The 72,089-nt window shown below is 37.4% G+C and overlaps 3 protein-coding genes and 2 long non-coding RNA genes across 7 annotated transcripts; 2 read left to right on the plus strand and 3 right to left on the minus strand.

The window, feature by feature from the left end:
* The first annotated feature begins 3,438 nt into the window (after positions 1 to 3,438).
* On the plus strand, positions 3,439 to 7,524 carry LOC130734640 (uncharacterized). The gene is made up of 2 exons (XR_009018025.1): positions 3,439 to 4,604; positions 5,480 to 7,524. It is a non-coding gene; the product is annotated as an uncharacterized LOC130734640 (long non-coding RNA).
* A 2,580-nt stretch (positions 7,525 to 10,104) lies between these two features.
* On the minus strand, positions 10,105 to 11,557 carry LOC130734638 (F-box/kelch-repeat protein At3g23880-like). Its single transcript, XM_057587147.1, has one exon. It carries the CDS (start codon positions 11,471 to 11,473, stop codon positions 10,271 to 10,273), a length of 1,203 nt encoding a protein of 400 aa, XP_057443130.1. The 5' UTR covers positions 11,474 to 11,557; the 3' UTR covers positions 10,105 to 10,270.
* A 17,362-nt stretch (positions 11,558 to 28,919) lies between these two features.
* Positions 28,920 to 35,697, plus strand: LOC130734642 (uncharacterized). The gene is made up of 4 exons (XR_009018026.1): positions 28,920 to 29,730; positions 29,898 to 30,044; positions 30,168 to 30,503; positions 34,839 to 35,697. It is a non-coding gene; the product is annotated as an uncharacterized LOC130734642 (long non-coding RNA).
* Positions 35,698 to 36,199: 502 nt separating this feature from the next.
* LOC130734641 (F-box/kelch-repeat protein At3g23880-like) lies at positions 36,200 to 40,231 on the minus strand. 3 transcript variants are annotated; one of them, XM_057587149.1, is made up of 2 exons: positions 38,985 to 40,231; positions 36,200 to 36,597 (listed from the first exon to the last, which is right to left on the minus strand). In XM_057587149.1, exon 1 carries the CDS (start codon positions 40,149 to 40,151, stop codon positions 38,988 to 38,990), a length of 1,164 nt encoding a protein of 387 aa, XP_057443132.1. In that variant the 5' UTR covers positions 40,152 to 40,231; the 3' UTR covers positions 36,200 to 36,597; positions 38,985 to 38,987. The 3 variants fall into 3 exon arrangements, with proteins under 3 accessions (XP_057443132.1, XP_057443134.1, XP_057443133.1); XM_057587151.1 differs by having other exon boundaries at positions 36,200 to 36,634; XM_057587150.1 differs by having other exon boundaries at positions 36,200 to 36,701.
* A 13,406-nt stretch (positions 40,232 to 53,637) lies between these two features.
* LOC130735341 (F-box/kelch-repeat protein At3g23880-like) lies at positions 53,638 to 54,858 on the minus strand. The gene has a single exon (XM_057587384.1). The coding sequence runs from the start codon at positions 54,856 to 54,858 to the stop codon at positions 53,638 to 53,640; it is 1,221 nt and encodes a 406-aa protein (XP_057443367.1).
* Positions 54,859 to 72,089: the final 17,231 nt, after the last annotated feature.

Raw genomic sequence — 72,089 nt, forward strand, 5'->3', positions numbered from 1 at the left:
CTACGTTTGGTGATGGTGCCAGGATAGAGGACAAGGGATTGGTCGAACAAAGTATTGGGCAAATCTTGGCTCAGCCCAAATTGTCGAGAAACAAGTTGAGGATTATAGCCACACAGAGTGAAGTCATTGCTGGCAAAGTTGATAGTCAGCACCATGGGGGATAATATAGTTTGTCAAAGCTCGATTTGATGCTGAGAGAGGTTCTCTGAGCCAGGAAGGTTGGGATAAGAATTCCTCAGCCACCGAGAGCCATAAGAAGGTTTGTGATGCGGCGCAAAGCCCGAGCGAAAACGTTTCAGCTCGAAAAACATAGTGAAATACTTCTTAAAGTCAGCTTCAAAAGTGGAAGCGTCATAAGGGGGAGTGAGGGCTTCAAGCCTGAAAGCATCAACCCTTGTGTTAGACACCACGGGGGGAGGGTTCTTGGCCGGAAGAAATGACTCGAAGACCGCATTCATCCAAAGCTGAAGTAGCCAGAAAAGACCAGCTGCATTCAAAGACACAATCTTAGGATCTCGAATGTCGGCTATCGCTTCATTGATCATCTGATAAAGATTGCCAAGCACAAGCCTGGCCATAGCGATAGTTCGACCTTCATGTAACAAATTGGCCAAAGGAAGAAGTTTAGCTGGAATCCTCAATATAAAAGAAACGCGACGTGCTCAGCGTCGGAGACTTCACCATCCTCGACATAGTGATCCTTAATAAATTTACTGAAAGCTACGTTGTCCGTCGGAATGGCGATGGGTTTGGTGGGAGCAGCAGAGGAATGGTAATCATCACCCACCACCCAAAGGCCAGTAATGGCAGCAACATCGAGAAGAGTGGGAGAAAGCATACCAAAGGGAACATGGAAGCTATTGGTAGACCGCTCCTAAAAGAAAAGAGAACTCAAAAGCATGGCAGGATTGTAAGAGATCGGCGACCTCGATAACTGAATGAGGTCGAAAATCCCAGCGACTTTCCAATGCCCAGACTTACTGGCCTCCACCCTGTCAAGCCATTTCAAATAGGCTCCATCACTAGCAGTTGGATTAGGCGGTGCAGACCTAAAAGTCCTCTTGGGATCTTTCAGGAAGGGCAAGCGGTAAGAGGGTCGAAATGCAAGAACAAGCTCATCCCCACGAACACTGGCGTGAAACTGCTCATAACCCTCAGGAAGACTATTAGGCCTGCCCTTCTTCGCCTTCTTCAAAGGACCTAATATGGCACGCAGAGTGCCATTAACAGAAATAGGGATGAATACCTGAGATTTCCAGATAGCCCTTTTCTCCATTTCATACGGCGGGTCTGGAATGGGAACGCGTTTGGCCTCGTTCATCTCACAAGCAGCGGCCAAGGGAATAACGTTGTCAGAACTGGAAGCCATGGAGATAGTCAGAAAATGCACCAGAGAAGCAGAAACCAGACGATTGAAGATGATCGCAAGTAAAATCAGGCAAAGCTTGAATGTTTGAAAAGTTGTAAAGCTTGCAAAGGATCAACAATGGCGTATTTATAGGCAAATGAAAAAGCGGACGTGAAGCTGCATTACGGGATGGTGCATATATTTTTTTTTGAAATCCAACGGTTATTTTATTATATAACCGCAAACCCTAACATAAAGGCTAAAAAGGGGCCATGATTACCCTAAGATAGAGACGGCAGATGACAGACGAAGTCAGACGCTAAAGCTTCTGATTGGGGCAAAAGTCAAACGATAGGATCCCTGATGGGACTTGAAGTCAGAAAGTTAAAAGTCGCAAACAGTCGTCAAACTCCGTTCGAAATTCACGAGCAAAAAATGCTTGATCCCTCCAAGACCTGGTAGTCGAGAATCAACATTTTTGGGGGGCATCTGTTGGCCCAATATTTTGGCCCAAAAAACATTCGGCCCAAAGCACACAAGGTAGTCGAAAATGGACTGAAAGAGAAAGGTGAAATGCGCCAAGTTAAAGAAGAGGTCGAATTCGACAAAGGGACAGTGGTGACTGTTGCTACAAACACGGGCATATTTAACACGTGCAGCATTGACCGAGTCAGGTTTTCACCACGATGGTTGAATACGTGGCTAATAGGCGGTTGAAACGGTTGAAGAACACGATCTCCACCATGACGCAGGGAACTTCCGGGGCAAGTAGCAGATCGTGGGGAATCAGACCCACTAACCTATCCAGTGAAGGAGAAAAACCGCTAAGAACACGCGGGACATGGAGCTCTATAAATAGGAGAATTCAAGTAAAAAAAGGGGTTCCCAACTCAACTCTGAAAAATTCACTAAAAAGCTCTAATGTCCGCATCAATGAGACTCAAGGAGTAAGACGTGATGATGAAGGAGTACGTTGCATAACCAAATGTTTATCTTTCCTGCATTTAAGCTCGTCGCGTTACTTGTTAATTTTGCTAGTCCTGTCGTTTAATTTCGTGTCGAAATTTACGTTTCTTGCAGTTCCCTTTTTACTTTGTTACACTTTAATCTTCATGTAATTGATCCGCGTTTAATGAAATCCAATTTCTTTTGAATCAGTTATTGTTGTCGAAAATATCAACTCACACACAACACTTTGGCAAGACGTTTTCCCAAAAGAACCCTAATTCTAAACTTCTTTTAGTCGAACTAAGAGGATATTTGTTTACCACAAACCACCGTAAACATCATGACAATGAAATACAGTAAATATGAAAGGGTTTGACTTTTTTCTTTCAAATGGGCAACAAATCCGGTGGTGTGTGTGTGCTCTGGGTGATCCTGTTTCTCTTTTTTTGTTGTGGGTAGGGCGCAGGTGTTGTAGCATATTTGGGTTTTTCTTGGGTTTAGTTGGCACATTTTTTCATTCCTGTGTTGGTTTCATGCGTGTTGCATGCTTGGCTTTCTAGTTGGTTGTTTTGCTTTGTTTTAATGTAGTTTTTTAGCTACATTAAATATTTCTTTGTATTTGGGTCTAGCACTCCTTGGGCTAAGTTTGAATACAATAATTTGGCTTATCAAAAAAAAAGTTCGTGATTAATTCATTTTCCAATAACTTAATTAACTTAGCACATCCAATAGTAAGAATGATCGATCATGAGTTTATGACCATCACAAAGAAGCACCCAAAAATGAAAATACACAAATTCTAATAACACAGCTGCGCAATAGCAATGAAAATAGCCGTATACAAATAGCATTAACCTTGGAGGTGAACTGGATAGCTCATCTTTGCAGTCTAGAATCTTGAAAAATTAACTTTTTCACTAAAACCGCGAAAAATAACTTTTTTGCAACCTGTTACAGTAACCACATATTAATTGCTTGTTCTCATACATTCAGGGTTAAGAATTGTGAGACCCAAGATTTTAAGCTTAGAATAAATTAGTGAAATTCCTTATTAACGAATAAGTTCGATGTATCGTGAAGGGAAACCTGAACGAGAGTTTATTAGATGAAATAGATTTATGAAGGAGAAGGTTCAGGAAAAGTTCAAGGATTGTATCAAAACCAATAAGAGTTATAGCACGACTAATATTCGCCTAAACCTAGGTCAAAGACACTAGTAAATAGCTAATTTACACTTTAGGACGCGACAGAAACTAATTCCAAAAATCTTCAGAGAAATGTCAGAACTTCTCTTATTCATCTATAAACAAGCGTTTCGATACGAAACCCTGGAATGTACGAACGTCAAATTCCAATTCTCGGAAGTTTGCCGAAACGGAATCCCTGATAGTTCAGAAACCCTAAAATCGACGGACGATGAAGACTTTTTCTATTCGGAGCTTCAAACGAAGATTCCACACGCGTACACCCATTTCTCTTGATGTTTCCAATCTTTCTTCAGAAGGAAGTTTCTTCATTCGACGTCAAACGCAAAAAGTAGTTTTGCGGCATATTTCAACCCATACTACGTTCAAGCTATTTTCTCACTTAAATGAACCAGGAACAAGTATCGACATTTTATAGAGAGATACTTAACTCTGATGCATAATATGACAACTTCATATTTGTTCTGATCGTCTCACAAATATTCTTTAGCTCAGTTTTTACTCATTTCTTTGTCAATGGATCATTTTAATTTGCTCAAAGTGATCCAAACTTATATTTCATTATTTCATAGAGTCTCTCATAATTTTTGGTAAAGTAATATATCAACTCTATATTTTTCTCTTAACCTTGTGAGCTAAATTCTTCAGTGTCTAAATCAATTCGTACCGGTTTTATAAATATCTTCCCTAAATATCTAATAATCCATCCTCATCCTCTGTGACTCACGTTCACTCCCTCCTTCTTTTTCATTGTCATGTTTCTTTCTTTCTTGCAGCAGACCATAATCTTTCTTTCTTATCCTTCTTCTTCTTCTCTATTTTCTATATATATGTATATATCCGGTACCACTCTCTTGTCCACTCACGCTGCTCTCTTTCAATTCAGATTGCATTAGCATTCATTACAATTCCAAATTCTCTCTTGTTCACTTTCATTTTCTCTTTACAGCAAACCTCATCATGTTCCATTTCTTCTTCCTCTATCTTTTTCTCTCTTTTCCTTCCCCTGGGCAGCATAAAAAAACGCACATCATGGTCCCTTTTCCTCCCTCACGTGATTCCTCTCTTGTGCAGCACCATCATCTTCATCTTCCAATTTTATGGTAAAACTTCTTCTCTTTTCTTTGATCATCTTTTTAGTCAATTAAATTTACCCTTTTAGTTTCCACACCTAGTATCTTAATTAAAGTTATGACTATGGAAAGGATCTAGTGAACCATGGTTTTTATTTCCAAAAAGGTTGAGTTCTTGTCTTTGTAAAATTTTCAATTAGAGCTTTTTCCAAAGTGCTTTTACAAATGTTAATCCCCATCACCGGATCTATGGATTTCACCGATTAGTTTTCTAAAAACTTGTTTTTTTGAGTTAAGTGATTTTGAGATTTTAATGATTTTAATTTATGCCTTGATTATTTATTTTTTAAATGTAAAAGAAATGGCTTTGGAAGTGATTTTAGGAAAAATGAAAATTTATACCTAGGTATGTAGATGTGACCGAGCCTATGGCATGTGTTTTGGGTTTGGAAAAATCAATTCTGAAACTTGTTTTTGTTTAGTGAGAATCATAAGCTAAGTGTGAGGACTAAAAGTTTATTAAGGGAAAACTTTAGGATTAAAACACAAGAGGTTGAAGAGTTTTGGGTTAAACTTTAATTATAAAAGTACTGGGGTTTATTTAATAAATTTATAAAAGATTGAGGGTTGAAAAAGAACTTACTTTTATGTGAGGACCTTTTCGTGATTATGTGCTTATCAAGGGACTAGGGTTGAATTATTTAAAAGTTGAGGAGTTGTTTGCGAAATGTGTTTTTTTAAAGGACCTTTCTTTAAAACTCACAAATATTTTATCTTTGGACTTTAGTCCTTGAAACATAAAGTTTGTGCATTTAGCCTAAGTGAGCTAGAAAGATTGGCTAAGTTTGTTATGGAACTTTAGATGTGACTTTAGAGGCTAAGGTTTAGTATGTGAACTTGTGAAGGGTACGAAGGACGAAAGCGCATTGCGACGAAGCTAAAGAATAGAAGGAAGCAAGCCGACGCGGAAAACAAAGATGTGATAGGATTGTAGTTGCAGTTTAGGAAGAAAATTGGCTAAGGTAAGGGCAACTCTCCTAGTTATTAGCTATATGATTTAGGCGTCGATAACTTCGACCTGTTTATTGCTTTTGATTATGACTGTTGGACTGGACTGGGAAAATGTTTTATGAGGCTTCGGCCATTGTGAACTGATAGAGGCGTGCGTCTCCGTTTTCTGGAGGCTTCGGCCGTTTACTGGTTTCCGTCTTATTGTTTTATAGTGGATAGACATGTTCTATTCCTTTAAATTGCAAAAGTGCATGAATCTGTTTTATGCCCAAACCTTATGGGTATATCGACTTCGAATGCGGAGTGTTTTAAGAGTTAGCAAGTAGGACCCGACGGAAGGTCTGAGCTACTGCTGACGTGATGGATCGAGGTTTTCTCAGGAAAGAGAACTTGGGGATGATATTGATCTTTTGACTTGTTAGATTTTGAAACAAATGAATGCATAAGACTTGATTTGAGAATAAATTCCATAATGAATTAACTCAAAATAGAACACTTTGAATAATAAAGATAAACCATTTTGAGGAAAACTTAGGATATGAAATGAGTTCGAAAATGGGAAGGGACGAAGATTCGAGGTTCGAGGAAAGATAATGATTCGAGTTGTGAACATCATGAAGAGGAGCCGTTATGAGTAGAACCGCCATTAAGTGCAGGTGCTACTCCTTGTGTGAAGTGATTGGTCAATGGACCGACGTTTACCTTAGGGAAAAACGATAGAGACATGAACCATAGCTAGACACGTATCCGGGTGAGGACGAATCGTGGTTTGCTAGCTCTTGCATACCTGCATGACTTGATTAAGGGGCTTGTCCTTAATCCTATTAATTATTCTTTGATTAAGAGGTTTGTCCTTAATCATATTATTTATCCATCGATTAGAGAGGATGGACCTTAATCGTATTGTTTACCCCTGGATTAAAGTGGCTGGACCTTAATCCTATTAACTACTCTTGAGTAAGGGGTGTGACCTTAATCATACTATTCGTTATTGGATTAAAGAGGATGGACCTTAATCCTATTATTTGCTTATGGATTAAAGAGGATGGACCTTAATCCTATTATTTGCTTATGGATTAAAGAGGATGGACCTTAATCCTATTATTTGCTTGTGGATTAAAGTGGCTGGACCTTAATCCTATTCTTTGCTATTTGATTAAAGTGGTTGGACCTTAATCATATTATTTGACCTTGGATTGAAGTGGCTGGACCTTAATCCTATTATGTGTTAGTTGATTTAGAGGATTGACCTTAGTCGTACTATTTGTTATTTTTCCTAAGAGGTTAGACCTTAACTCCTATCATTTGGATCGATTAAGGGGATAGTCCTTGATCTTGTTATTTGTTTGTTGATTAGAGAGTATAGAGCTCATCGTGCTAGATGATTGACCGCCGAGTCGTGCGTTTCCATTAGTGAGACGTGACGCTGCCCTGGCAAGGGAATGAAGATACATCTAGGCGCAGGCGGCGAGTGATGGACTGATAACTTGACGTTCAAAGGATAGAGAACGACTTATGCTGTGTCTAATTATTATTCACACGCTATATAACTATGCTAAATCTAGCTAGGACTTATATTACATTACTCTAGGAAGTTGACCCTTTCTGCCTTGTTTGCTTTGTTTGTGTTTGAGCGGTCGGCAAACTGCCAGGCCCTAATAGGTGTTGCTTCGAGTAGCTGTTGATTGCTGCAAGGAGGTGATTGGACTGATTGACGAGAAGATTTGCTTGGAGTGAGTGAACCAACCAAAGACTTGTAAAATAATAGTTAGATGTAAGGCTGGAGCCTTGGGTAGAGAAGCTTACCGTCATTGGTTGAAGCTCGTAAGGAAGATTGTAATACTTACTTTGGTCTTGGGTAGGTTCCGATGCATTACTCTTCTGCGAATCTCCAGTGAGGGGATTGTAGGAAGTATATTGGACTTAGGGTGTTATCACATTTTGAACTTTGTTGTCGGTTAAGATATTACTTCATTGTATATTTTATACGACTTGAACATCCGTCGTCACTCACGGGTGCTTGCCTTGTCAAGGCCGGATGTAAGGGTTTGGGTAAGAGTATACATATCAGGTTTTGGAAATGTTTTGGAAAGAAAGCAAATGAAAAAAAATATACCCACTTTTATTAAATCCTTGTTGGAAAATAATTCCATTTTATTTAATAGGTTACTAATTGTGACCCCCAAAAGTTGGGGTGTTACAAGAATAGGCTTAACTGAGTTACTTGGTTCCTTCAACTCTTTTAATTGTAAAAATATACTCCATCCGTTCCTAATTATAAGACCTAATACAAAAAATTGCGCTTATTAAGAAAACATTAAATGTGTTTAATTAGTGTATTAGTTTTTTAAAAATGCATACATTCTTCCATATTTACCCTTTGTTATTTTCTCAATAAATGGTAGGTGTTAATTAAAACTTTGGAATTGAAAACACAACATTAATGTAAGGGTCATATATGGAAGAGTATAATACTTTTTGCTAGATTATTGTTAAAAGTCTTATATTTAGGAACTATAAAATTTTAAAACTAGGTCTTATAATTAGGAACGGAGGGAGTAGTATTTAGCATTGACATTTCCTATGGTACAAGCAAAAATATTGTGGGTCAAATACAGGAGTGACATGTACCAATAAGATAATTACACTTGGATTTATTGGTAAATTAAATTGTGGACTTCTTAAAACTATGAATCAACCCAATAAATTTGTTGTAATTATAAACTAGCCCAGAACTTTGTGTGTTACAAATTGAGTCCTTCTACAAGATGAAAAAAATGTGAACAGCAGGTTAATTTTCTCACCTTCTTTCACATCTGTTCATTCCCTTCTTCATCTTAGGGTTCTTTGGTTCGCTCATATAGGTGCATCAATACGAATTGTGATCAATATATTGGGGGGTTTTGTCGGCAATCAACGTCGTAGCAGCAATTTCGTCAATTGGGGCTCCGTAGAAGGTGTTTAATTTCATTATCTTCGGTTAGGGTTTGTTCATCATCTGGGCGTTGAAGATCGCTCTGATGCGGAATTGTGAATAGAAATTAGCAAACCTAAGTTTCATAAAGGGAAAGATGGAAGGGGATGCTGAACAGAGAGGAAGGAGAAACCCTAATTAGCCCAAATTGGGGGAAAACAACATAAAATCCATGACAGATTTCAATCATGCAGAAGTGGGTAGTGCCTTCATGATCAATCAGTGGCCTCCTTCGGTGTTTTTATCCCACCTTGGCTATTACTCTTTCACGTTATGCCCCTTTCCCCTATTCCTCTGTTTTTTCTCACGTTATGCCCCTATTTCTCTGTTTCTTTCTCTCTCTCTCTCTTGTTTTCTTTTTTTTTTTACTAGTACCGTGTATTTGTATTTGATGGGTGGTTTTATATATATATATTGTGGCTTATCCAAAAAATGGATGAGATAGAAAACGAAGACAGAAATTGGATTGAGATGAGTTATGGAAAGGAGTATTTGAAGAAAGTGAAGAACATCTGTTCAAAAAAGAAAGAAAGTGAAGAACATAAGATTAAAAACATGAAGATGAAGAACCATTGAATATTGATATAAAAGTGGGGTTATTAAGCAAATATTGAATGAATAAGGATAAATTAGAAAATATTATCTAGTCACCACTCACTTATCCATATCATATTAAATGTATTAATATTATTGGTCCATCTCACTCTTGTACCGTACACTCATCTAAATTTTTGGGCACCGGAGTAAGCACCTTTAGCATCAGTTGCACACAACGTGAAATAAAATATGTCAAATGAAGCTGTTATAAAGATCAAAAGACAGTTCATGGTGACAAAAGGAAACAGTCACAGAGAATATGAAATTTGTGGCCATAAAGAGAAAAAGCAACTCTCATGCACATCTTAAATTGTAAAGAAATAAAACAGCTACTGCCTACTGGGTTGAATTCAATAAAAGAAAATCCCCAAGATCAGTGAAGATCAAACGTTATCACAAATGTCTTGGTAGTCTCCTTCAGTGACAAGCAATTTAAAAAAAAATCATGTAAGATTAATAATCACTATAGTGTGGCCGAGAAAGAAAGCCTACAAACAAGAAAAACAGAGTAGCATAAATAACCAACCTGAAAGCCAGTGATCCTTTTTACAATGGAAGGTAAAAAGGATAAAGATGATTGTTAGAAACTACTACTACATCATATTTAGGACTAATACTTTAAATTCAGATACTATCCTATATTACAAGTATAAGACTAGGATAGAAGTTATTTACTAGGCTTCATTTGTCAGTACTAAATGAAGAACCACTCCTGAACTCCTCAGAAAACAAGCTCCCCCCCCCCCCCCCCAGCACATTCTAGCATAATAACTTACTTATTTTCCAAAACTCTATGAATTATGATGTCTTAACTAGTACAATACAAGCAACACATGGAAATCTAAATATGATGAAAGTGAAAATGTATAAACAGATTAAATTTAAAACGAAGAAAATCACAAACCCAAATGAACCAATGAATTAGACAACAATGATGCAAATAGAAAATGGTAAAAGTTCTTCCAATACATTTATTCAAACATTACTTTTAATTAAAAAGTACTGCTAGTAAATAAGCTCTTAAAAGAGTTCCTAGCCTAACTTCCACAGAAGCCTTACAAAAAATTACTATCAAACCTTAATACTTTAAATTAAAAGATGCATATTACATCTACTATTGATTAATAGAGATCCCAACAAAATCATCAAATCTACCTGCTAGAGGACAAGGTGATGTCAAACTCTCTGTGTGGACCACTGGCTCATGGAAGATCTTTGGGAACTTCAAAGCTGGCCAGCATTGAAAATGAAAAATCTTAGAAACATTGTGAATAGAAGCTACCAGGACATAAACAATTAAATCAGACAAGGAAGGCGGCGGTAATCCTTCCTCATCCTCAGAAACATAGCGCGGCTGGTTAAGGGGAAAATAGCCAATCTCCCCAGTGTAATCAGGAATACTGAATAATTTAGTCCAAGACTCGCTATTTCCATGCTCCTTCATCATCCAAATATCCCAAAACAACAATCGCAAATGAGAAACGACACACAAGCTATCGCGCAACACGCCCAATGTAAGGTTTGTTTGGTCTATTCCAGCCGGCAGCCGAAGTTCCTGAAAGGACTCCTTCCCTAAATCTAGAGAAATGATAAACCGCACAGAATTCCAATGGGCAACCCCAATCCAGTTAATTGTTCCCTTTGAAAATTTTCCACTATTATCATGCGGGAGAAAATTCTCCTCCATTGTTCTCCAAGAATTGGTACCAAACGTATGAACCATAACTTGAGCTTTAAGACCATGGGTGAAGATTCTAACTGCCTTATAGATTCCGGTGCGACGATCGTAACCAAACCCTAATGATGTCTTTACTGTGTAATCTCCTGCGTTTAACTTCTCCCATGGCGGAGATTTCGCAAATGTCTTAGTGCAAGGATTCCATGCAAGAAAGGTACGAGTATTGAAGTCGCACAAACAAATGATGCCATCGCAAGAGCCAACGACGACAGAATGGTAGAAATAATGGTTGGGAGGGTACGGTATCGGCGTGGTGGCGGTGGGGTTCGCCGCGGTAAATGCAAAAGCAGGTTGAAGGGAGTAAGAGTTGAGATGGTTCCTGGTTTCTAAGATGATGGTGCGGCGGTTGAACTCGCGGAGGTGCTTTCTGGCGAATTTGGAATCGGAAATCAGGGAATTCCAGGATTTGGAGACGCACTGGAATCGCAGAAGAGGCTTCACGGGAAGCCTGCAGAGGATTTTTTCCACGAGCTCGAATGGAAGGGTTGGAAGCGAGTCGCCGGGAGGGTTGGAAGAGGGAGGGAGTGAAGGTGGCGGTGTTAGGGTTCCACCGCCGTTGGTGTCACCACCTGGCGCCATTTCTAGGGTGATGATTGAAGAAGATGCAATGCAACGACCACGAGGCAGAAAAAGACAGATTACCGCTTTTTATTGACGTCGATGGTAGTAACTAAATATCAGCACAAGCCCGGGCCCATTTGATATGTCATATTAGTACAAATTTATACCATACGTTATAAGTTAATATTATTTAATCTAATATGTAAATGATGCAATGTATAAATTACTTTCAATATATAGATACATCACTCTCAATATAAGTAATTAAACAATAGTTCATTCATGTATCTCCAATTCGGTTACGCAGTCTATTCTTCACAATACTCATAGCAGAGAAAGTTTTTTCTATCGTTGTTGTTGCAACATGCAATATCAGTGCCAATTTTAAAAGAAGATAAACTTGTGGATACAAAGAACGCCTATAATCATCATAGCACTGATCATGATCAACAAAGATAATGGCATACAGGACATAAATTGTAACACCCCGATTTCGGTGGCGTCACTTTAGTAACAAAAAATAAACTTAATGCGGAAAACGTGAATATTTTTTTTTCGTCGATAACATAGACAAGACTGAAATAAATAAAACTCTAATGCGAAGGATAATCAGAAACTAATATACAATAACAAATACAGCCCCCGCCGTAAGTACCCAACCTCGTCACGAGTAACCTCCAGTGACGGAAAGTAAAAGAGAGTAACGCCCGTAGGCAAAAGTACAGACCAAAGTAGAGGTGAAGTGTCCGCAACACAAACCTCAAAAACGAGAATAAGTTAGCCCAATCGGCCTGAAACAAGACCTCCTAAGTCCAACCAACTCTCTGTGATTCCCATAAAGAAACCACACAAAAAGCTATAGGTGGGAAACTACCCTGTCCCCAAAGAAATAAATGATGTTCAGAGCTAAGACTCTACTCCTATACTAATCCCATCTCGAGGAGCTCACACCAGCACTAAAACCTACATGCTAGCATGATCGTCGTCCGAATTCGAAATCCAGAACGACCTAGACTATGTACACCATCCGTCCTCCTCTCGCGAACGCGATGCGCTCCTGTTCCAGCATCTCAACCCTAGTTCCCCCCAAAGGGTGAACCATCGTGAACCAGCCCGCCAAAGACATCTGACAAAGGGCGTTTGTCCGCCAAAGCACACACAGAAGACGCGAGGGTCAACTCCAAAGAATTATGTAAATAATACTACCAATAGATATAGATAAGAGAATAGCAACTTAGGCTTATAGCTAGGGATAACATCCTAGGGTTGCATATTCCATAATGAACTTAACAGCAATAATAACAATTAACATGTTCCAAATAGGATAACCAAATAACAATCACATTCGACAACTAAATTAGTATGCATGTTGCATGATATGCAATGCAGGTTAACCCAGTCAACCAATATGCATTCCGGAACGGATGGACATCAAACGGATCAATCCTAGCACCAGCAACGGTGGGACCATTCTGCCCGCGTGCCTCTTACACCAAACATAGGTATGGACATCAACCGAGTCAATCCTAGCACCAGCAACGGTGGGACCATTCTGCTCGCGTGCCTCTGGGATGGACATCAACCGGATCAATCCTAGCACCAGCAACGGTGGGACCATTCTGCCCGCGTGTCTCTTACACCAAACCAAAGTAGCCAGATCAGTCGTAACCCGTAGGTCTGCCATTTCGGTCTGCTACTAAGAGTCACCTAGCAGCGCTCTTACGCGGAAATCCTGGTCTTATAACCAATTTTGGAATCCGCTGTGGTCCGGTATCTCGCCGTGTTTAAACCACTTAATGAGTGCATGCAATGCAGTGATTAGCCAAACAACGTCTCCGAATCTCACCCGACACGTCGCCACGTGTTCTAGGTAAATTAAAGTCTTTAAAAGCTTACCCTAAGGTAAAGTCGATTCTGCGACAAAAGACACTTCTTCACAACAACATGGTAACTCATGATGATCTCCAAATCATCCGACTCATCTCAATCCGATGGTCACAACTGCTCAACGAGCACAGAGTATTACACTCTCGGAAACTAACGGTTTCCCGGACTTATCCCCAGGATAGCCCAACAACGCATAGCTGCTCCAACAGCGCAAGAGCATCAACATACTCAACACTTCTCAACTTCCTCAACGATTGGATCCGACGACACTTCTCTTTTTCCAAAGACTAAGATTTGCATCCGAAGCTTCCTTTCGAGTTTACTATCATTAATTGAAGATTTAGAGGTTGTTTAATGTCTTATGAGTTTTCTTTTCAAAATAATATCCTTTTAGTCTTATCGCAAAATATTATAAGTTCTCGGAATCTTCTAATCCCCAAATTACCCCAGAGAATGTCTCGATCCTTGAACACCATAACAAGGTCCGAATCTCATTCGTCCTATCAAACTTTCTCAAAACTCTCAAAATAAAATCGGCATGACCTGCCCGCTATTCTCACTATACTGAATCTCATATTTCATTGCAAAAGCATAATTACATCATCACAGTCAATCAACATGTCATATATCAACATATTAAGCAATAACCACATAGCACTTAGCATATAAGGCATGCACCACACATCCTAGATTATCCACATAGCACATAGCATGTAAGTCAATCTCAAAAGCATTCAGTAGATGAATCATCTACATTGTCAGCCGAAGCCTCAGAAAACATTTTCAAGTCACACACAATCCAGTGCATAAACAGTAAACAATGTCGAAAGCATCGACCCTAAGCATTAACTAGAGATTCAGTGAGTAGCCCTCACCTGTAGGTTCTCCAGAGTTATCTCCTAAAGCTCCTTCACAATCAAAGCCTTGCTCCGCTGGAAATTCCTCAAAATCACCTTTAGAGCAAAACCACAGAAATACTATCAGAATCTATCGGAAACTAAGCTATCAATACATCACTAAGGTTACACGAAGTACTATATACTCCAAGGTACGATAATCTAACGCGAAAGGACAAGTTTTCGGAAAAGGAAATTTTCCTCCTCCCCCCTAATAGGTTCGGCCACTTTTCACAATTATGGGGCTCGATTTTTCTTCGATCAAACTTGGTTCCTATGCTATCATTAGCCGTAACTAAGGGTATTCTGAACTCGGAAAAATTATCGGATCAAAAACTGTCGCAGGGGTATTTTGGTCATGATTTTTAACTTAGAAATTTCAAAACTGAAATCCCAAAAACCAAATTTTGCAGGGACGTCACCAACGACGTTTATGACAACTAATCCTACTAGCACTAAGCTAAGGCGATAGTTTTCAGCCTAAAGGTTGAAGCTTTACTCCAAAAACTCCAAAAATGGGTATTTAAGGCTAAAATTGATTCCGGCGGAATTCCGGCGACATAACGGAAAATCTAACCCGGCAGAAGTGATCTTGGGCATGTAAGGAAGAGGTTTAGAATCAGAAATGAAATATTCAGGATAGTTTTGCAAAAACCCATAAACTATCAGCTCAGAAAAGTCTACAGAAAAGCTATGGAAAAAGCGATCAGAGGTAAGGATTAGCGACTATACCTCGAAACCTTGAAGCAGCAACTAACGGATCAACGATCAAGCAAGTAATGAATAAAATTCTTCTTCCTTCTTCCTTGGTGAAGCTCGCGGCCTTGAGGAGAGAAAATGGAGGAGTTTTGTGTTTTTTTCTCACTTGTTTGCTATATATAGAAGATGGAAATTCGCGGGAAAATGAAAGTTTCGCGAATCTGATTTTTCCGGCGTCATTCTCCGTGAATTAATATATATGTTTTGGCAAAAGAATTCCAAAACTATAAAGAGGTCTCCTTGTATTCCGGCACAACCACTTCTTTTTCCACAAAGATTAGACAAATTAGATTCCATCACCTACATTCCAAGCCAACAAGAAATCGCAAATTGAACATCAAAGTTGGATGCAAGTGTTATACTCTCTACTCTCAAGTGTTTGGGCTTGTGTTTAATCATGCTTAAGCAACTCTCATCATCTCATGAAAACATGCATCTATCATAGGCTTGACAAGATTCTAACACACCAATTAAATTGAACAAATGCATACAAAGATCAAAGGACTTTTGAAGGTTGTAATGAGGCTAAGGTCAAGGAAGGATTTATGAAAGATATTCAGAGTTAAGACCTTAGGAAAAATAAGAGCAATGGGGAAAAATTCAAATTAAACTTACTCACAACCCCAAGAATTAACACATTCTTCCTTTTACAACTTCATTTTTTTCAACTTCCACTTCCTTTTCTTTCTTTAGTACCTTCCTTCACTTTGTAACTTCTCTTTTTTTATTTCTTTTTCTTTTTTGACATTTGCATATTTTTCCTTGTTTTTTCTTTCAACTTCTTTTCAGCTTGCTTACAATTTATCCTCAAGGAAGGCACCTCTTTTGAGCAACTTAGACCATGCATTCAAATAAATCACCCCCGCACTTGTTGAATACTCATTCCCAAGTCAATTCCATAGCTCTTACATTTCCTAAGGTAAGGTGTCATCATTGTTTTTCACTTAGGCTTGTAATGAGCTACAAAAGAATGGAGATATTAGGCTCAAAGGGGCTAAAACAAAGGTTAAAACATGCAAGGTCAGCTTTTTAGGCCAATAGCTTATTGAAAAAGAATGCCTTATCACTTCAATGTATACACATGAACAACAATTTCAGTCAGAATCAAGTCAAGTTCTGCAGTGCATATAAACATGAGGAAATCACACAAGAAAGAAGAGAATCATGGCAAAGACATTACCATTCAAATGTTTGGTCCAAATCTCACAAGGTAGTCCTCACATGGCAAGCATATAACACAATGAATCCAACAAATCAATTCTCAATGCAAATCATGATGGACTCAAAATACAAGTAACTTCATCCAAGAGAGACATGAAACTTAACAAAAAAAAAAGGTTATATTGCTCACAAACTCAGCATCTCTAAAACTCAATAAAAAAGTGTGAACTATTTTATTGAAAAGAATAAAAACAAAGCAAATAAATTAAAATAAAATTGCAAACTATCCTAACTGAGGTTCTACTACTCCTAAATAATATTCCCACCCCCACACTTAAATCACACATTGTCCACAATGTGAGGCACAAATCATCAAATAAATTTAGACAAGTGTAATAAAAGAGAAAGGTTAGGAAAAACCAGGGATCAAGGGAGCTGGCGAGACATGAAACCTGGTAATGCTCTGAAAATGCTATCACCTGGGTCCGGTGGAGGCCTTGCATTAAGAGGAAGCTCATAGTCTTGAGGCACAACAACGACAATCCACAAGTCAGGTGGCTTTGGAGGGATCTTATCTGCAATAATCTTAACAAACTCAAACTGTTCACTAGCACCTTCAGCATGACTCATGACAATGTTCAGTTTGAGTGAAAACTTTTTCCAAGCATGTGTACCACCTGAAATAAGAGTAAATGAAAAATCAGTACATTCAACAATCAACTCTTTGTCTGGAGGCTTCGGTAGAGGTTTCAAAACATATTCCTCCATGGAAATTGATTGCTTGCAATCAACAGAGTCTTCAATAAGCACGACTTTTTCAAAAATGTCTAGATTAATTAAAAGCGGCTTATGTGGAAAAATTGCTAATTTAGAACCACATTCTACATCCATCTTCTTAATTTCATCCCCTGCAAAACACTTCTTGAAATCATCCAACAACTTATTTTCTTCTTCACTATGATAAATCTTCTCACTCTCATAAGTTCTATGTGGAAGAGGGAGATATATTTCTTGTTTGTTGTCCTCATCATTAGAATTAGCATCAGAAGCAACATCGACTTCAAACTCATTAACATCACCAGAACCATCAGTGCTAGCATCAAGATGAGTATCAACACAAGGATTAACTTCATCATCAATCTCTGCATCAGCTTCATGTTGCAATGTGGGAGCGTGTGCAACTAGCTCGTTAACTGGAGCTTGTATATTCGCAGTATCTTGCAGGTGTTGATTAGCATTTGCATTGAGATTTGCAGACATTTGGTTCAACATGTCTTGAATTTCTTGCAATATGGAAGGTTCCTCGTGTCGAGGTTGTTGAAACTGGGCTTGGTTTGCTTCATATTGCTTTGAAAGGTCTTCCAAAAATTGGGGTGGATCATTCCAAGGTTGATGGAATTCCTCTTGTGAATGATGTGGATCATGAAAAGGATATTGAAATTCCTCTTGCAGGTAGTAGCATGGTGGTGCATAAATAGACTGTTGGAATTGCCCTTGTGGATGATAGCAAGGTTCACACCAAATATTTTCAAAATTCTCTTGTGGATAACATTGAGGTGACTCAAACTGTTGTTGATAGCTCTTGAGCAACATTTGTGTAACAGAAAATTGTATCTCGTCGAGTTTGGCTTCTAGCTTATCAAGTTTAGCTTTCATCACTGCAAAAACTCCACAAACTAACACTTGTGATCCAATATTATCTTTTTTTTTCACCACAATAAAAAAGAAAAAAAAAACACGTTAGTAAAAAAAAGAAGAAAAAGAGTTCAACGTTAGTAAAATAAAACAAGAAAGAAATAAAGAAAACAAAAAAAAAAAAAAATTGAACGAGACCTGAAACAATAAAAGGAAAAAAAAAGTTAGTAAAAGAAACAAATCTACTAATAATAATAAGAATAATAACTATGAAGGGAAAGGAGACAGAAAAGATAGCAAAATAAAATAAAAGAGAGAAAAGATAGAGAAATAAGAAAGTGATAGTGATATAAAAATAAAAATAGGAAAGAGAATTAGAAGATATCAGATATGAATAAAAGATATGTGATAGATATAAAAGATATGGATATAAAATAAAAACACAATCTAGAATCTAATAATTAAAAAAAAAATCAAGTGTGACTATAACAGCTGGTTCCTTTTTTTTTGTTTTTTTTTTGTATTTATTTTAATAAAAACGAAAATAAATTAAACAAAAAAGGGAAAAAAAATACTCTAAAAACAATTAATAATCACCAAAGTCCCCGGCAACGGCGCCAATTTGACGAACGCGCTGTCGCGGGTGCGTGCCAAAGTATTCTGCTTTGAATGCAGTACAAGGTGTTGAACACCAGGATCGATCTCACAAGGACTCGGTGAAGTATTAATTGATAATAGAGTAAAACAAAGCAATTAAAAATGGGGTTTGATTGATTTGATTGTAAAGTAACAAACAAAACTTAAAAGAGATTTAATCAGATAAAAGAAAGTGTTAGTCATCGGATTATAACATTCAAGTGCAACAAACCTTCATTGGTTACAAAAGATTAATTCTTCCTTATTGTTTCCCTAATTCGTGAGAGTTGATTAACTAAGCGAAAATCAATTCACAGTTTCCTAAACTAAGCGATTAAGAAACAGTTACGAACTAACATGAACTAAGCGAACATGTATCAACTCTTATTTCTAAAACTACGGAATTAAGCAAACCCTAGATCAGAAAAAGAGATGAAGAGAATTAATAAAGAAGAAATTTGCATTAAGAATTGAACGTCAAGTTAGCAAACACAAGAATATTAAAAATCCTAAGACTAACTATGGAGTTTAGCAACTCATACTAGAAAAGATGGAAAGATATGAGAGGGGAGGAGGTGATGTGGTGTAATGGTGAGGTCTAACAAAAGCCTAAAATCACTTATTTATACTAATAAATAAACTTGTTCATCAAGTAACAATCTTTGTTATCTAAATCTTTTCTAAATCTTCACAAAATCGGGCTCACATAAAGGAGTAAGCTGCTGAACAATCAGGCATTCGCGGGTCCCACAAGAAGTCTGAATCTTCAATTGAGGTAAACATGAGAGTTGTAACTCTTTAAGTCAGCTTCGCGGGCCTTCAATCGGATCCTAATTCGGAGTTCTGTAGCCCAAGATATGATCATTTTAGTGCAGACTGTTCCAGACTCGCAGGATTAGCGACAGCAACTTTGCAAGGCCATTTTGACCATGTTAGAGGCTTGTTCTTCAATTGTGCTCAACATGAAAGTTGTAAGGCTTCGAGTTAGCTTTCCAACGACATATTATGGGCCTTATTTCAATATTTCTAGCTCCATATTCAACCTGTTCTAGCAAAACAGTCACAGAAACTAAAAGTGTAGAATTAAGCTCTTTTCCATCAATAATCCAAATAAACACTAATGGTCAAAACATGGCTAAGTCATAACAATTAAGCACAAAAATGTATATAATGAAGCTTAGAAAGACACATGTAAAGTGCATTAATTATGTGCTTATCAACAACCATCATCAAAGTGACGATTCCCAGGTTTTTGTTCACACTTCTCCTCATCAAATTGTTAGACAAGACACGTTTACAGATTTTTTCCCTTCTCCTGTGAGCAATTCACACCTTGCAACAGTGGTACAACAACAATGTTTGTTCCCTGTTTGTGAAGAAACTCCTGCTTCTGGGCCGCCAGTTGTTGTGTCTACCCCGCTAACAAGTTCTTCACATAAAAGCTCTCAACGGTGACGCCCAAAAGGTAGTAAGAACAAGCCAAAACCGTTGCCAGATGATTTTTTGGAACCTGTTCCGGGGGAGGACGGAGTGTCGACTCGTGCACAACGAACGTGGCTTTTGGGGAAGAAGCTAGGTTTGAAGCCAAGAGGGTCTGAATCCTTGATGCTTAGAGGTTTAGAGGCTCAAATACGACAAAATCATCCTCATCTCAGATAGTGAAGATGGTGCTTTGAGTCTTGCATCATGGTGATTTCTTGCAGCGGTTTTATGCAGGACTTTAAGTGGATGGGAGGAGGATTTTTATGCAGCATTAAAGTGGTATTGTGGATAGGCGTCGAAGATGTTATTGATTTTGGACAGCAATGGGTATGCTATTTGATTGCCCGGAAGAATTTGTTTTTCAAGGCATTGCAAAACAGTTTGCTACTCGTTGTTGTTGATTCCGGGTGTTGGGTAGTTTGTGGGTAATTTGGATCGCCAGGGGATTGTACAACTGATCTGTTTCTTTGTAGTGGCATGGGTTTTTGCAATGATACTGGTTGTGCTTAATTTGGTGTTAAATAGGGTGGTAGTTTTGAAGTGAGTGTCCAGTGTACTTGCTTGTTTGGGTATTGCAGATGTGCTGGTTTTTTTTGTAGGTTTTTCTTACCCAGTTGGAGAAGTCTCGTGGCTTGTGTGCTGGTTTATGTGGAGAAATGGGGCTGAAATGTTGCTGGTGTGCTTTTATGTGATGGTTTGGCTGTTTTGTGTGACTAATTATGAAGACACCAATTGCTGATTGGAGTGTGGTGGCGTGGTTGTTTTGGCAATGTTTGGGATATGGCTACAGGGGATTTTCTTGGCATTTGATGGTGGTGTTTTGTGCACATTAGAGGAATGGTTAATGCTTTGTTGTTGGTGGTTATGCACTTGGGCTGTTACAGTATGTTGTGGTGCCTTTTTAGTAAAAAATTCAAGTTTTGGTATTTAAGGATTGACACTCGCTGTTTTCAGTGTGTGATGTTTGGGTGGGCTGTGGTGTTGTTTTCTTTGTGTTGGTAGTGGCGTGCTTTGGGTTTGAGTACTCTTTTTTCTTACTAGGTTTTTTTTCCATTCGGTTTTTCCTTGTAAGGTTTTAATGAGGCTCATCCTCTCGGCTTAGCTATGCATAGGGGGTGATCTTTGGTCTTGTATGATGGTTATTCCTTACCATGAGAGGGATATTCTCATGGATTTATATCTTTCATTAATAATATCTTCTGTTTTCAAAAAAAAAATTAAAATTTATTTAATTATTTTAAATTTCCTTATTTAAAAAAAAACGAAAATAACATTTATTTCATAAAGTATTTAATGTCTTTTATAATTTAAATAAGGAAATTAATATAATTGAGTGGTTTATATAAGGAAATTGAAGGAAATAAATAATTAATTTTGAAAATATTTTCCTAAAATAAATAGGCAAGACATTAAAATTTATTTAATTATTTTAAATTTCATTATTTAAAAAAAACACGAAAATAACATTTATTTCATAATGCATTTAATGTCTTTTATGATTTTAAATAAGGAAATTAATATAATTAAGTGGTTTATATAAGGAATTGAAGGAAATAAATAATTAATTTCGAAAATAATTTCCTTAAGTAAATAGTCAATGCATTAAAATTTATTTAATTATTTTGAATTTCCTTAATAAAAAAAAGAAAATAGCATTTATTCCATAAAGCATTTAATGTCTTTAATGATTTTAAATAAGGAAATTAATATAATTAAGTGTTTTATATAAGAAAAAACAGAACGAAATAAATAATTAATTTCGAAAATATTTTCATAAATAAATATTCAATGCATTAAAATTTATTTAATTATTTTAAATTTTCTTATTTAAGAAAAACGAAAATAGCATTTATTTCATAATACATTTAATGTCTTTTATGATTTTAAATAATGAAATTAATAAAATTAAAGGTTTATATAAGGGAATTGAAGGAAATAAATAATTAATTTCGAAAATATTTTCCTAAAATAAATAGTCAAGTCATTCAAATTTATTTAATTATTTTAAATTTCCTTATTTAAAAAAATGAAAATAACATTTATTTCATAAAACATTTAATGTATTTTATAATTTTAAATAAGGAAATTAATATAATTGAATGGTTTATATAAGGAAATTGAATGAAATAAATAAATAATTTTGAAAATATTTTCCTAAAATAAATATTCAAGGCATTAATATTTATTTAATTATTTTAAATTTCCTTATTTAAAAAAAACGAAAATAGCATTTACTCCATAATGAATTTAATGTCTTTTATGATTTTAAATAAGGAAATTAATATAAATAAGTGGTTTATATAAGGAATTGAAGGAAATAAATAATTAATTTCGAAAAAAATTTCCTTAAATAAATATTCAATGCATTAAAATTTATTTAATTATTTTGAATTTCCTTATTAAAAAAAACGAAAATAGCATTTATTTCATAAAGCATTTAATGTCTTTTATGATGTTAAATTAGGAAATTAATATAATTAAGTAGTTTATATAAGAAAATAGAAGGAAATAAATAATTAATTTCGAAAATATTTTCATAAATAAATATTAAATGCATTAAAATTTATTTAATTATTTTAAATTTTCTTATTTAAGAAAAACGAAAATAGCATTTATTTCATAATACATTTAATGTCTTTTATGATTTTAAATAATGAAATTAATAAAATTAAAGGTTTATATAAGGGAATTGAAGGAAATAAATAATTAATTTCTAAAATATTTTCCTAAAATAAATAGTCAAGTCATTAAAATTTATTTAATTATTTTAAATTTCCTTATTTAAAAAAAATGAAAATAACATTTATTTCATAAAACATTTAATGTATTTTATAATTTTAAATAAGGAAATTAATATAATTGAGTGGTTTATATAAGGAAATTGAATGAAATAAATAAATAATTTTGAAAATATTTTCCTAAAATAAATATTCAAGGCATTAATATTTATTTAATTATTTTAAATTTCCTTATTTAAAAAAAACGAAAATAGCATTTACTCCATAATGAATTTAATGTCTTTTATGATTTTAAATAAGGAAATTAATATAATTAAGTGATTTATATAAGGAAATTGAAGGCAATAAATAATTAATTTCGAAAAAAATTTCCTTAAATAAATATTCAATGCATTAAAATTTATTTAATTATTTTGAATTTCCTTATTAAAAAAAAACGAAAATAGCATTTATTTCATAAAGCATTTAATGTCTTTTATGATGTTAAATTAGGAAATTAATATAATTAAGTAGTTTATATAAGAAAATAGAAGGAAATAAATAATTAATTTCGAAAATATTTCCTTAAATAAATAGTCAATGCATTAAAATTTATTTAATCATTTTAAATTTTCTTATTTCAAAAAAAAATGAAAATAGCATTTATTCCATAAAGCATTTAATGTCATTTATGATTTTAAATAAATAATTAATATAATTAAGTGGTTTATATAAGAGATTTGAAGGAAATAAAAAATTAATTTCGAAAATATTTGTCTTAAATAAATAGTCAATGCATTAAAATGTATTTAATTATTTTAAATTTCCTTATTTAAAAAAACTGAAAATAGCATTTATTCCATAAATCATTTAATGTTTTTTATGATTTTAAATAAATAAATTAATATAATTATGTGGTTTATATAAGGAAAATGAAGAAAATAAATAATTAATTTTGAAAATATTTTCCTTAAATAAATAGTCAATGCATTAAAATTTATTTAATTATTTCAAATTTCCTTGTTTAAAAAATACGAAAATAGCACTTAATCCATAAGACATTTAATGTCTTTTATGATTTTAAATAAGGAAATTAATATAATGAAGTGATTTATATAAGGAAATTGAAGGCAATAAATAATTAATTTCGAAAATATTTTTCCTTATATAAAACTTGGCTACCGAATTTAAAAAGTAATTAATTTTCTTTACCTTTTCTTATCATTTTGAAATTTGAAATTATTTTAAAACCAAGGAAAATGGGATTCTCGTTATTAATTATTTAAACGTTTTTTTTTCATCTTAAAAATGAAACTTATTTCAACAGGGATTTTTTTGAAAAAAATCGTATAAAGCAATAATTTGACATGAATGATATTGATATTAGACTTACTTAAATTGGCTATTAAAAATAATTTTTATTTTTAAAAATGTATGATAAAAAGTGTTTTTGGTATTTGACTAAAGTTCTTTTTTATATATAATCTTGTTTGGATCTTGACCGTAAAAGGATGACAAAGAAAAGAAGCACCATTGGACATATATGAGTATCTTATTATTATAAATCGCCGGTGAATGCAAAATTGTCAAATATATCAAGCTTGATTCAGCCCAGAAGACAAAGTGATGAAGTCAAGGAAAAAATTGTACGTGTAAAACAAAGGAAAAACAAAGTAAATCATGAGAACAATTCCAGAATGAAAAAAATAACAATTAATCTTGGATTTTATTTGATAAATAAAGTAAATCATGAGAACAATCCTCTCATGTAGATTGAGAAAAACAAAACCACGAAAAGATACCCAAGACAAAACAACAACTGATTAAATTTTGGAATTAATAACAACTAACTAAATATTTCCATACACCACCTTAACTTTAATAATTCTATTTGCTATTCTTTCAAACCTAAAATAAACTATGTCACCGCCTCTAATTTTCATTAATTTGCAGAACATTCACGGGATCAATAATAATAATATACCCTTGATCCATACCGTGAAATTGTTATTTTCAGCGTCTATAGGTCTAATGACACCATAATCCTGTAAAAAAATTGTTGAAAGGGAATGAGGAGAATAACATATTAGGGTTAGTAAAACATGAATTTTGAAGGAATGAGATTAGATTACAATAACACACACCAAAGACATGAAAAATTGATTTCAGATGAGAAAAATTACATACCTTGTATAATCATGAAGAACCACAAAATGATCTTGAAGCCATATAGAAAGGCTCAAAAAATACAAAACGCAGGAGATGATTGAAGAAGCAGTGTAGGTTAAGGAGAAATCCAAATAATGGAGAGATGAATGAAGAATAAGAGTCTTATATAGACTTTTAAATAGAGAGGAGTGTAGGTTAAACAGAAGGGTGTACATTAAGAGGAAAGGATGAATGATTGCCATGTAGGATTTTTAATGAAATTAGTCAATCATGAGATGCCACGTATGCGATGATTGGACCTAGAAAAACCCCTGAATGTATATATTATGGATTGGTCAATTAAAAACCAATTAATTAAGAATTCAGTTTATTTCACAACTTCCATAGTTTTAATGAGTTAAATACGCAGGAGTTTCCTGAAATTGTCTCCCGTACGAAAATAAGTCTCTGAAATTTTTTTTCCGATTCCGAATCCCTGGAATTTCTTTTTAATCATAATAGGTCCCTACTCGTGTTTCTAGCTAATGTGACTTAATTTTTGCTGAGTCAAATATTCCACGTGGCTTTTCTATTTTTTCTAAATACACATGGATTAAAAAAATAAAATTAAACAATTAAACTTAAAATTAAAATCTTATCAACCCTAAATCTAATTAACCCTAAATCCCTGAATCTTATTAACCCTAAATCCAATTAAGGGTTTAATTTTAAATTTAAATGTTTAGTTTTATTTGTTTAATCCATGTGTATTTAAAAAAAATCTAAAAGCCACGTGGAATCACTGACTCAGCAAAAATTGAGCCACCTAAGCTGGTAACACGAGTAGGGACCTATTCTGATTAAAAAAATATTTTCAATGATTCGAAATCGAAAAAAAATTTCCAGGGACTTATTTTCGTACGAAATAATTTCAGGGACCTCCAGAGTATTTAAGCCAGTTTCAATTCACTCAATATTCAGATCAAAACCAAGAAAGGGAAAACTGTGAAGGAGAAAAAAACACTAATTTTGAGAGTGGAAAAAGGAAAAACAAGTCAAAGGGGTGTTGGTATGGAAAATTGAGGCAGATTAGACATACAGTGCACAACAACCCGTGAAGATCGACAATGGAGGAGGGTTGGAGGCGCGACGTGGGACGGGCGAGGACGAGGAGGGAGGCGCTGTGGACTGGTTTGGTGGCTTGGTGGGTGCTTGGGTAGTTGGGTGGAAGCCTGGGAGGGACTTAGTGTACACCGTACACTAGAGAGAGACAGAGTGATTGAGTGAGAGAGTAAGTGAGTGTGAGTCTTTGGTGCAAATGGATGCAAAACTTTGTCTACTATTGTCTACTAGTATAATTTAAAATTTTCAGGGGGTTCAAAATAAATATTATACAGGGGGGTAAGTGCAATTTTTTTGTTGAGTGAACCCCCTCAATTCAATGTACATCCGCCACCGGCCACCACCGCCGCCATCTCTACCATCACCGCCACCACCATTACTATCATCCACCAAAACATATGATGGTATCAATTTAAACCATATGATAAGTTAGATAGTGTATATCACCAACTGTTGTATAGCATTAAATTTTTATCATAACTTATCTCTTCACTAATACAATCAGACTAATACCATTAGACCTTATACTATTCAAGATATTGAACATGCCCTAAATGATTGAAATCATATATTGAATTACACAGTAGTTTATCCCTTTATTAGCCGCTGGAATGAGGCACAATTTCTGGCAGTTTCTGACTGCCAATAAGTAACAGATTGACTACAACTTGTATTTTAGGGTTTTGTAACCCTAGAGGCAAGGAAAACAGCATGAAATATGAGTTTCATTTTGTGTTTGCCATATTTTTAAGATAGAATAGAACAGTACATAAGGCTCTTTAAACAAGAAGCATTAGTTTCATGAAAAAGGGTGAAATAGAAGAAAATAGAATAGAACACTCTCTTAGAACTTTTATACGGTAAAAAATGTCTCTAAATTAAATTTGAAATTTTTTGTAGCTAAAGAATTTAAAATTATTTCTTAAAGTGAAAAGAAATTATTATATTTGCAAGCAAACATAAATGAGATTTTTCTTTTTAAAAAATTAATTATTTTTTCAAAAGTAAAATTATTTCTTTAAGCCATGACAAACAAGCCAATTATATATAGTTCATTTGTTTCACTTTATTATTGAAAAAAATAACTTTTTAAATTTAAAAATTTAGTTTTCTTAAATTTTAAGATGTTTTTTTATAGGTTTTTTAAAAATAATTATTTAATAAAAAGATGAAAAGATGAAAATATGTTATTTAGAAAGCTACTTTAGAGTGCGTTTATTTCAACTTATTTTTAGAAAATCAATTTTTAATTGAAAAATCATTTATCTAAAATTTGAGATATTTATAAGGCAAATCTATTATTATACTCCCTCCGTTTCATAAAGATAGTTGTTTTAGACCATCTTTCAATTTTCTAAAATGTTTGTTGTTTTAGAAAGTCATTGCATTTTTTTGAAAAAAAAATCCACATATACCCTCAGTTAACAAATTTTCTCTCATTTTTCGATGTATGAAAAAAAATTACTCTCACTTATCACCTTTCATATCAACCAACTACAACTCTTCTCTATTAACTACATTTTCCCTATCAAAGTAGAATTTAATAGTTGCACATAATACAAGTAAAATTAAATAAGCACATTATAGTAACATTTATACTATTAATAATTATTATCTTACTCTTTATGGCACAATTAACAACAATCTTTGTGGAACAGAGAGAGAGGGAGTATATGAGAGAAAAGATAAAAATAATAATCTTAATTAGTATAGCTAAACATGGTTCAACTTTTTCATTTTCTTAAAATCTCTAAAATTTAACTTTTTTAGTGAGCTAAAAATCATTATTTTTTAATCTGAAACAAACGTATTTAACTTATTAAGAAAATCTATTATGATAGATGAGAGAGAATATAAAAAAATATGATTTTAATTAGTGTACCCAAATACAAATTAGTTTATGCTTTCATCAAAATATCTAAAAATTTGTCCTTTTTAAGAGTGCTAAAAACCAATGTTCTGAAAACTGGACCGGACCGGCCAGTTCAACCGGTTGGACCAGGAACCAGGCAGCTCCCCGGTCCGGAGCGCTGCTAAAACCGGGAATTATTAGACCGGACAGAAACCGTAAGAACCGGTAAAACCGGAGGTTCTGCGGTCTAACCGGTTCGTAAAAAAATTGATTTTCTAAACCGTCCATGTCCCTATCTGGCTAATATCATGCTGGCAGCCCTTGATTTCCTTACTTTCACTATTAATATTACTTATTTCCATTAATATTTCTATTAAAAACTGTGAGCATTAATTATTTCCATTATTATTATTTCTATTAAAAACTGTGAACATTTATTACTCACCCTTTGATTGAAAAAACCAAAAAGAATATAAGAAAAGTGTATAACTATTAGACATTTCACAAGCCTACTATCAGATTTTCAATAAATAAATGCAATGATTGAAAAAAAACAAAAGCAATGAAAATTTTGAAACGTAACTAGGTACTCCAAAACAATTAGGTGGCTTTCTAATCTCTATCATTTGATTCATTTCATTTACGGAAGTTTTTTTTTTAAGTATAGGGTTAGAATTTAAATTCTCATATTTAATATATTATAAAACGTTTATAATTAGTGTTATATATATATAAATTATATTTTTAATAGTATTAATAAATTAATATATATTTGTAAATACTATTTAAATACTATCGGTTGGACCCCAATTTGATCCCGGTTGAACCTTTAAACCTTAAACCAGTGCTTTCACCGGTTCAGTGACCGGTCCGATTTTCTAAACATTGCTAAAAACCATTATTTTAGTCTGGAACAAAAGGAACACTAAATAGCTTAATGAAAAAATCAGATTTCTAATTTTTTTTAAAAGAATACGCAAACAACATAAAAAATTTGTGATTATTTTTTTCAAAGAAGATATCGAAACAAGCAATTACTTTTTTCGAAGATGATATCGAAACAAGCAATGACGAACCAGGTATATATATAATATTCAGTTGAACTCAATCTTTTTTATACTCAGTCAGTTTTTTTTTTTGTCAAAGAAAGTAGCTTACATTAGAAAAGGCCCAAGGCCGGGCCCAAACGGGAGAACACTACAAGACAACCATCAAAGGGAATGACAGACAAGCAACTGACTCAACACTAATGCAGCTAGCTAAAGACAAGGTGGTCCTAACACAAGGAAAAACACAATTTCACGTGGGTAAGCAGCACAGCTTTGAATACCAGCACCCACTATCTCAAAGAAAACAAAAGACAATAATGGTAGTGGAGGGGAGTTGGGTTTGGTACCCCACCTGTTGGGTTTCCCACCCCACTTTATTGAATACGGGATTTAAAGTTCCGTATTTAATATGAATAATACGGAACTTAAAAAACCGTACTGTATTTGAGCATATGTGACACATTTTCAACCATTCATTGCATATTAAAAAAATACGGAATATTAAATTCCGTATTGAATACGGAACTTTAAATCCCGTATTGAATAAAGTGGGGTGGGAAACCCAATAGGTGGGGTACCAAACTCAACTCCCGTAGTGGAGCATAGCCAAAGAAAACGCATCTCTAGCTCCTAAGCAAGAGAGAAGAGCGACTGAAGATGGAAATTTGAGGCTGCACATCAAGGGACACCGTCTCTACCAGCAAGGAGAGGAAGAATCTTGTCTGCCATAATTGCTTGAGTAGAAGACCAAACCGTTAGAACAAGATCAAACAAGGGTGTTTAAACTCCATCAGAACAAGCAAGATCTTGGGAAACCATGTAGCGAGGCAGCGACTTGAGCATCTTCAACCAGAGCCCTTCTAAGCTCCTGAGGGGGCTTAAACATCCAATCTTCCGGCAAGAGGTTCTTCATGCACAGCTTGGCTATTAGGTGAGCTGATCTATTCCTCTCTCTATTAGCCCAAGAGAATTCACATCTGTGAAATAGCCTTTTCAAGTGGAAAATGTCTTGTAAAATTGCACTTGCTTCACCAAGCAAACAATCTGACCTGCATGCATCAATGAGTAATTTGCTATCTGACTCCAAAATAATTTCAGGACAGCCAAGGTTTTAGGCTAGAGAGAGGCCTTCTCTTATCGCACTTGCCTCAGAAGTCAAGGGAGAAGAGGAGAAAATCTTTGCTTGCGAGCCAGCCACAATAGAAGAATATTTATCCCGGATCAGGACCCCAACAGTAGCCTGAGGTAAGGTGCAAACCCAGCTAGCATCCACATTAATTTTTAGAGAATTATCTGTTGGTGGAATCCAAGCTGAAAGTCTCTGGGTAGCCTGCTGATTGCCCTCTTTGACCACTGATTCTTTCACAGGTTTAGCCAAGTCGATGGCAGCAAGAGTTCTGGCAATTTGTTGTATGGCAAAAATAGGGTTGGGGAAAATATTGTTAAACACAGCATTATTTCTTCCCCTCCAAATGGACCAGAGGACAGATGCAAGAGTTGAGAAGTCCCTACTGAAATCCAGAGAGAAGGCTTGCAGAGAGGTAATCTTGTGTTGGAGCCAGACATCAAAAGACCCAAGACCAAGAGGGGAGACCACCCATTGGAGCGAAGAGCCAAACCACACGGCTCGTGTCCAGGGGCAAATGAAGAATAAATGCTCTACTGTTTCCTGATCTGCGCTACAAACAGGATACTGTCCTGAAGGTAAAATTCTTTTCCTCCACAGATTATATTTAACAGCAAGTGAATTGTGTGTGGCCTTCCAAAGAAACACCTTAATTTTCTGTGGTAGGGTAGACTTCCAGATAGTTCTCCACAACTCTTGTGGGATAAGATGTGATCTGGAATTTAAGGCCTGAGGTTTAACAGAATTATTCCTGGCAAGATTAAAGCCAGAGCTAACCGTGTAATCCCCTTTAGGAGTGTGAGGCCAGAACAAAACATCAGCTTGACTTAATTTGCTCACTGGGGTTTGGAGAATTTTAAGGGTTAACTCTGGTTGGAATAGGCTCTGTACTAGTACACTATTCCAGCCTTCACCATGTGGGGAGATCAGTTCACTCACTTTCATATCTGGTGCGTTGACTGGTTTGATGAGAGCATCCCCAGAACTGAGCCAGTTATCCCCCCAAACCTCAATAGAATTACCTCCACCTACAGCCCATCTGCTATATCTGGTGATAAAGTCTCTACCTGCAAGTATGCTACGCCACATCCAAGATGGGTTCCTACCCAATTGAGCACTCAAGAAATCTGAAGTAGGAAAGTATAGAGACTTAAGGACTCGTACCTAAAGAGCTTCCGGGTTAGTTAGGACGCGCCAAGCTTGTTTGGCAAGAATAGCTAGGTTCTGTTGCCTGAAATCTCTAAAACCCAAGCCCCCATCATCCTTACTTAGAGTCATTTTATCCCAATTTCTCCAATGAATTCCACTGTCTTTCCCTTGTCCCTTCCACCAAAAGTTTGCCACCAGTGAGTTCAGAGAATTACAAAAGGATTTCGGGAAGTGGACAATTGCCATTGCATACGTAGGCACAGCTTGGGTAATGGCTTTAGTCAAAACTTCTTTTCCTGCTTGATTCAAGAGAGTTTCCTTCCAGCCCTCTAGTTTATCCTTAACTCTTTCCTCAATCCAGGCTAGAGAATGACATTTATTGCGTCCCCAAATTGCTGGCAACCCCAAGTATTGTCCTGGATTTTCCCAAATAGCCATGTGGAGCATATCAGAAACATCTCTCTTGTTTGTAATTGAAGCCACTTTCCCAAAAATTAATCCAGACTTGGCTACATTAATTTTTTGTCCCGAAGCCCTAGTAAACAGGTTAAGAATTTGGATTAAGCTTGTAGCTTCCCATACTGTTGCTTCTGCAAACAAAAGTGAGTCATCTGCAAAAAATAGGTGAGTTATGGCTGGTGAGTGAGGAGTGAATTTGAAACCTGCAATTTTTCCTTCTCTTTAAGCTTGGGACAACATAAAAGAGAGCACATTTGTGGCTAGAACAAAGAGATAGGGTGAAAGAGGATCACCCTGTCTTAGGCCTCTCCCCGGAGTCAAAGGGGAGCTAAGAAAACCATTCACTTTCAGCTTGTAGGAGGCCCCCCTCACTTGAGTCAAGACCCTTGCTGTCCAAGTTGGATGAAAGCCGTAAGCAAGGAGAGTTTTTTCTAAGAATTTACTCATGTCCACTTTGATCGCCATGTAGTCTTTCATTCTTGAACCACCTCTTAGGAGCAAATTAAAGGCCTCTTGAGCCACATAAATGTTGTCTTGAATAAGCCTTCCGCCAACAAAAGCACTTTGGTTAGGAGAAATAATAGAGTTGACCATAATACGAGAGATGACCTTCAAGATGTAGTTACAACAACTAATGGGCCTGAATTGAATCACACTTTCTGGGGAATCCACCTTGGGGATCAAGGCGATAATAGTCTCATTAATTTCTGCTGAAAGATTACCAGTACTGAAAAAGCCTTTTATGGCCGAGCGGACTGAATCCTTAATAGTGGCCCAGTGGTTTTTGAAAAAAAGCCCGTTCAACCCATCTGGCCCAGGGGCCTTCAAACCACCTAGCATGTTAACAGCTTCTGCTATTTCTAAGTCAGATACTGACATAAGCAATCTATTGTTCAACTCAGCAGAAACCTTCCATGGGAAATTATGAAGACATTCATCAATCTGATTGGCCCCTTCTGATTGAAACAACTCCTCATAGTGGGAGACGAAAGCGCTCATAACATCCGGCTGACCCTCCTTCCAATTCCCCTGAGAGTCGCGAACCCTATCAATTATGTTTCTGTTCCGGCGATTGAGGGTAGAAGCATGGAAAAACTTTGAGTTTCTGTCCCCAAAACGAGCCCACTTGAGGCGCGATCTCTGCCCCCAATATAATTCCTCTTGTCTCTAAAGTTTGTCAATTTCCAGTTTGATGTTGTTTATCCCATTCCAGTCCACTAGGTGATTTGGTCCATTTTGCTTTCTCTGTAGATCTTGTTTCAGCCTCAAAATATCCTTATCTGCCACTTTGAAGGTCTTCTTTTGCCAAGACCAGATGTGGCTCTTGGAACTTTGAATGCGATTTGACAGGTCCTTCCAGTAGTCCTCATCTTGAGACGGTCTGAGCCAGCCCTCTGAAACTATCTCTTTACATTGTTCATGTTCATCCCAATACACTTCATACTTGAAAGGGGATTTGCTCCAAGTGGGAGGGGAAGGGTTGAGCACGATGGGAGAGTGATCAGAGGAAACCTGTGGATAAGCAATAGCAGAAGCATTGGGAAAAAGGTTCCTCCAACTCCAATTAGTCAACACTCTATCAATTTTCTCCTTGGTGACAAAGCCATCCCTAGGGTTGCTATGCCAAGTAAATTTGTTCCCTTTAAGATCCACATCCACCAAACCAGAATTGTGAACAAACTCTCTAAATCTTTGATGCACAGAGGGGGGTTGGGGCCTCAACCCTTCCTTCTCATAGGGATAGAGAATATCGTTAAAATCCCCTAAAAGGCACCAAGGGTGATCGGATCTAAGGCTAAGAGCAGCAATTTATGGCCAGAGAAACCTCCTTCTTTGGGGAGAAGGGTCGCCATAAACAAAAGTGCAGTCCCAATCTGAAACAGAATTGTTAGCAAGAATAGAGGTATGTATGAAGTTCTGGGTGGATTGGAAAATTTGGATATGCACATCCTTTTTCCAGAATAAAGCCAAACCACCTGAGAGACCTCTTGGGTTCACAGTGTACAAAAAATCAAAGCCCAGACTCCTTCTAAGAGCTTCTAAATTGTCCTTCCTGGATCGTGTTTCCATGAGGAACACGATGGTCGGCTTGTTCTTGGAGCAAAGATTTCTCATCTCCCTTCCTGTCGGGGTGGCCGCCACACCCCGACAATTCCAACTAAGGATCATCATGGGGAATGGGGGGCGTGGATAGGCCCGCCTCCTCAGCCGTAATCGAGTCAGTACTTTGTGGAATGACCTCAGTTCCTTCTGCTTCTTCAAATAGAATAGTCCATGTTCTTGATTTCTTTGTATGTGGCTCACATTCCTTGTTCAGTGGTTCAATAAAATCAGCATACCAGGTTCTTTTGAGGTTAAGCGAAAGTGCCAAGTTGCGGCTTAACTGGGCTTCACAATCATCGCTGATTTGTTTAGCTCGGGCTTTATCAGAATCCTCTTCATCTGGTGGAAAGACAGCATAGTACTCTTGTTCTTCTTTATCTGGGTCAACTTGTTCTGCTGAATCCTTGTTCAGATATTGTGTGGAAAATCGGGGCCTCCTCATCTTTCTTTTTGCTATTTCTACAGCTCTTTTCCTCCACCCATACATTCCTAATTCTTCATTTATTTGTCTAATTTTCCTTATAAACCTCTGTTTTTCTTCCTCAGTCAAGAAGGCAGCAAAAGGGCTCACGAATTCATCCTCCTTCTCACCACCATCTATGATAGTGGTGTGTAGGAAACTTGGTTCTGGATAAGGCCACGGTGAGTCCAGGGGTAGAACTTGTGTGACTAAATCCCTGGAATACACTTCTTGGCTAGTTACTTGGGAGTGTGGTTGTGGAGGTTCTATTCTTGCATTGCTGCCATCTAAGTCAATCACTCCTGCTTGTTCAAGTTCAACATTGCTTGTAACCTGTTCTTGGACTATTTCCTCTTCTTCCTCAGCCTGAACCTGCTGAGTTAGAAGGTCCTCAGATGGGGGATCCTGAAGTTGTGTCTTCTGTCGCAACTCCACAGAATCTGATTGCTGGTGAGAGGTTTAAGAGCTCATCACTTCCAGGATTGGACAGTTTCCCTGCAAGTGGTTTCTACCTCCAGGTATCTCCCCTGTGAGAGTCGTGTTTAGCCTTGCTTTCCAGTACTGAACCCCATCCTCTGCCCTTGTTTCACTTCTGTTGGTTGGGGTTGACTTCACCCCCATTTATTTAACAGTAGACATAGAGACTAAGCTTGCTAGAGATCTGCTAGGGGAAGCACTCAAGGCTAGAGAATATTTAAGGATATTGGGGTTTACTACTGACATTGCTTTACTCTTCTTGCAGGTTGTTTGTTCGTGCCCTATTATTCCACATCTGAAGCATAACCCTTGGAGCCTTTCATACTTCACTGAAACCCAAGCTTTTGGCAAGCTCAACCTTGGAACCCAGAAGCCTGTGACCAGTGCTCTTTCCACATTCAGAAGGACCCTAGCTCTGTTAAAAGGCCGCAAAAGACACCCTTCAACCTTGGGATCTTCAATCTCTAGGAGCTCACCCACTACCGCAACAAGCTTTTTCACATTCGCATCAGTCATAAACTCCATGGGTATACCGTGGAGTTGAATCCAAAAAGGAACAAGGTTGAACCTCACTTGAGAAGCAGAGATTTGGGGATCCCAAAATTGTAAACTTAAGAGACTTCCCATAATGTTCCATGGGCCATCAGCCATGATTTTGTTGACTCCTTCAGCTGTAGGGAAGGTAAAAATAAAGGTGTTCTGATTCAGATCACCAACTTGTAACCCTTGTGGGTTCCCCCAAGATTTAACTATAGTTTGTTTAGCTGCAAGCTTATTGAGAAGCTTATTAGTGATGACTCTCCCCACCAGCATCCTTCTCGCCAGATCTGCATTCGAGGAGGGATCTGGTTCCAAGGTAATGGTTAACCCATCTAGATCTGGGTCAACTTCCATCGTCTGGTCTTGTTCAGTCATTGGCACACACTTACTACTAAAGTATTCCACAAGAGGAAAAAGATCCAGCTAAACTGGAAGAGGACTCTTCTTAGATTAACTTTCCTCTAGATGAGCCTTAGCAGAGAAAGGATCTAAAAGAGAGACTTTTTTTTTATGTTGATTTATTATGAGATACTCAGTCAAATTTTAAACATGCAAACCGCAAGTAACCGGTTTTTGAAGTCCAATTTTTTTATTTTCCAAGGAATCCCACATACAGTAACCATTAGACTATTCCCCAAGGCTAGAGTAATGAAGTCCAGTATTGTAAGCATTGCACCCTTTAACACATCTGAATTATTGGAGGTGAACATCCATGATGCAAAACCAGTATTGTTGAAGAGCATAAAAGCAAAAAGAAAAAACTATTTGATTCACTTAGACAAATTTATATCATGTGAGAGATACCTTTACAAACTTAAGGAAGAGATGGGCATCAAAGGTGCTCACATGGATGGGCAGTTCACTCATGCCACTAGGCAATGACTGTAAGTAGTAACGTCTTTTTCTAACCGATCTTAAAATCTAGTCTTTCCAATTTTTTATCCACGGGTGTTGTCTTTGTTTCCCTCATTACATGAATCATATGAGCAAAGCTCTCAAAGAAGCCAAACTAACTACATTAAATTAAATAGAACTTCATAAGTAATGGGGAAAAAAGAACCGCAAATAGAAATTACAAGCCAAATATAGCGCACAAAACATGAGATGCCCACAAACCCTACCTCAACATTCAACAATGAACATTGCCCTTCAATAATAAATAAAAAAGACCTCGAAGATCAGTTAAGATCAAACGTTTTCACACATGTCTTAGTCTCCTACAATGCCAAGCAATTTTCTTTTAAATGCATTTGTGGAGTAACCCATAAAATATTTTAAACATAGGACACTAAACTTAAAAGTAAAAGTATAAAAAAAAGGCATGGCATGGAATCAGTTTTCCACTCCCAATAAGAACCTAAATAGTTTTCTCACATGATCATCCAGATGTAACGTTTCTCTTCCAAGTCTTGCTTTTCAGCGCAATGCGAGTTTGTTCTTTTGCCAATTGTTCTTGCTCCTGATTCCCCAACCATAATTTCCAGCTGTGTAGCAATTTTATATAACCATTAATAATTCCAGCTGTGTAGCAATTTTATATAACCATTAATAATTACTATATCACATAGTGTGGCAGAGAAAGGAAACCCTACAAACAAGAAAAACAGAGTAGCTTAAATAAACAACCTGAAAGCCAGTGATCCTTTATGTCTTGTTTTTCCTCAGAAACACAATTGTATAGGTTTAGCTAAACAATGGAAGGTAAAAGGATAAAGATGATTGTTTAGGCCCAATACTTCACATTCCAATGCTATTCTATATAAAAACTTAAAAGCATATTTTTTTTTAGCTTTTATATCAATATAGATGGGAATAACACAATGGTTAGATAAATAATAGCATTTCATCAAGGTAATCCAAAGTCCAAATACAACTGAATATGTTGATCAGTTGGTGAGGAGTTGAACCAACCAGCTTAACCAGATGTCCCTTGTTCAAGACTGGGTATGCAGTGTGTTAAATAATCAGAGGCAGAGTTATGCAGTGTGTTACTTCATATTGCCTCTTGTGGAGAATACGTTTGATCTAGGCATAAGAAAGGAAATACGAATGATATAATCATAGACCCTCTAGTTTCTGGGTTTGGAAAAGCAACATTTTAAAGATGGTGAGTCTTTCAACATTTTAGGAATCTCTTGTACTAATATGGAGAATACACTCTAAAATTTGGAAGCAAGACAAACAAAATTAACTTGCAAACCTCATCTTCAAAGATTATCATAACTAGAGAAGATAGGCCCTTCTGGAACTGGATCGTGCGAAAGAATTACTGTTCAATAACATTCATATGTAAATCCAAAGCAAACTCAAGCACAGATCCATTCCTGACCAGTTCCTTCTAGGCTTCCCCCATACATATAGACAGTAATTTGAACAATCAAAATGGAGATTTCAAGGAAAAGGATAACCAAATTGTGACATTATAAAGAGTAGATACTATGGAATATAATAAACATAAGGCTAGGAGGTCCTGTGAATGTGTTTGTGTGAGTGGGAACTGGGAAGTGTAACATTCTTAAATTTCAGAACAAAAATACATTCTTATGAAATCTTGACACCAGGAACAAGGCATGTGATATAGGTTCGGTGAGCTAAGCAAGAGAATACCGGATAAACAGCCACCTAAACCAGATCCGTTAAACTTTGTTCTGAATCTAAACTAGAATTCAGCTCCCTGAATTACTTACTGTAGTCATTGATAAGTTTTACCCCCAGCTCGACTTTGTGAGGCCCTCAAAAGCCACAAGTTAAGCAAGCTTGCACACCCTTAAGAGAGCCCCAAGACTGGAAATGGAAAGGATATAAGAACACGAGACTTCCCACATCCCTTGGTTTTAGCAAGTTCTTACACAATACAAAACTCAATTAAAATGGTCGAATAATACTTTAAGCCGATAACAAAAACTAGAGCATGAATGCCTCAGATGAACTCACAAAACAAGCTCCCCCAGCACATTCTAGCATAATAACTTGATTATTTTCAAAAACTCTGTATGATGCCTTAAGTAGTACAATGCAAGAAACACATGCAAATCAAATTGATTGGAATTCAGAAACATTGGTGCCACATTTGGCCCAAAAGCACCAATAATTTAAATAATCACATTATTATGATGAAAGTGAAAATGTATAAACAGAATAAATAGAAAACGAAGCTAATCACAAACCCAAATGAGCCATCACCGCCAATCAGAATCAGAATTATAAACAAAACAAAAAAATAGCGGAAAAAGTATATTTGAATACAAGAAAGGAACAAATCTATACCTTCAATTTAAGCTTCTCAAACAAGAATAGCAACATGAGTAGAAAAAATAAATCTGAAAAAGGAATCACAAATTCTTGAATATGTTGACCATAGATGATGCAGAGTAGCAGCAGAAGTGGAAGGATAAGATCAGAAGAATGCACACAAATGGTGAAGACATTTAAGGGGATTCTGACGACGACTATACATAACCTCCAGCAACGAAGACACAACCAATGAACTGGACAACAGTGATGCAAACAGAAAATGATAACACAGAAAACAATGGATTGAAACTGCTAGGGTTTACAGTGGTAGTTTTGTCAACCTGATAATTTAGCATCAGTTTCCCGAAAAAATAACCAAAGGTGAGAAGCGGTTGGGATTAGCTTTCTAATAAGTTGGTTTCAAAAGTTAAAAGTTCTTCAATTACATTTATCCAAACATTACTTTTAATTAAAAAGTAGTTCTAGTAGATAAGCTTTTAAAAGAGTTCCTGGCCTAACCTCCAAAGAAGCCTTACATAAAACTACTATGAAACCTTAGTACTTTAAACTAGAAGATGGATATTACATCTAATATTAATTAATAGAGATCCATCCAAAGGAATATCAGAAAATCTACCTCCTAATATTGAGGACAGGGTGATATCAAACTCTCTGTGTAGACAACTGGCTCATAGGAGTAGGACATCTCTGGGAGAATCCAAGCTTTGATGTTTTCAATATAAAAAATCCGAGTAACTTTGTCCGTAGGAGTTGCACGCCTATAAACAACTAAACCCCGAAAGGAAGACAGTGGTAGTAATTCTTCCTTATCCTCAGAAATATAATGAGGCTGGTTAAGCGGAAAACAGCTACAATCCTCAGGAATACTGAATAATTTAGTCCAACACTTTCCATGCTCCTTAATGACCCAAATATCCCAAAACAACTGCTCATGAGAAACAACGCACAAGCAATCTCGCAACACTCCCAATGTGAGGTTTAGGTCATCTAATTTAGGCAGCCGAAGTTCCTGAAAGGACTCCTTCCCCACATCAAGACAAACAATAAACCGCTTCTTCGAATCCCAAACCACAGAAGCTATCCAGTAAATTGTTCCATAAGCAAATGTTCCTGTTTTATCAACGGGGCAAAAATCCACCTCCATCCTTCTCCAAAAACTGGTACCAAACGTATGAATCATCACTCGAGTTTTGAGACCATGATCAGCGTCAAAAATCATCTTAACCGCCTTATAACTTTCAGTGAGACGATCGTAACCGAACCCTAACGACGTCTCAATTACAGAATACCCTGACTTAATATTTTCCAATGGCGGCGATTTCACAAAGGTCCTAGTCCAAGGGTTCCATGCCTGAACGATACGGCTTCCGAAGCAGTACGAACAGAGAATGCCATCACAAGAGCTAAAGATAACAGAAGAGTGGACAGTATAGTTGGGAGGGTACTCTAACCGCGTGGCTGCGTAGGAATCAAAGGCATATCCGACTGGATAAGAGCTGAGATGGTTCTCGGTATCTATCATGAAGTTGTAGCGGTTGTACTCGCGACGGTGCTTTCTGGCGAATTTGGGATCAGAAATCAGGGAATTCCAGGACTTGCAGACGCACCGGAATCGCAAAAGAGACTTCACCGGAACCCTACATAGGATTTCTTCCACGAGCTCGGATGCAAGGGTTGGAAGCGGCGGCGCCGGGAGTGAGTTGCCGGGAGGATTGGAAGAGGAAGGGAGTGACGGTGGTGGTGTTAGGGTTCCGCCGTCGGTGGTGTCGCCACCTGACGCCATTTGTGATTGTGGCTGCACCGAGTGCTTAGATGACTGAAGAAGATGCAGCGACCATCGGAAAAAATTAAAACAACTGATTATGCTGTTTTTTCTGCTTTTAAATTTTTTTTTTAAGTGGGCCACCAATTCCTTGCTCTCGGATTGAAAACACTAGGATTATCCACTCGATGATTTTGGTCGATTTCAGGCTGAAAACATCGGTTTGGTCAGTTGAAAAACTAAACAGAAAGCCCGCCATCGTTAATTCAGTGTCAACAGGTACATTCGGTTCGGTTTTGTCAAGTAACGGTTTCACTAGGTGGGTATAATCGAGTTGTTAATCCAGAAAAAAAAAATGAGATGATGAGTTCAAGCCAAGTTGATTTTGCATAAAATTCAATAAAATCATAACAAAAATTAAAATTTACACAGTTAATCAGCTCATTAACCAAAAATTAAAATCTTATAGAAGATAATTTAAACAAATAAAAGAAATAAGAAGGAAGAAACCCTACATCAACATTTGATCTCCTTCAATGGGTGAATGCATCTTCAAGTTAAAACCTTGATGAAGATCAATGGCTCAAATGGTGATTTTGGGCGGATCTACTAACAGTGGCACGAACGATGATAGAGTTCTCGGTGGCCAGAGCTCAATTGAGGCAACAATGATGATTATGGACGAATCTACTAGAAGTATGGGTTCTTCGAATCGGTGGAGGTGGAGCATGTATCGAACGTGAGAAGAGAAGCAAATTGATGGATAACTAAATATGGGTGGGGGTGTTGTAGTGTGCAAAGACGAACAGATGCAAAGGTGATCAAGGTTTTCGTTTTTGACATTCTAGGTGGTGTGCGGTGCAAAGAAAAGTGAAGGGTTGAAGAGAAACAACGCTAGCCATTAAGGTCCACTAGGGTTACAAGATAATGTTACAGTGGTGAGTGGGAGAGAGAAGAGTGAAGGCGTGTGTGTGGCGACTCTAGGGTTAGTGAACGAGTAATGATTCATTCACACCTCACTTTCTCATCCATCTTACTTCTACACATTTTTCTCTCTATCTCTCTCTGCATTCCTGTCACATCACAATTAATATCACTCATTTTTCTCTTTCCTCTTCTTATTTGCCTAAGGTGAAGGTGGAAATAGAAGGTGAACACTACATTATTGATAGTGAACTGAGTGATAAAAGTGTTTAGGGTTGGTTTTTTTTCCTAAACGTCGGGGTTTGCTTATGGTTGAGCCTGGGCTGATGTTTTCATTTTAACATAGTTAGTTGTGTCGGTTCGGTCAGGCCGGACCCAAACCAACTGACCGCATGTGATCGACTTGGCCTAACCCAAGTGATGAAAAAACTCTTGAATTGCACAGTTTCAGTTCGGGCCCGTGTGTTTCGGAATAGTAAACACTGCACCCTTCAATAGCTTTCAGAATTATTGGTAGTGAGCATCCATGATGCAAAATCACTCTTGTTGAAGAATATAAAAGAAAGAAAAAAAATTGATTCAGTTAAACAAGTTTGTATCATGTTAGAAACAAATTCAAAATCCCAACTCATTGTTGTAAGAGATTATCACATTTCCAAACACAAGGAAGAGATGAGCGTCAAAGGTGCTCATGGATGGCCAGTTCACTCAGGATACCTACAAAGTTCATAACGCCAGTGGATATTACATGCCATTTCCTAATTAATGTACGTAGTTAAGCCTCTTTCTAGCCAATTCAGAAGCTTTCCTTTCAAATTTTTGAGCCAAGCATTTTTATATAATCATATCAGATTAATAATCATTACTCTCTCTCTATACTCTCTCTGTCTTTGTAGCACCGTTTGGGTGGCCGCCGCGCCTCCCCTTTCCTAGCGCGGCGACAACCCCTCTTTTCCTTGCCTTTCCCTGTCTTGCTTATTCTCGGGTTCGTTTCTCTCAGGTTCTCGTCCGCTCGGTCTGTTCGTAGCTTTTTATTGCTTCTTCTTCTCGTGTGGCCGCATCGAATCAAAGGCAGATCGGACGAGATAAGAGTTCAGATGGTTCCTAGCAGCTATGATGAGGTTGTTGAAGTTGTACTCGTGACGGTGCTTTCTGGCGAATTCGCTATCAGAAATCAGGGAATTCCAGGTGTAAGACCCCGAATTAAATAATTAGATTATTTATTTACTTCCGTCGTGTTGATTAATTAAGTAATTATATTTTATTGTTTTATGTTATTTTCATGACTCGAGTCCTATTACGAGTCACGAAAACTATTTATATAATAATTAAGTTCAAATTATGTTTAAGGTTGACATTGTAGTCAGCTTAAGTAATAGCACGAGTCATATTCGCACCCGACTACAGACGAGAGTGTCCGAAAAAGGCTATATCCGCTCCTAAAGCACTGTGTAAGAGAATTTTAGAATTGAAGGGAGAATAAGAACCTCTAGGTATTTTTCCCATGACCAGTGTTTCGATACGAAACCCAGGACTGTACGCTTGTTAGGTTTCGCTTCCCGGAAGTCCGCCGAAGCCAGACTTTAACTTCTCGGGGACTTTAACTAAGACCCTGAATGAAGAGTTTTTCTATTCGGAGCTTCTAACGAAGTTTCCATCCGCGTTGCCTCATTTCTTTCGACGTTTGTGATCTTTTTCCTGAAGGAAGTTTCTCCATCCGACGTCGACTGCAAAAAGTAGTTTTTCGGCGTAAATCGACTCACACCGTCTTTGAGACGTTTTCCTCAATTAAAAGAACCTTGATTTGAGTTTTGACATTCTGTCGCCGAATACTCAATTTTTATCAGCAGATGAAAGTACCAAAACGACCGGAACCGCGAAATATCGATTTTTCGGATTTTCCCCTCTCCTATAAAAAGGGAAAAAATGAGAAAATATCTCATTTTCTCCCAAAGTGGCCGAAGCTTAGAGAGAGAGAGAGAGAGAGAGAGAGAGAGTGGAGCAGAGCTTTTTCAATTCTTGCCCGATCGTCCTGATTTCGGAAGCTACGCGTAGGCACAGAGGTAAGGATGCTTAATCTTACTTCTATTTCTGCTTTCTGTCGGCTTATTCTATCTATTTCTGTGCTCAAAGTTTTGAGCTTTTTGTAAAAATGTCTGATTTCCTCGATTTTTCTTTCCAACTATCTTCTACTGCAACCCAACATGCTATAATCACTGTCGGATCGTTCGGATTTTCACCGAGTCGCCGTAGATCTGAAAAACTGACTAAAACCCCATTTTCTTCACATGTGCTTACTTTATTATCAAAAAGTCGCAACCAAGCTTAGTACCCTTGAGATTAAGTGCTATAAACGTCGTTGTGAACAACCCCATCAATTTTGTTTTTCAGAATTTCAACTTTGAGTTTTTGGTCATTAATTATGGACCAAAATACCCCTAAGTCGTATTTTCAGTCGTTAAATATTTCTGAGAGTTTCCCTGGCCTAGATATCACCTAGGAATTATATTAGATCGAAGAAAAAGTTCGGAAACCCTATTTTCTAAAGTGGCAGAAACTTTTTGGAGCTGTACCGTGTCCAAAAATAATTTTTGGGTTAGTATGGCCTGAGCCATAGCGTAGCCCTTTCCGTTGTCGAAATTTTGGCTGTGGTTTTGTGTCATTCCGAGTTCTGTAGCTCGAGTTATGCGCGTTTTAGCGAACGAAGTCTCTGTTGTCCGTTCGTGCCTAAATGTCGAACTCTAGAGCTTCGAAAGCTTCTTTTCGGGTTTTGATAGTGTTATTAGTTGTATTGTTTCTTAGCGACTAAGCAATGATACTTTGCTTAAGGTTTGGAACGAGTTGAGCTGAGGAAAGAGACTTTGGAGCAATTGGTGAGGTTTCACAACTGAGGGGGACGCCCGGGGAACTTGCTGAGTTCGGGAGCTTTATTTTGGATTGGACTGGGATGTTGAGCTTGGATGGAGAAATTGGCTAAGGTAAGGGTAACTCAGTTTTAGCGCGTCTTTGAGTCTTGTATGCTTTTATCGCACTGCATGCGTTTGAGATGAAGGTGTTTAATGTGATTGGCAATTGATTGAAATATTTGCATATTTTACAATGTTGTATGCTTGCTTATGTTGAATGTTTTCTGAGGCTTGTGCCAAATGTTTTATGTAGGCTTCGGCCGAGTGAACTTATTGAGACGTGTGTCTCCGTTTTCTGAGAGGCTTTGGTCGTTTACTGGTTTCTGTCATTACTGCTTTCTAGTGGATAAGACATGGTTATTGTTGATACCTTGATTGTTGTTATGTTGAAATAGTGAGCTGAGTTAGTATGCATTTTGATGAGACGTATGTTTGTTGATAATATGAATAACATGTGATTATGTTGATTTGATTATTGAATTTGAGATTGTTGTTTGAGTGACCACTGAGTTGGATGAGATGTTTTGGTTTGCTTGAAGTGGTGATGATGTGGGTTTGTCCCACGGGATTGTCCCGTCTTTGGAGGCGTTATAAAGTGGCAATGAGGTGGATTTGTCCCACGCGATTGTCCCGTCTTTTGAGACGCTAAAGTGGCGATGAGGTGGGTTTGTCCCACGGGATTGTCCCGTCTGTCGAGACGTTATAAAGTGGCGATGAGGTGGGTTTGTCCCACGGGATTGTCCTGTCTGTCGAGACGTTATAAAGTGGCGATGAGGTGGGTTTGTCCCGCGTGATTGTCCCGTCTTTTGAGACGTTAAAGTGGCGATGAGGTGGGTTTGTCCCACAGGATTGTCCCGTCTGTCGATACGTTATAAAGTGGCGATGAGGTGGGTTTGTCCCGCGTGATTGTCCCGTCTTTTGAGACGCTAAAGTGGCGATGAGGTGGGTTTGTCCCACGTTATTGTCCCGTCTTGCGAGACGTTATTGTTTGATTGATATTGTTGAGGTTATTGATATCCGAGTTGATTATATTGTTGGATCTATTGATATCTGGGTTGGTTTATATTGTTGGCTTGACGATATCTGATTTGATTTATATTGTGGGTTTTGTTGATATATGAGTTGATTTGCATTGTTGGTTTTGTTGAAATTTGATCTACATCTATACTGTTGAAGTTATCGTTATCTGAATTAATCTATGCTTTTGAGTTATTGGTTCCTGAGTTAATTTATGTTGTTAAGTTTTGTTGATATCTGTTTTAAAACCATATCGTTGATTTTGCTGATATGCTGATATAAGATTTGATTTCATGATCGATAGGATGAGTTGTCATCTAATTTGAGTTAAGTTGCTAGTTTATTTACCATGCTAAGTAATCAAATTTGAATAGCATGCTTTTCTCTTTTATATGTGGTAGTTGCATGAAGTTAACCCTTTCTGTTTGCTACTCGTTGTTTGGGCGCTTAACGCTATTAGGCGATGGAGAATCTTCGATGGAGCTTGACCTTCGTACGAGTCGGAGAGGAGAACTTGAAGAACTGTGGAAGACTTGAAGAATAGAGTCGAGTGTAGCAAGCATGTAATATTTTGGCAAAAAACCTAATTACCGCTCTTTTTTTGTGTTTTTAATTTTTTTGGGAGTGGGCCACATATGAAACTTTACATATCTATCAGTCCTTTTTTAGCTACCGCAGCCCAATGTAGTTTATGGCGGTTTGAGACCGCCAGATAAGTGCAAACCGCTAGATAAAAGTGGGCCACAAATTCCTTGCCTTGAGATTGAAAACACTAGGGTTGTCCATCGGATGATTTCGGTCGATTTTGGGCTGAAAACATCGGTTTGGTCAACTAAAAAACAAATCAGCAAGCCTGCCATTGTTCATTTAGTGCTAACAGGTTCATTGGGTTTGCTTTTGTCAAGTAACGGTTTCACCGGGTGGGTACAATCGGGATTCGGGTTGTTAATCCAGAAAAAATTAAAAAAATGAGATGATTAGTTCAAGCCAAGTTGATTTCGGGTAAAATCATAACATAAATTAAAATTTACACTGGTTAATCAGCCCATTAACCAAAAATTAAAATCTTATAGAAGATAATTTTAGAAATAAAAGAAAATAAGAAGGAAGAAACCCTACTACAGCATTAGATCTCCTTCAATGGGTGAATGCATCTTCATCTCAAACTTGACGAAGATCAATGGCTCAAATGTTGATTCTAGGCGGATCTACTAACAGTGGCACGAACGATGATTGAGTTCTCGGTGGCTAGAGCTCAAATTGAGGCAACAATGATGATTATGGATGAATCTACTAGAAGCATGGGTTATTCGAATCGCTGGCGGTGGAGCATTATTGAACAGGAGAAGAGAAGTGAATTGGTGGATAGCTAAATCTGGGTGGGGGTGTTGTAGTGTGCAAAGACAAAGAGATGCGAAGGCAATCAAGATCTTCGTTTCTTACATTCTAGGTGGTCTGTGGTGCAAAGAAAAGTGAAGGGTTGAAGAGAAACAACACTAGCCATTAAGGTCCACTAGGGCTACATGATAATGTTACAGTGGTGAGTGGGAGAGAGAAGAGTGAAGGCATGTGTGTGACGACACTAGGGTTAGTGAACTGAGTGAGAAAAAGTGTTTAAAAGGCAGGGTTTATTTTTATAAGCGACTGGTTTACTTATGATTCGACCATGCGTCGGTTCGGTCAGGCTGGAGCTCAAACCAACCGACCGCACCAACCCTAACTAAACAAAACCACTCCCTTGAATTGGCCAGACCCGCGATCGACTTGGCCCGACCCAAGTGATGAAAAAACTCGCGGAGTGCAGGGTTTCGGTTCAGGCCCGTGTGTTTTGGACAACCCTAGTAAACACTGCACCCTTCAACAACTTTGAGAATTATTGGTAAAGAGCATCCATGATCCAAAATCACTCTTGTTGAAGAACATAAAAGGAAAAAAAAACAATTGATTCAGTTAAACAAATTTTTATCATGTTAGAAACAAATTCAAAATCCCCACTCACTGTTATGAGAGATTATCACCTTTCCAAACTTAAGGAAGAGATTGGTGTCAAAGATGTTAATGGATGGGAGTTCACTCATAATAATGTTGTGTAGATATCTCATTTCCACCTCCACCTCATGAAAATAGGAAGAGATAAGAGAAAAATGAATAATATGATTTGTAACTTAATAGGAAATGCAGATAGATAAGATGAAAAATATGTAAAAATGAAATAGGAAAAAAAATGAAGTATGAATGTATTATTCCTCGTTCGTTTACTGAGGATACCTGCAGAGTTCATAACCCCAATGGATATTACATGCCACTGGGAAATTACTGTCGGTAGTTAAGCCCCTTTCTAGCCAATACAGAACCTTTCCTTTCAAATTTTTGAGCCAAGCAATTGTATATAATCATATCAGATTAATAATCATTATTACATAGTGTGCCAGAGAAAGGAAGCCAATGACCCTATGATGTCTTCTTTTTTTCCTCATAAACACAATTGTATATGTTTAGCTAAACATTGGAAGATAAAGGGATACAGATTATTATTAGAAACTACTACTGTATCATATTACAAGCATAAGACTAGGATATAAGTTATATTTACTAGGCTTCATTTTCCAATACTGAATGAAAATCATAATAAACGTGCTAGCTGTCCTTTGGGGAGGTGGGGGAATGCAGCTTATTATGACTAAGGAATTGATCCCTCGACCTCCCACTACCCAACCCATATGTCCCCAACTCCTACCACTTGAGCTATTCTATGGGGACTATTATTATGACTTTTATTGTTCCAGTTAGAAATATCCAACCATTTGGGGGGGGGGGGAATGCAACTTATTATGACTATTTTTTTATACATCGAAAAGATAAATTGCACCTGTCAGGAATTGATCCCTGAACCTCCCACTACCCAACTGATATGTGTCCCCAACTTCTACCACTTGAGCTATCCTACGGGTACTATTATTATGACTTTTATTGTTCTAGTTAGAAATATCTAACCATTTATAAAACCAAAAAATCCACCAGCTCATCTATCTATCTTCTATCTATATCTATCTATCTATCTATCTATCTATCTATCTATAAACTATATAAAGGGAGAGTTTTTCAACCTTGAGGGTAAAATTGTAATTTAATATTTTAATGCATATGGGTGGAAAACTTTCCATGGTCAAATATGTAAATTTGCGAGTAATTCAATATGAAATCAATCTTGACCATTCATTTCTTCTAATCCTAACCGTTGATCATTTTCTTATGGAATTCTTTGTACAATCTTTTCATATTCTTGGCCGTTTTATTTGTTGCTTTTGTAACTCATGATCATGGATTATGGTTACAAAATCACCAAGAGTCTCTTCCTTCTTCTCCCATGTATAAAACATCTTTCCATTCCTCTTTCAACTTATTTTCATCTCTCTCATTTTGATATTCAACATCTCCATTCATGTGCAGGAAATCTCTCTAATTTGGATTCTCTAACAGCATCATTTCAGCACAAGAATATCTTCCATCAGGTTAGAAATTTTTCTTTTGCATCTTTTTCCTCTCCACCGGTCACTTCTTCTTAATCACTTTTCATTCTCAGGCATTGAGTTTTACTTCATCATCATCTTCCATCCGGTAAGTGCCCTTCTTTCTTCGCCTTATTTATCCATTTTGATTTATTTGTTCTGAATTCGCCCTGATTTCTTCTTCAGATTTTATTCATGCTACGATTCTTCCCAAACGGTCTTATTTTTTCGCATTATTCATCCCCCACTCCTGTAAGATTTAGTCTTTATTCGCAATACGCATTTTGTTATCACTTATTCAATAGATGAAAGTTACACATTATATTTTACTTTTGTAATTTATGCATGTTTTTGTTCTTTGCTATTGATTATCAATATTATTATTATATGTTCATAACTTCTATTTCGTTTCAAAAATATTTTTTCTACATAAACCGTTAAAGTCATCTTCTTGGTTATTTCGCTAATTGTGTTTCATTATTTTTCTTGAACAATTTTATGATGTTTGCTTCCATTTTTTTGACAATTTAATCTTCAACCAATGTAAGTTTCTTGTTTTTGTTTTAATTTTGATTAATTTATTATGAACTTAGTTGACCAAATGACAATCTTTTCTTCTAATGTGGCACAATGAAACTTTTTTTCTCCTTTTACATTTCATTGATTTAGTTTCAATTTATTTTTTCTTTCAGGTTTTTTCAATGTTGTTTTCCATTCTTCCAATGTTACATCTTGAAAACATGTAAGTTTCTTGCATTTTTCGTAATCTTTATTGTTTCATTATGAACTTAATCGACTAAATGAGAGTCACCTTTATTTTATTTTACAACTTGGTGTGGTGTTGTCATCTTCATCGTCTACCTTAAGTTTAACTCAATTTATATCATTTTACTTATTTCATATGAGTTATGAAATTCGAAAAGTTATTTATATATAATATTTATATTTATATATAATAAAAAGGAGAAGTTTAGCAACCTCGAGGGTAAAATAGTCTATCAATAAACAATGTTTCATATATTTATTTTTATCTATGAGCTTTTAAGTAATTATACATATTATTTCATTTGTGATTTTTAAGAACCGTTCGATATTCAACAGACTTTTAATCTCAACCGTTTGATATTCCTCTCGAATTTTCTCCATCAATGTAAGTATATAACTTTCTACTATTAAGCTCAAAATTATGTTAAATAAATTTATTATTATTTAATTTATATGAGTTATGAAATGTCATAGGTCAAAATTAATATTAAATATGATATAAGTTATGAATTTCATAAGACACATATTATTAGTTTAAGTCTGTTGAAGCATTAATCAACTAATAATTAATATTAATAATAAATCTTGAAAGTTAAAGGTCACTCAATAAACAAAACTCCTATCTCTTCCTCTTGAACTTCATTCATCAATTTCATTTTATACACTTTTACTATTAATTTTTTTAGAAAATAACTTCTACTATTAATTGAAAATTACTTCAAAAAATTTATTATTATTTATTTTATATGAGTTATGAAATTCAAAAATTTATGCTTAATACTAAATAAGATCTTACTAAAAGAAAAAAAGACTATCTCTAACCCTTTTTTCTATAACTATATAAAGTAATAAGTGACAACGCTCATTTAACTAGGGGTGAACATGGGCCGGGTAAATCCAATGAACCTGTCCAGCCCAATCCGATCCAATAGAAAAAATGCGGGTTGGATCGGACAATCAGGTTAATCGGATGGATTTTACTACAACCCAACCAAGTTCGGATCGAATTTCGGATTCAGTTCAAATCCATCATACCCAACCCAGAATCCATACATATATTAATAATTTTTTTATAATTTTACTCATACTTGGAGTGCTAGTGTTGAAGTGATGACTTTTGAAACTTTGAGACTTAAGTATTTGTAGTTATTTGTCATATTTGAACTTAGAGTATTTGTACGTAGTTATTTGTTACATGCTTATATATAGTTATTTGGCATGTTGGAGACATCTAAGTTCTAAGTGTCATGCCATGACATTTAGAGTTGTTTTTCACTTTTTAGGTAATATTTATGTTAGATTGTTTCATGTCATTTGGTAATGAAGTTTTATGTTTTCATGATATTTGGCTATATGTCATTTATGTGGTATTATTTCATGCTATTTGATATGACTTTTTGTGTCTTTTTCATGCTATTTAGTATTATACCATATTTAGTATTTTTTTATAACTTTTTCTGAATTTATAATAATTTTTGCAAGATTTTTTAATATTTCAGATATATTATTGTTTTAATATAGTGACCCAATCAATCCATCCAACCCAATCCGAATTTCGTCGGGTTGGTTCGGATCGGGTCCGAAGAAGAAATTCGTGAAATCCAACCCAACCCAGACAATTTTGATCGGTTCGAATTTTATTTTGACCAAAATTCATCCAACCCAACCCATGTGCACCCCTACATTTAACATATGCACTTCACATAAGCTTTGTTGAGGTATTTTCCTTTTTCTTTTCAAAGGTTCACGCTTCAAGACATTTTTTAAGGTACATATATCCAACGACTAACTATTGATGGACTAGCCTATAATGTTTACGTGTGTTCTAACATGGTTTTTATTTCATGATGATCTTCAACTTGATTTCATCATGTCAAATTGAAACACCTAAAAAATCATTTTCTTTTTAATTTTCTCAACTTTTTATTTTGTAGGATGACTCAAACAGTCTGTGTACTTCATGTGTGGAAAACAAGAGATTTCAAAAAATCTCAAATTGTTAATAGTATTGAACTGCTCTTAATCGTTGAAAATGTATTAAATTTCTTTATTTATTGTTACCATAATTAAGTGAATTTTTAAAATTGTAGTTTTTCAAATGCTACAGTTTAGTGACACACTTTATGTATGACAAGTTTATGCGATTCAACATTTTACGGTTCAAGCATCTGCTATAAAATATAGAGTCACAAAGCACAAATATAAGATTACTTGAACGAGCATCTCAAAAACTGAAGAGGTTACAAGTGACACTACTCCTACTGCAAAATATGATTTTGTACAATTTAATATAGTTGACATCATTTTCATGTAATCGATCATCTCTGAAGAAATCAAGGTTCATAGTGATAATTTAATATGGAATTATACTGTTAACTTCAAATTATTTTAAATAAATTTATTATTATTTATTTTGTATGAGTTATGAACCTCAAAAAGACGAACTTAATATTAAATAAGATCTTACAAAAAAATACTACTTCTATCTGTAAAGTACAATAAAATTGTTATATCAAAAGAATAAATCAAAAGTATCAATTAGATAAACAAGGACAAACAACACAAATTAAAAAATAAATACACTCATCAAAAAACCTATGAAAAAAAAAACATAAATTAACACTTCGACAAAAAAACCTATTTATCAAAAAAATATTACTTTTTCACCATTTCATACAAATAAATAATTTAAAAAAAAAACACAATACAAAATAAAATAGAAGGCCCCGTGCAACGCACGGGTAAAAAATACTAGTTTATCATAGAATATATAGGCTACTAAGTATCTTATGCATATAGACCACATACATGAGTCAATTTTTTTTTTGGTTTAAATAAGTTTTGTGTCCCTGTACTTTACCTTATGTTTGACATTGGTCCCTCGCCGGAGTAAATGTGGACTTTCGTTCCTAATCTTTGTCAAAACGATTGGATTTGGTCCCTCCAGAGCTCTGGGTCAACGCCGGAGCTCTGGTGGCCCGTGTAGCATAGCCACGTGCCCACGTCATTTAATCAGCTTAGATGAATTTTTTTTCCTTTTCCATTTAAATTCTAAAAAAAAATAACTCATAATTAAAATCTTTAAATCTCATCATCCTAATTAAATCATTCACCTAAAGAAAAATAAATTAACACCTGGCCTCATTAATCCCACGTTGTCATGCCACATGGACCATTAGAGCTCCGACGTTGACCTAGAGCTCCGGAGGGACCAAAATCAATTGTTTTGACAAAGGTTAGTGACGAAAGTCCACATTTACTCCGACAAGGGACCAATGACAAACATAAGGTAAAGTACAGGCACCAAAAACTTATTTAAGTAAAAAAAAATTAAATTTCGTTCGGGTAGCATTCCAGTATGCCTTGGCCTTCTTAACACGCTATGACTCTTCTTTGACCCACTAGACCTCAGAGAAACTAACATTCAATTTCTACCTTTAAGAAACTCCTCCACCATGGTGTTCACATTCTCTCATACACTTCAAACTGGAACTTCCATCACAATGTTTGCTAGGAGAACCACCAATTATGAAAACATTGTGAGAGTTAGAGTACCTTGTCTTATCAGAAAGTCTTAATTTTCATTTATCACTTAAAACAATTTACAAATAAATCCTGCTTATTTAGCTCTTGCTATCCATGACAGAGCACTTTCTGCTGCATTATATGTCAATTCCAGCAACTGTAACAAAGTACCAAAAATCAATACTTAGAAAGATGAGAATTTGTTACAAGAAATGAATTCAATATAGGGTCATCAGACTCAGCTAGAGCAATGAATTTAAGTTTAGGGAGCAATCTGATTTTCATATTTTGGTTACATTATAAAGCATGTCTTGCCACCTATAGGTCTCAAAACCCCCTCTAGCATACGGGCTGCGAAAAGCGAGGGCTTTAACAATGGTGAGTCTTTCAACACTTCAGGAACCTCTTGTAATATGGACGATGCACTTTAAAATTAGAAAACGAACAATAAAAAGAAACTCTACCAAAAGGACAAAGGAGAGAAGTGTCTCTTTCTAGCAAGTTCAAACAAACCAAAGAATTGAACTTGCAAACCTCATCTTCACAAATTATCATAACTAGAGAAGAGAAGTCCACATAAAGAAATAAAGAAAATTAAATTTTCACCTCTATATAAAAAAGACCATGTGGAACAGACTCACACATCAACATTATCAAATAGAAAAAATTGGTTCCTGGCCTAGCATACAAAGAGGCCTTACATTTAAGAACTAAGAAACCCCAATATAAACTATAGCAATGTCTCAAGATGCATATTACATCGACTCTCAGCATAGACTGCTGGCTCAATTAACAAAGATCCATGCAATTTATGGATTCTTCAAGAACCATGCACAAACATCATATCATAAAATTTACATCCTAATATTGAGGCCAGGGTGATATCAAACTCTCAGCGTAGACTGCTGGCTCAAGACAGAAAAACGTCACTGGGAGGATCCAAGATTTTCCGTTTTGAATATCCAAAATCATAGACACCTTACCAATGCTATATTCATAGTTACAAATAACAAAATTTGAGAAGGAAGGTAAAAGTACTTCATCATAGTTACAAACAACTAAATTCTGAGGCAAAAGTACTTCATTATCACCCTTAGAAATATAAAGTGGCAGATCACCCAGATAAACACTAAACATTTTAGTCCAAGACTCATCATTGCCATGTTCCATCATGACCCAAACTACACAAAAGCTGCCATTAAGAGAATCCACAACAGACAAGCAATCTCTCAACACCCCTAAGGCGAGTCCATCCTTGGGTACATCAGGAAGACAAAGTTCCCGAACCGACTCCTTCCCCAAATCAAGAGACATAATGTACTGCTCATGATCCAGAATCTCATCAACAACATTAACATATGACAACCAGTTAACTGTTCCACTAACGAATTTTCCCCATATATCATGCGGGTAACCACGAAATACCTCCTGAATCGTTCTCCATGAATCGTCACCCAAAGTATAAACCTTGACCTCAGTTACTAACCCATCCATATCAGAAAAAACAGCAACAACCTTGTAATTTTCAATGAGATGATCATAACCAAACCCATATGAACGCCTTATTTTCAATTGCCACCATTGTGTACCTCTCAATGGTGGCAATTCCATACATGTCCTAATAGAAGGGTTCCATAAACCCAAATGTGGAGAACGACTTTCAGAGAAGCCCAAGTAACAGAGGATGCCATTGCAAGAGCCAACAATGTCACAATTATAATCACTGTTGAGAGGGTACTCTATTCGGGTGGTGCCGGGGGTCACTGCGCTGAAATCAGATTGGAGTGGATACGAGTTGAAATGGTTTCCGGATTTCAGGATGAGATTGTAGCGGGTGAACTCATGAAGGTGCCTTCTAGCGAATTTGGTATCGGAGATCAGGGAATTCCAGGATTTGCAGACGCATCGGAATCGTAAAAGAGACTTCACGGGAAGCCTGCAGAGGATATCTTCCACGAGCTCGAATGGAAGCGTTGGAAGCGGCGGCGCGTGAAGCCATTCGCCGGGAGGATTGGAAGAGGAAGAGAGTGAAGGTAGTGGTGTTAGGGTTCCACCGCCTTTGGTGTCACTACCTGCCGCCATTTGTGATTGTGGCTGCACCTAGGGCTTAGATGATTGAAGAAGATGCATGCAACGACCATGTAATATATTCTTGAAAATAAACTTATTACCACTCTTATTTTTATATTAATTTTCTGGAAACATAGAATAATTATGGGCCTGTCTGTTTGCACTTTTCACCTCTTTTTTAAAACAATTCTTATTTTAAGTTTTTTTGAAATAAGGTGACCTCTAATATGCACCACTTGCAATTTTACACCACTTTTTTTTAACCTGCTATAACAGTTTAACACATTTTTTTTAAATAAATTTAATATATAACAAATTTTTAATGATATTTTTTTTAAAAAAAATAATGTGTTGACCTGTTATAACCGGTCAAAGTAAGTGGTGTAAAATTGCACCACTCTAAAAATGATGCATATTAGAGAGAACCTTAAAATATAAACCAAAATACAAAAAAAATGTTTTCAGTTTCTGTTTTTAGTTTTAAGATATCAGTTTTCTAATTCAAACTGTTTTCTTCTTCTGTAAACTGTTTTTAAAAATTGTTTCTTAAAACTGTTTTAAAAACTGAAAATAAAAACTGCAATCAAACGGGCTCTATATCTTCACACCTCATTTTTTAGGTGTAGAGAGGTGGAAGAAGAGAGATAGAAGTAAAGGAGAGAGAAAATAAAAATGTGATAGGTGATTCAATTAATAAAGAGAAGAGAGAAATAAATAGAAAATGAAGGTGGAAAATGAGTGGCGGTGTGTATGAATCATAACCCGGGTCACATATCAAACAACATATCTAGCTGTTGGAACAAGGTATAGTTTTGAACAAGAAAAAAAAAAGTGTAGTTTCTTGTGATTAGGAATTGAAAACACTAAGGTTTTCCAACGAATGGCTTCAATCAATTTCAGGATGAAAAACGTCAGTTTGGTCGTTCGGAAAATAAAACAACAAGCGCGCTACTGTTTGTTCAATGTCAACGGGTGGGTTCCTCGAGTTTGGTTTTGTCGAGTAGCGATTTCACCGAGCAGGTACAATCGGGTAAAAAAAATCCAAAAAAAATGATAATAATTAAGATGATGAGTTCAAGCCAAGATGGTTTCAGGTAAAATCTAATAAAATCGTAATAGAGATTAAGTTTTACAATGGTTAATCAACCCATTTACCAAAAATAAAGAATGATACTTAAAAAATAAAAGAAAATAAGGCGAAAGAAACCCTACTGCAACATTTGATCTCTTTCAATGGGAGAACGCATCTTTAACTTGACGAAGATTGATTGCTCAAACGATGATTTTGAGCGGATCTACTAACGATAGTTGAGTTCTTGGTGACCACAGCTCAAATTGAGGCAACAATGATGATTTTGAACGAATCTAATAAAAGCATGGGTTCTTTGAATCAGTGGTGTGGAGGATGTATCGAATGGGAGAAGAGAAATGGTGGGTAGCTAAATCTAGGTGGGGGTGTTGCAGTGTGCGAAGAAGAAGAGATGCGAAGGCGATCAAGGTTTTCGTTTTTTTCCATCCTAGGTGGTGTGCGATGCGAACTGAAATGAAAAGTTGAAGAGAAACAACGCTAGCCGCTAGGGCCCGCTAAGGTTACATGATAGTGTTACAGTGGTGAGTCGGAGAGAGAATAGTGAAGGTGTGTGTGTGTGGCGGCGCCAGGGTTAGTAAACTGAGTGAAAAAAGTGTTTAAAAGGCTGGTTTTTTTAAGATTTGCTTATGATTAGGTCTGGGCTGTTTTTTTAACATAATTACTTAGGTCGGTTCGGCCAGGCTGGAGCCCAAAACAACCGACCGCGCCAACCCTAACCAAACCACTCCCTTGAATTGGTCAAACCCACAATCGACCCAGCCCGACCCAAGTGCCGAAAAAACTCGCGGATTGCATAGTTTCAGTTCGAGTCTGTGTGTTTTGGACAACCCTAGTAAACCTTGCACCCTTTAAGGCTTCAACAACTTTGAGAATTATTGGTAGTGAGGATCCATGAGGCAAAATCACTCTTATTGAAGAACATAAAAGAAAGAAAAACAATTGATTCAGTTAAATAAATTTGTATCATGTTAGAAACAAATTCAAAATCCCCACTCACTGTTTGTGAGAGATTATCACCTTTCCAAACTTAAGGAAGAGATGGGCGTCAAAGGTGCTCATGGATGGGCAGTTCACTCAGGATACCTATAGAGTTCATAACCCCAGTGGATATTACATGCTACTTCCTAATTAGTGTACGTAGTTAAGCCTCTTTCTAGCCTATTTAGAATCTTGCCTTTCAAATTTTTTGAGCCACAGTTGTTGTCCTTGTTTCCCTCATCACACGGGATTCTATGAGCAAGCTGTCAAAGAAGCCAACTTCATTAAAAATTAAATAAAATTTCATAAGTAATGGAAAAAAAAAAAGGAAAGGAAAACAGAAATTACAGGCCAAATATAGCGCACAAAACATGAGATGCCCACTTATGCTACCTTAACATTCAACATTGTATATAGCCCTCCAAAACTCATTTAAGGCCAACGACATCATCACTAAAACATAGCTGCCTACTGGGTTCAATTCAATAAAAAAAATAAGATCTCTGAGATCAGTGAAGTTCAAACGTTTTCAGTTTTCACATATGTCTAAGTATTCTCCTTCAATGGCAAGCAATTTTATGAAATCATATCAGATCGATTAGGAAAAATTTAACATGCACAAGTAAAAACTTGTGTATGGTTGCACATTGGCCTTTTGACCCACTATGACAGGTTTTAAAAAAAAAAAAATTTCTTAATTAAACATTTATTGTTAATTAATTTAAAAAAAAATTATTCTCCCTGAAACCTAATTATTAACTTAAACCTAATTATCTTCATCTTCCCTCAACTTGAAATTCCAGAACATTCCACCATGAACAAAACCCATTGATCTTCATCATCAGAAACACAAAATCCCAACACGAGGAAAAGGTGCGAACTTGGTGATCTGAAGCAAGAGAGAGAAGGGATGGTGGCGGTCGCGCGACGAAGCGGTGCAGTGGTTGCTGGCCACGACTAGATCGACGCTTGACGGTGGATCTGGTCTGCAGGAAAAGAGAAAACCCCAGATCTTCTCGTTCGGTGTAAGAATCAGGAACGAAACCCTAGTCTGCGCCGCCACCCCCAAGCCGAGCCACCACACCAACCACCAGTGAACCCCAGGAAACCCAACACACAAGACAAGCACCCCAACCCAAAAACCCAACTCAAAAATCCCCACCGAGAACAGATCCGAGAAGGAAAAATGGAGATGAAATGGAGGAAATTGAAAAGAGATAGTTATAGTGAAGAAGAAAGGAAACGTCATGGTGTGCGAAGTCCCAAGTTCCTCTTTGCTGATTTCTGGGGGGAAAATGTAAGAATACTCAGTTAATTAGATTTCTAGGAGAGAAGAGATGAAGATAGGAAAATTAGATCCAGTTATAACTGGATGGGAATCAAGTAAAGGGTATGAAAGGGCTTGATCATGAAATTTGCAGAGAAGCTTTCAAGATCAAACGATCAACTTGTGTTGTCCTTCTTCATTTGTTTTGTTTAGGTGGGGAGAGAGGAGATGAAGATGAAGGGGTGAGAGGAGAGTGAGAGATTTCAGATCTGTTGCTTCAGTTGTTGTTGTTGCTACTAGGTTGGATAAATTTCTCAGATCTGTTCTATTTTCTTTGTTTTGAGCAACACTGACCCACCACATCCAACCACCAACAAACCCAGAACAAAGGCAGAAGAGGAGCACAGAAGGGAGATGGACCTCCCCTCTTCAGATTTCACCACCGAGCAGCGACGGATGTGGCAACGCGAGAGAGGAGAAAAAGCGGTGGATCGGACCTCGTGAGGGAGATCGGCGCTGGAACCGGCGTTGCGCGTGGCGGCGGAGGTGGTGGCGGCACAACCATGGGAGAGATGAATGAGGTTGCTGCCGGTGGAGGAGGGGAGGAAGATGGAAAGAATTAAACCTAAACTCCAATGTAAATGTTATTATAATTATTGTTTTAACCTAATCCTTCATTAACTAATATATATGTTTTGTGATTTTTTTTTAAAAACCTACTAAACCTGCTACCATAGGTCAAAAGTCACTTGTGTAACCTTCCATAAGCTTTCTTTTGTGTACCGTAAATTCCTCCATCACATTAATAATCATTATTACATAGTGTGCCAGAGATAGGAAGCTAGTGATCCTTGATGTCTTTTTTTTTCTTCTCATAAACACAATCGTATATGTTTAGCTAAACATTGGAAGCTAAAAGGATTAAGATGATTGTTAGAAACCACTACTATATCATATTACAAAGCATAAGACTAGGATAGAAGTTATATTTACTAGGCTTTATTTGTCAATACTGAATTAAAATCACAATAAACGTCCTGGCTGTCCTTTTGGGGGTGTGGGGGGGAATGCAGCTTATCATGGGGAATTTGGTTTGGCACCCCACCTATTGGGTTTCGCATCCTACTTTATTAAAAACGGGAATTTAAATTCCGATTTTAATACGAAAAAAACGGAAATTAAAAAACCATTATGTATTTTAGCATATGTGGCACATTTTCAACCGTTCATTGCATATAAAAAACAAATCGGAATTTTAAATTCCGTTTTGAAAACGGAAATTAAATTTCCATATTGAATACATGGGGTGCCAAACCCAATAGGTGGGGTGCCAAACCCAAATCCCCTTATCATGTCTTTTATTGTTCCAGTTAGTAACATCTAACCATTCATAAAACCAAAAAAGCCACCAGCTCATGTATCTAAATATAGGCTACTAAGAAGTAGTAGGGTATCTTATGCATAGAGACCACATACATGAATTAAAAAGGTTGGCTTAGAAGCACTTTTGGTCCCCCACTTATACCTTTTGTGTAGTTTCGGTCCTGAAACTTCAAAAAATTGCATTTTTAGTCCTAGACATTTACCTCCATTAGCACTTTTGGTTTTCGATCCAATTTTTAACGGTTTCAGCTTAAAAAATAATTTGAAAATGAAAAAAAATAAAAACCCAGCAACCTTCATCATCATCTTCAAATATTTTACAGAAAAAAAACCAGCAACCTTTGAATTTTCATCAAAAAACCCAACAACCCGACTAGTGAATAAATAACATTACACCCCCACAATAAAACCCATACGTCAATACAATTTCCCACTACAGCAATCAGCAAAAATAAGCACCACCAAAAAATGTCATTTGCCACTGCATCTAGAGCACCAAGCACAAAAATATTCAGTTCCGCCAACACTGATGCTTGACGAAAATAAAGTAAGACACCTTCAATCAAGCAAAAAGGAATGAAGAAGAAGAGAAATAAAGATGATGAAGATGTTCATCTATGAATGTTCGGGATTTTCATTTTATTAAATTTTTAATTAATTAATTTTCCCACATTCTGTTAAATTCTTGACAGAATTGGACAGAAAATAAAAAATGCTAACAGAGGTAAACGTGTGGGACTAAAAATGCGATTTTCAAAGTTTCAGGACCAAAACTACGCAAAAGGTATAAGTGGGGGACCAAAGTTGCTTTTAAGCCAAAAAGGTTTTAAATTTCATTGGCGGAGGAGGGTAAGAGGTAGCATTACAGTGCCTTGGCCTTCCAAACACGCTATGTATGACTCTTCCCTGATCCACTAGACCTCAGAGAAACTAACATTCCATTTCTACCTTTAAGAAACTCCTCCACCATTGTGTTCACATTATTCTCTCATACACTTCAAACTGGAACCTCGATCACACTGTTTGCAAGTAGAACCACCAATTATTAAAACATTGTGAGTTAGAGTACCTTGTCTTGCTGCCTTGTCTTATCAGAAAGTCTTCATTTTCATTTATCACTTAAAACAATTTACAAATAAATCCTACTTATTTAGTTCTTGCTATCCATGATAGAGCACTTTCTGCAGCATTATATGTCAATTCCTGCAACTGTAACAAAGTAACAAAAATCATTACTTAGAAATATGAATTCAATATAGGGTCATCAGACTCAGCTAAAGCAATGAATTTAAGTTTTGGGAGCAATCAGTCTAATTTTAAAAGTTCAATAATTTTCATATTTTGGTTACATTACAAAGCATGTCTTGCAGGTTGGTGCTTGATAGGTACTCACATATTAGGTAGTTAGTTAGAGGGTATTAATAAGGCATGTTGCCTATAAATAAGGGAAGTTAGTGAACATTAGGGGTACCTTTGGTATTCTGTTGGCATTGGGGTTTAGGGAGAACATTGGGTTTCTCTCTAGGTTTTGGAAGAGTGTTTGGCATCTCTTCCATGTAACTTGCTCTAATTCCCAAATTAGGGATTAGGGTTCTTCAATAATACATCTACAATTTCTGGTTTCTATCATTGGTATCAGAGCACCGATCTGGTGCCTGAACCACAATTTCTTTGTTGCGTTATGGAAGAGGCAAGGAGCATGGCAAGAATTTCAGAGGATTGGGCGAGGGAAATTCCAATTTTTGGGGGTGATGATGCGTATGACTGGGTACACTGTTTGGAGCGCTACTTTCTGTTGAAGAAGGTGAGAGAGGAAGACAAGATGCAAGTGACCATGGAGGCCTTAGAAGGAAGGGCTCTTACCTGGTTTCAATGGTGGACCAGTTGTAATCCCAATTCATCATGGGAAGGGTTCAAGATTGCAGTGGTGAGGAGGTTTCAGCCTTAAATGAATCAGAACCCATTTGAGTTGCTTCTTTCTCTGAAACAGATCGGGTCAGTGAAGGATTATGCGGAAGAATTTGAAAAATTTGTTGGGGCTCTCAGAGAAATTGATCCAGAATTTGTCAAAGGCATCTTCTTGAAGGATTGAGGGAGGAAATCCGAATGGAGGTACGATCGAATGAACTTTACTCTCTTTCTGAGGTTATTCAAGAAACCATCTTTATTGAACAAGGAAGAAGAGAATATGAAACTTCATCAGAAGAAGAAGAGAGAGACAGTACGGTGGGTGTGCAAACACCTGAAGCAGAGGAAGACCTGACCTCTGAGGAGAGGCAGGAATCCAATCTTGAAGCGGCGGAGGCATCGCTGGCGAATTTGGAGGCCGCGCCGATGACAGATTCAGCGGTGGCGGAGGCGATTCAGAACCTCAATCTTGAAACAGAGGTTAAAGCAAAGACATGGCAAGAACGTGATTTCATGGGTGAACTATCAAATCTTGGATTTCCGTTAATGGTGATGGGCTTGTTTCAACGGCTGCCAACGACACCACCTGATGACGCAGTGCAATTGTTGCATAAGGGAGGGTCATCGGAGTGGAGCAGAAGACCCGCGTCAGGGTTGTTGGGTCCATACCCTTGTAGGTCGTTGGAGGAGAAACAACCACCGCCGGAACCGCCGGATTTATCGGTTGGCTGAAGTGAGGTCTTTTCGTTGCTGTTTGTTCAAGCTATGAGGGAAGAGAAACCGAACAAAAGGCTGGGATAGAGATGCACAGAGAGGGCAGAGGTCAAGGGTTGGATTTACAATCCAATTGGGCCAAGCCCAAATCTCAGATTGGAGAAATTGGGCCATACAGATGATTGGGTCCAAAGTAGTGGAGGAATACATGGTTATAATCATGAAGCTGGATACCAGATGACTAGGGCCAAGGAGGGTGTCACCAATCAGCCAAGGCCATGTATGCTGGAAATTTTCATCAGAATTGTTTTTGAGAACGGAAAGAGAGACATCAACCCTTCATACATGACTGAGGCTATTTGCTTCATGCTATGGGATCCAGGTGGAGGTTGTGCTTGCCATATTTGGATTGCTTGGATAGTTGTTCCATGTTGTAGCTTGTATTTTGTCCTTCACCTTGAGGACAAGGTGAATTTTCAGGGGGGGAGTATTGATAGGTACTCACATATTAGGTAGTTAGTTAGAGGGTATTAATAAGGCATGTTGCCTATAAATAAGGGAAGTTAGTGAACATTAAGGGTATCTTTGGTATTCTGTTGGCATTGGGGTTTAGGGAGAACATTGGGTTTCTCTCTAGGTTTTGGAAGAGTGTTTGGCATCTCTTCCATGTAACTTGCATCTACAATTTCTGGTTTCTATCAGTGCTAAGGAATAAAAATAATCTGTTTTTGCCACCTATAGTGGTCCTATTTGCCTCAAGTAGGATTGCATTATATGGAGGATACTTTTGATCTAGACAAAAAAATATAGGAAATCCAAACAAAAAAAACCCCTCTAGCATACGGCCTGCGAAAAGCGAGCACTTTAACAATGGTGAGTCTTTCAACACTTCATGAATCTCTTGAATATGGACAATGCACTTTAAAATTAGGAAACGAACAATAAAAAGAAACTGATAGAACCCAGTAAAATATGAGTATTATTTCTATGAAGAACCCTAATTCCCAATGTGGGAATTAGAGAAGATACATGAGAGAAGGGATACCAAACACCCTTCAAATCCAGAAAGAGACCATTCTCTCTCTAGAACCCAAAACCAAAACAGAATACAAAGATACCCAACTGACTCCAACTTCCCCTTATTTATAGGACCAACTTCCTACTAACTAACTAACTAACAAACTTCTAACCCCTCTTAACTACTAACTAACCGTGAGTTCCTATCAATACTCCCCCCCTGAAAATTCACCTTGTCCTCAAGGTGAGGAACAAAATGCAACCTACAGCAGTGAACTGCTATGCTAATACAAAAGACACAATACAACTATCACGATGAACAACTAAGCCAAAGAGCCAAAGGTGACCAATCACAGCTTCCACCTGGATCCCACTGCTCTTCTTCATTGCCCACATTTGTAGTTATAGCCATAGTTTCAGCAAAAGCTTGGAAAGCACTTGAGTCGCTTTCCCACAGCACTTGTAAAAACTCCTTCTGACTCTTGTTGTCTAGCTCCCTGTTGGTTGTTGCCTCATGTAAATGGGTAGATTGGGTGTTTAACCCAAAAGCAGAAAAGTGGGCCCAACAAGCCCAATTACCCCAACTATGAAATGGGTGTTCTGTGCATGTTGCCCTCACCAAGTTGATGTTTTCTCCTTCAGGTGCCAGCAAATCACACAGGATCCATGGCAGCCAGCCACCTGGATTCCACTCATGACCAATTTGGTCAAACAATTGACTTAAAGGTGTAATTCCAGTTTTGTCCTCAGCCCTTCCCGCTTTACTTTTCTGAAAATTTGTCGCCTCACTGCTCCACAAACACAACGCTCTCACCGCAATGTTCGGCGGATTCGGTGGCGGCCGTTGGAGCTTTTCCAACTTCCTCAACGGAAATCCTTGGTGGCCGGCACACTCTTGCTGAATCGCTGTCCTTCTAGACCAAAGAGAATGCCACTCTATGTCGTCCCCACTCTTCACCGTCGGTGCTCTACCTGTGACGGCCAACTCCCCCGGCGTCAATGCCCGCAGAATCTCGTTGTAAGTTGGTTTCGTCGGTGGTCGTTTTGCCTCCTCCGGCACGGCGGCTGACCCATTACTCCCCAAGACCAACTCAAAATCATGAGGTTCCGGTGGCGGAAGTTGGTTCCCCTCTTTGCGATATCGAAGAAAACCAATCTTTGTTCTTTCTCCTTCCGCTTCAAGAATGGGTTCCTGCGATGACCCCTCTGTCTTTGTTGCCGCCTCTAATTCAAGATTGAATCTTTGAATCGCTGCAACTTCCAAATGCCTCTGAACCGCTTCTGTCGCTTGGTGAGCCTATGCGACAACTTCCGTTTCTTCCCTTTCTTGTTCATTAACAATGGCTCTTTGAATAATCTCAGAAAGAGAACAAAGTTCATTCGTTCGTACCTTGATTCGGATTTCCTCCCTCAAACCCTTCAAAAAGATTCCTTTGACAAACTCTGGATCGATTTCTCTGAGAGCTCCCACATACTTTTCGAATTCCACCGCATAATCCTTTACTGTTCCCGTCTGTTTCAGAGAAAGGAGCAATTCAAATGGATTCTGAGTCATGGAAGGTTGAAACCTCCGCACCACTGCAATCTTGAACCCTTCCCATGATGGATTGGGATTGCAACGGTTCCACCATCGAAACCATGTTAACGCCCTTCCTTCCAAAGCCACCTTTGCAATCTGCATCTTTTCTTCTTCCGATACCTCCTTCAACCGGAAGTATCTCTCTAACCGCTCCATCCATCCAAACGCTTCATCGCCTCTGAAAATTGGAACTTCCATGCGTAGTGAATTTTGTGGTTCAGGCACCAGATCGGTGCTCTGATACCAATGATAGAACCCAGTAAAATATGAGTATTATTTCTATGAAGAACCCTAATTCCCAATTTGGGAATTAGAGAAGATACATGAGAGAAGGGATACCAAACACCCTTCAAACCCAGAAAGAGACCATTCTCTCTCTAGAACACAAAACCAAAACAGAATACAAAGATACCCAACTGACTCCAACTTCCCCTTATTTATAGGACCAACTTCTAACTAACTAACTAACTAACAAACTTCTAACCCCTCTTAACTACTAACTAACCGTGAGTTCCTATCAGAAACTCTATGAAAAGGACAAAGGAGGGGAGTGTCTCTTTCTATCAAGTTCAAACAAACCAAAGAATTGAACTTGCAAACCTCATCTTCACAAATTATCATAACTAGAGATGAGAAATCCACATAAAGAAATAGAGAAAATTCAATGTTCACCTCTATATAAAAAAGACAATTTGGAACTAACTCACACATCAACATTATCAAATAGAAAATATTATTTAAAGCGCGTGACATCCATGCGGTGGCAGAACTTGAACAAATGTATGGAGAGGCCAAAATATGATTTAATATATTAACCAATGCCCAGCCCTAACAAGTAATCATGCGAGAGAATTACAGTTCAATAACATTCATATGTAAATCACTCTAGTTTGAATGAAAATAGTATAACTTGCAGAACAGACACCAAATCTGAAGCTCATTCAAGCACAAATCCAATTCTGACCAGTTCCTTCTAGGCTTCCACCATCCATATTGACAGCAATTTGTATATTCAAAATGGAGATTTCAAGGAAAAGGATAACCAAATTGTAACAGTATAAAGAGTGAATACTAAAACATAAACATAAGGCCAGGAGGATCTGTGCATACGCTTGTGTGAGTGGGAAGTGTAACATTCTTAAAATTACGTTCTTATGAAATGTTGACACCAGAAACAAAGTATGTGAGTTAGGTCCGGTGGGAAAAGTACAAGAATACTTGAAAAACCGCCCCCTGAATCAGAAGGGTGAAGTTTTGTACTGAATCTAAACTACAACCCAGTTTTAGCCACAACTTGACTTTATGCAGCTCTCAAAAGCCACAAGTTAGGCAAAAGCTGGCACAATCTTAGGCGAGCCCAAGACTAGGTATGGCAAAGATATAAGAACACAAGACTTCCCACATACCTTGCTTTTAGCAAGTTCTTATACAATACAATACTCAAGTAAAATAGTGAAATTATGTTATATACCGATAAAGAAAACTAGAACACGAATGCTTGAGATGAACAAAAATTCCAAAACTAAATAAACAGAACAATAAGATGAAACAGAAAATGCACAAACAGAAGAAATTAAAAACAAAGCAAATCACAAATCCAAATGAACCATCACCGCCATTCAGAACTGAAAACAAGAAAGGAAGCAATCTATACCTTCAATTTAAGCTACTCCAACAAGAGTTCAAGCAATAGAACCAAGAGCAGCAAAAATAAATCTGAAAAAATAAAGCACAAATTCATCAATATGTTGACCATGAATGATGCAGAAACGCAACAAAATTGAAGGAATAATATCAAAAGAATGCTCACAAATGGTGATGGCATTTAAGGGAACTTCTGTGTTCTGACAACAACTATGAATGGATATTTTGCTTTTGGTAAAACCAAATTTGGCATGCACCTCAATGAAAGATAAATGGATATTCAAACATACGCTATGTAACCTCCAGCAATGAAGACACAACCAACAGTGATGCAAACAGTAAAATGGTGGCTCAGAAAACAGTTTGAATTTGCTTTCAAATTATATTTATAAAGTACTTCTTCTATAGAAAAGCTCTTAAAAAAGTTCCTCGCCTAGCATACAAAGAGGCCTTACATGAAAGCGCTATGAAACGCCAAATGCCAATATAAACTATAGCAATGTTTCAAGATGCATATTACATCAACTCTCAGCATAGACTGCAGGCTCAATTAACAGAGAGCCATGCAATTTATGGATTCTTCAAGAACCTCATGCACAAGCATCATATCATAAAATTTACATCATCCTAATCTTGATAGGTGTTGTCTTGGGTTCTTGTGGTTGAGGGGTTTGTGATGTTGTCTTGGCTGCTATCCTTTTATTAACTTTTTCGTTGGTTGGTTTTCGGTTGTTGTGGCTAGGTTGTTTTTGAAGCTTTTGCGCTTCCAATCTCTTTGTAGATTGTGACATCTCCTTAATTATCAATAAATTTCTTTAGCTTTCAAAAAAAATATTGAGGACAGGGTGATATCAAACTCTCAGCGTAGACTGCTGGCTCAATATAGAACATCACTGGGAGCATCCAAGATTTGTTGTTTTGAAGTACTTCATCACAGTCACAAACAACTACATTCTGAGGCAAAAGTACTTCATTGTCATCCTCAGAAATATAAAGTGACTTAGCACCCAGATAAATACTAAACATTTGAGTCCAAGACTGATCATTTCCATGCTCCATCATGACCCAAACTTCAGAAAAGTAGTAATTAAGAGAATAAACAACACACAAGCAATCTCTCAACACCACCAAGGCGAGTCCATCCTTGGGTACAACAGGAAGAAAAAGTTCCTGAACCGACTCCTTCCCCAAATCAAGAGAAATAATATACTGCTCAGAATTCCCATCAACAGACGACAACCAGTTAACTGTTCCACTAACGAATTTTCCCCATACATCATGCGGGTGACCGCGAAATTCCTCCTCAATCGCTCTCCAAGAATCGTCACCCAAAGTATAAACCTTGACCTCAGTTTCTAACTCATCTACATCAGCAAAAACAGCAACCACTTTGTAATTTTCAATGAGATGATCATAACCAAACCCATATCAACACCTTATACTGTGACCCTGTGTACCTCTCAATGGTGGCAATTCCACACATGTCCTAATAGAAGGGTTCCATAAACCCAAATGTGGATAACGATTTTCAGAGAAGCCCAAGTAACAGAGGATGCCATTGCAAGAGCCAACAATGTCACAATCATAATTGTTGAGAGGGTGTTAAGCCAAAATTACAAGTACTACAATTCTCGACACCATGGTGCAAAAGTGGTTGCTCGACAGAAAGGGTTGGGCAAAGCCGGCATCTCAGCACACGATGTCCCTCAAAGACAAGTCAGTAAAAGCCATAACTCGACACACTCAGAAGATGAAGAAATCTCGATCATTAAGTCTTAATGGAAGAGGCAGTTACCGAATAACCAGCAACTACAAGCACGTGCGTACACCCACGATGCCACGAATAGCAACGGTTGCCCACGACTCGGAACCATCCACGTGGCAATAGAGTCACGTGCGCGAAGACCATCGGCTAAACGTGGGGTATGGCGCCAACATTCAAAACCCACGAAGCCATCGTGCATCCAAGGAAAACCGCCAAGAGGGCAGAAAGAACAATATAAATAGAGGAAGCAGCAGCAGAAGAAGGGGTTCCCAACTCAAACTCTGAAAAATTCACCAGAAAGCTCTAATGTCCGCATCAATGAGACTCAAGGAGCAAAACGTGATGATCGAGGAGTATGTTGCAGAACCAACGCTTTAATTTCCCTGCATTTCAGTTTGTTAATTCCCAGTTCTTATGTGTAGCTTGTTTTGTCGAAATTTGCTTTCATGTTATTTTAGTTTGCTTGACTGTTTTGTAATCGACTCATATTCAATAAAGTCCAGTTTCGTTTGAAGTTGTTTATTGTTGTCGAGAACACATCCGTTCACACACTACACTTTGGCAAAGCGTTTTCTCAAAAGGACCCTGAAATCTAAACTTCTTTTAGTCGAACTAAGAGGATATTTGTTTACCAAAAATCCGTGTAAACAAATTGGCACGCCCAGTGGGACCGTTTTTGTGAAAACTAAGTTTTACCGAAGCATTTTGTGTGTTTGGGTTTATTGCATGCTATTTGGTATTTGCTACTTGTCTTGATTGTGATTTATATGCACCTGAGAAGTGGTAAGACTTTGAGTATGGCAAGTAATCGAGGAAGAACCTCCCCTCAAGGATCTAACGTGGGTAATCAGAGTAGCCCTGGGGGAAGTAGCGGTAACAATAATGAAGAAGTTTCTACTGGAATGGGGCATGGCACCAGTATGCCAACCCAGAACGTGGCAATTTCTGCAGTTGCAGAAATGCCTGTATCTAATTCAGTACAGGCACAAATTGTTCCAACGATTACGAGGGACATGCCTTATGGTATGCCTACATCTATGATGCAAGGCATACAAGGCACGTATTCAACGTTCCCTGAAAATGTTCCCCCATTCAGCATACCCCCTTTTGGGGCAAATGGAACAATGTTAAACTTGGGAAGTCGAGTTAGTCCCCCTATTCCTGGATCTAGTTCACAAATTTATTTATCTACAGGTATGAATAATGGTTCACTTCAAGCCATTAGGCAGCAAGTAGATGATAGTAACCATGAAATGGTTAACATGCTATCTCTACAGATAGGTGTGCTAATCAACCCTGTGCTCCAAAATAATAATGCCAATAATCAGCATTTGGCACGACAGATGGATCGTTTGGCGACAGCCCTGGGGGCACCAGTCGAAATCCAACCGGCACCAGGGATTAACCAAATCCCGTTGCCTAACCATGTCCCTGCCCCGGTGCGCTATCAGGCGCCGCAAAACCAAGAGATGAGGGCAAACCCTTTGTACGAGGCAGTGCAGCCGCCATTGCAAAATGTGTATATGGTAAACAGGGAAGAACACACTGATGATGTGCTAGAAAGAATTCGACACCAGAACGCTGGGGGGCAACAAAATGTTGCTGCTGTGGTGGAGCAATTGTTGAACCAACATGGTTTCAACGTGGGTTTCGCGAATAGACCCCATTTTGTGTCAGCCTTTACAGAGGAGGTTCTCGAATCAGAACTTCCTCGAGGCTGGAAGGTCCCCAAATTCACTAAGTTCTCGGGGGATTCAGGAGAGTCCACGGTAGAACACATAGCCAGGTACCAAATCGAAGCAGGAGACTTAGCCATCAATGAAAATTTAAAAATGAAGTACTTCCCGAGTTCTTTAACCAAAAATGCATTTACCTGGTTCACCACCCTCGCTCCTAGGTCAGTCCATACATGGGCCCAGTTGGAAAGAATTTTCCATGAACAGTTCTTTAGGGGAGAGTGCAAAGTAAGTTTGAAGGACCTGGCTAGTGTTAAAAGAAAGCCAGCAGAGTCTATTGATGATTACCTAAACAGGTTTAGGATGCTTAAATCCCGATGTTTCACCCATGTCCCTGAACACGAGCTAGTTGTCTTAGCCGCTGGTGGTCTAGAATATTCCATTAGAAAGAAAATCGACACTCAGTATATTCGAGATATGTCTTTACTCGCAGATAGAGTGAGGCACATCGAATTGCTAAAGGCCGAAAAGTCAGAGGAAAGGGCCAAGACTACCAAGTGGCCAAAGAAGGAGAAGGTAGCGTACATAGATGCGGATTCAGTAGGTCAGAGTCCATGTGTCTATCGAGAAGTCCCGGCGGACGTCGATTTGAATGACGTCAATCTGGCTGAACTTCAGCCAGGGGATCCTTATGTTTGTAAAGCATTGAAACCACGTGAAAACAAACTTGGGGAGGAAAACCCCAAGAACACGATTCCTGCTGTGAAAACTTATACTTTTGATGTGGCCAAATGCGATGCAATCTATGATATACTTGTGTCTGATGGTTTGCTTGTGGTCCCTAAAGACCAAAAACTTCCTTCTCCTGAACAAAGGAAAGGGAAGAAATATTGCAAATATCACAACTTTTTTGGTCATTGGACCTCACAATGTGTTCGTTTCAGGGACCTTGTGCAGGGGGCATTGGACTCAGGAAGACTCAAGTATGATGAAAAAGCCAAAAGTCAAATGAAGATCGATTCTGATCCACTGCAGATAGCTGAGGCCAACTATGTAGAGCCTTTCTACATTGGCATGGTCGACATTTCCGAAAAGCTGGGTCTGGGTTTGACGCTGGGAGAAGTAAGAGAAGAAAACATAGCTGTCGAAGAACCAGAGGTTGAGAAAGAAGTGAACTTGGAAGAGGTTTACCCCAAGGCTGGAGAAACCCTTGTCGAGTTTCTATCCCGCAGCAAAGATGGCGAGAAAGAAGTTATGCTGTGCCCTCGATGCAGCGCTGTTTTCGACAAATCCGCAGCCAAGGCCTATCAAGATTCAGAAATGAAAAGGCATTATCAGAGGAAGGCTCCTGTATCCAGGAGACTGAAGTACCCTCACGAGGAGTGGGTCGAGAGAGACCAGGAACTCGATGGCCATAAAGGCCAGAAAGCAAGCAATAAAGACAAAACTTACCTCCCCAATGCTGGATTGCCAAGAAACCAATGGTTCGGGCCAGCGCCTCCAAGGCCAAAACCATACCCTAAGTGGCAGAAAATCGACTTAGGCCAGGGATCCTCTTATATCAACAATTCCCGTGTGTCACGAAGCTACTCCTATGGCTCTGGGAACTACTATGCTCCTGAACAAATGACCAGGACTCAGTTCAGGCGTTTTTTGAGGAAAAGGAAAGCTGAGAGGGAAAGAGGTGGCAAGTTCCGTTCACTATGGGACATAAAGCCAGAAGACAACTCTCGCAATGAACCTAGTGTGGCGTCGATTATCAACCAGCTGGACCACGCCATCAAACAGGGAACAACCGTACCACCAAATCCAGCTAAGGAAAAAGGGAAGGATGTTGTCGAGGATGAGGATGAAGACATGCTCGAAGATTTCGACGACAGTGATGGAGAAGAGCTTAACATCATCTGCATCGTGTCTATCCTACCTGCAGAATTCGATAGAATCTCAGAGGTCACTGAAAGCGAGGAAGACTACTATGTCGACGACGAACCAGATGACAATCCTTTGTGTTATTATGTGATGCAGAGAGGATCTGTCGAAGATGAAAGAGCTATCTTCCAAAGGCCAACCGAGCAAATGAAGAGCCGTTTGAAACCGCTATTTGTTTGGGCCAGAGTCGAGGAGAAGGGTGTTAACAAAGTCCTTGTCGACGGGGGAGCTGCAATCAACCTCATGCCCGGATTTATGCTCAAGAAGTTAGGTAAAACTGAAGCGGATCTAAT

This window comes from Lotus japonicus, chromosome 1, assembly GCF_012489685.1.
Source record: "Lotus japonicus ecotype B-129 chromosome 1, LjGifu_v1.2".
NCBI classification, from domain to species: Eukaryota; Viridiplantae; Streptophyta; class Magnoliopsida; order Fabales; family Fabaceae; genus Lotus; species Lotus japonicus.

Coding starts and splice junctions, on each gene's coding strand:
- LOC130734638 (XM_057587147.1), bottom strand. CDS start 11,473: ATGGCGCCAGGTGGTGACACCAACGGCGGTGGAACCCTAACACCGCCA.
- LOC130735341 (XM_057587384.1), bottom strand. CDS start 54,858: ATGGCGGCAGGTAGTGACACCAAAGGCGGTGGAACCCTAACACCACTA.
- LOC130734641 (XM_057587149.1), bottom strand. CDS start 40,151: ATGGCGTCAGGTGGCGACACCACCGACGGCGGAACCCTAACACCACCA.